Genomic DNA, 72,089 nt, shown 5'->3' on the forward strand with positions numbered 1-72,089 from the left:
AATCTAATAAGCAAAATAAACTAATAAGCAAAATAGAACCAGAAGCATAGAATCATGGAACAGACTGAGTTATAAGAGGAGAGAGGGGAAGTAGGGACTGACTGAAAGAAGGTGAAGGGGTTAGTCAAAAAACATACAGAAGGACCCAGGGACATGGACAACAGTGAAGGGACTAATGATGGGGGCAAGGGCTGAGTGGAGTGGGGAGAAGGGGTAAAAAGTGGGACAACTGTAATAGCATAAATAATAAAATATAAAAATAGAGTAGGGGAATAAACTGTATAAAGAGTAGAGTAGAGATGAGGAAAAAATAAGTTTATAAAACTTTTCGCAAAAAGGTATCAGGGATATACTATTCTAAGAGGTAGGGAGAATGGTCTGGGAAAGAAAACATTGAGAAAACGGGGAAAAAACAAAGAAGCGGCAAGTATAGAGTTAAGTGGGACTGTTGTGTTTACATATAAAATTCTTCAAAGGTTTGGATAATTTTAGGAAAAAGTCTAATATAGCCATAATTCCGGAATCAAAACGTCAAGATGGATTTTTTTTCACAGCGAAGGAAAAATCAACAGTCTTCTAGGAAAATGGAAAAATATTGAAACATCAGGGAAATGCAAGCAAGGAAACATCCATTTCTTTCATCTCTCCCTTCTAGTCAATATTTCCAAGGAGCTGGATCGCTCCTCAGCTCAGATCCAATAGGAGGAAATCAGTCAGTCTTGTAACTTCCCGACCATAAATCACAACCTAATCTCAAAGGATGAGCTGCCGCGATTCTGCCTACTTTGTTGTTACAAAGGGGCGTACCAGTTGGGTATATCGGCAAGCCACATCTTGGGCTCCCCTCCCTCCACTTGATTTAAAAAGATGAAAAGCCAGACCTGGTCATCTCACCCAGGGCCTCGGTAAGGGCATCGGAGACAGGAGACCCCAGCCCAGTCGAAGGTGCAGCCTCGCCAGTTCCCCCGGGCTCACCCAGCAGCCGCTGAGCAAAGAAGCGGGCTCCGAAGAGGAAAGGGAGAGGTTGCATATACAACCAGAGATAGCCACGGGAGGCCAGCGTCCAGCAACGAGTCCCTACGATCGGACTCCTGCCTTGGTGCGCTCCTCGCGCCGACCGTTTGTATTTGGAACAGCCCGTCCAAGCCCGCCAAGCACCGCGGCTTTAGCGGCAAGATCTTCAAAGCCGCTGGCTCCCCAGAGCTCCACGATTCCTTGCTGCAGATTCTACATCACGTTCGTCCAGACCCCTGAGGACACTGACTCTGTTGAGAACCTTCTCGATGGTTAGTCCGATCCCAAGCGGCAGGGCAGAACTTGGTCTAGTTTTGATGCTCAGAGTGGCTCAGGATGCGAAGTGAGGAAACAAGGAATTTATAACGAATCGTAAACAATGGGAATAAACTGCTTTTTTCTTTAAGACTCATACCCCTGACGTCACTTCCGGCAACAATAGGAAACGTCAAAACTCGCACAGTCGGCAGCTCTAGCTGCCGCAGCTGGAGGTGCTTTCAGTTTGGAGGAATACAGTGCTGTTTCTGGGGTCCTCGCCGCCGTCACCTCCACGGGCGTGAACAAGTAAAGTTTGAACCAGCTTCTTCATGGCCTGGGCACCAGTTCCTGGCTGAGCCTTTTTCTTTTTTTCTTTTTTGGCTAAAAGCCCCCGCCAAGAGGCTGATTCGTCGCGGCGGCGGTGGGGATCGCAGGTCGCTCAGGTACAAGTGTCAGCCTAGCTATTTCAGAGCTCTTGTCTCTTTTCCTGGTACTTTTCTACTTTTCCTTTCGGAAATAAGATAACCGGTGCTTGCCAGTTGGCAGAAACTTGCCAACCAGCAAGACTTTGGGACCAATGACAGTGCAAACATCTTGAGTGACAGTGGTGATGGCTTATTGAAATGAGGAATCGGTGTCAGGAGGCGGGAGTAGGCTGTTCCCTGTGTTTCTAGGCCACTGGGGTAGGTCAGCTTGGGACCCCAGAGTGACCAGGCTTTATTCTTAAATAAAGCCGAGGAATGTCAATGATACTCTATTCTAACCCAAGGTGTTGCTTTTCAAGCAGAATGGGGACAGGGGGTGTGGATAGGCACAGTTTTCGGTTCTTTGCCTTCTTTTCAGTAATACGAATGCAAACACAGTTAAGGTCACGATAAATTGCCAGTTGCTTCAGTTGTCAAACTTTGGTTATAAATTTGGCAGATTCTTAGTTGGTCCTCTCTTGTTTCTCTGTGACTCAGCTCTAGTTTCTTCATGGGGGGTGTCAATTAAATATTGTTAATTGGATAAAATTACATTGATTCCTAATCCTCAGTCATTTGAGTATTTCGTTCTTGTTTTATTTTCAAGTTCTGTATGTATTTAGTAACTTAATAACTAAAGCTACTTGTTTTATCAACTGGAATTTATATTTTTAAGGATCCTAGGTGTTTCTCCCCAAATTAGTATATCATGACCTTTACTGCTGCAAAGTGGAGCTAATTTATATTTTCTATTTCAGCTTTTCTTCTACTTTTATTAATGTTTGGTGTTTGGTAACCTTATTTCTGAGGTAGAAGGGTCCCCCCAACCACGGCCTAAGAAAATTGGTTTACAAAATTGATCAGAATGAAGAATAAATTTTATTCAATTTTTTCAGTTTGAGTAGGAAACTTCTTATTTTTGTCCAGTTAACCTTGAGAATATGTCTGATGAGATACTGTGTTAGTTATCTATTGCTGAGTAACAAATCAGCCCCAAATTTAGCTGCTTAAAATAACAAACATTTGTTATGTCAAAGTTTTTGTGGGTTGGAAGTTTATGCACAAGTTAGCAGAGCACCTCTGACTCATGTACTTTCATGCAGCTGTAGTCAGGCTGTTCCTGGAGGCTGAGGTCTCACTTGGAGGCTCCATTGAGGGGTAGAAGGATCCATTTCCAAGTGCACTCACCTGGTTATTTTAAGTTATTAAAATCTTATTTTTGTCAAAACAAATTAATAGGTAACATCTTAGTGATTATTTGCTATGGAATGAAACTTTATATGAGTTATTTCATTTCATACAACAGCCATTTAAACATAAGTATTATTATTTCCCACATTACATATGAACAAACTAAAGCTTAGAACAGTCAAGTAAATTCCCCCAAGATCCAGTAAATAATAGCCAGTGGAGTGAGGATTTTAACTCTTCTGTTCCACCATATCGGGCTCCGTCATAGGCCTGCCTCACAATATAGCAGCTGGCTTCAATCTATGAGAGAGCACCCAAGACCCTATACATAGTCTTTTATAACCTAATCTCAGAAATTTGTCTCATCACTACTGCAACATTGTATGTTAGAAGTGGGTCAGTAATCCAACTCAAAATCGATCTGGAGAGGATTACACAGGGCATAAATCCCAGGATGCAAGGATCTTTGGGGGTCATCTTAGAGGCTGCCTATCTGTGTTGATAGTGGCTGATAACAGCAGACATATAGTCAACAGAAATGCAGTCAAGAAGGAGGAATGCCAGATTGTAAAGAAATAAACTTGTACAAGCCTTATCTCTCTTGGAAAACGTTTCCCCCCCTCTCTTCTTCCCCATACTAATTGTCTGAAGGGAGGCTGATTATTTTGCTTGTGAAACTGCCTGAGGGATGGTGTGTGTGAGAGGAATGTTTGCGTTTTTAGGGTCTCCGTGAGCAGAGAGAATTTCACAGCTGGAGGCTGTGTGTCTTTCTTACCCATTGCCATTTTATATGGTTGAAATTGTATCAAAACAAACATGAGCAAAGATAGCTTTTAAGGAGGAAAGAAGTTAGGAAAGGGCAGAGGAGAGCCTTCTGGAGTAGAAAGAATCCAGGTCATTGGCAGTCTTTATGGTGGTATGAGATCAAATAGGGATGGGAGAGGTGTGTCTTAGGTGGAAATGTGTCTTGTATGTCTGTTTTTAAGCATAATTAGGTGGCAGGTGCCACTTTTTCCAGCGTTACCTGGGTACACATTACCAGCACAGCTTTTATTAGTGAACCATACAGGTTTGTTAGAAATTAAAAATATGGACATCAGGGGTTTTTTGTGACATTATTTTGGCTGTGACCCACCGTAAAATTGCCTATGCTTCTTCCACATTTGAAAGATCTTGTAAATCCTTATCTGTTAGTAAAGTATTATTTAAGTTAATCTTTTATCCCCCAGGGCCTTAATACTGGACTGATTGTGTCAATTCTCAGATTGTAAATTTGGCTTTTAAATTGGGACTCCCTATCAGGTTAACATACTTCATTTATGGTAGTTTGAGGCAATGGCTGCAAAATTTTAAACAGATGCTGACGAAAGTAACACAGTTGAAATACTTCTACCCACAAAATATATTATGGTAATAACTTCTAGATACACTAAAACATGAATTGTAATTTATTATATATGATCAGTTTAATAGGAAATGTTTTGTGTGTTTATTGTGCTTTGTGTAGACTAAAACACTGAATTACCGAGAGATGGCCTTGGATCACAGTACATTGAAATTAGTCATTCAAATTTATGATTTTATAGTTCATTACTAAACAAACTGCTATATACAATTATATATTTTTTCTACTTTTGATTCATATTTGGAAACTGAAGCTAATCCCTTGGCTTGCCTGTGATGATACATCAAAATCATTAATATTGAAAGTCTATGAAATATATATCTGACTCATAATGCTTTCTTAAAAAACATTTACTGTATTTATTTTTAGAGAGAAGGGAAGGGAGGGAGAAAGAGAGGAAGAGAAACATCAATAAATCTATCAGCTGCCTCTCACACACCCCCAGCTGGGGACCTGGCCTGCAACCCAGGCATTGGAACTGGGAATCGAACTGGCGACCTTTAGGTTCGTGGCCTGGCACTCAATCTGCTGAGCCATACCACTCAGGGCTCGTGATGCTTTTTCATTGAACTATTTTACTTAGGATTTTTACAAAGACTTTATTTATTTATTTTAGAGAGAGGGGGAGTTAGGATGAAAGAGTGTGAGAGAAACATGAATCGGTTTCTTCTCCCTCACGCCCCAGCCCAGGACCAGGCCCCCAATCCAAGTATGTGCTCTGACCAGAATCGAACCAGCAACCTCTGGCTTTATGGGCCAACACTCAATCTACTGAGCCATGCCAGACAGAGCATATTTTATTTAAGATTTTAAAACAACTTTAATATCATACATCTACTTATAGATATTTATATTCTGTTTCTTTATTTTTTCTCATTATTTTTTTATTCTGATAAATTTATTGACACAGATTCTGCAATAAAACTAAAATGTCCTGATAGGACATTTTACATCAATTTTTATGTAGTAAGTAAGTTTTCATCATATTTGGGGCAAGAACTTTTATGATATATAGATAAGATATTTGTGGTTTTGAATTTAGGCAGCAAGTTTAGCGTGTTTAGCTCTGTGATCAGCAGTTTGTATCTTCTTCAAGAATAGACTGCATAGGCTTTTATAAGCTATTGGGGAAAAAGAAACAAGATTTTAGCAAGTAAGCCGTGCTTGGAAAACTGCCGTCAGCTCATACTGAGTAGTGATTTGTAGAAGTCAGGAACATAGCGAAGAGAAATGGAAAGGACAGATGCTAACTCCACATAAACACACATACACATATGTGTCTCCATCACCTCTTCATTTTACCTTTAAAAATTTTTTTTCTCATTTTATTTTTATAGAATCATAGAATTTTATAGCTAAAAGACCTTAGGGATCATCAAGTTCAAAACCCTTGTAATAGCAGTGAGGAAAGTGAGACTTTGAAATTTAAGTGACTTGCCCAATACTTAAAACTAGTTAAGGAGCCTGGCAGTGGCCAGTTTGGCTCAGTTTGTTGGAGTGTCATACCGTAACCAAAGGGTTGTAGGTTCAGTACTTGGTTAGGGCACATACCTAGGTTGCAGGTTCAATCCCCGGTCTAGGTACTTACAGGAGGCAACCAATCGATGCTTCTCTCTCACATCAATGTTTCTCTCTCTCCCTTACTCCCTTCTTTCCTCCCTCTCTAAAAGCAATGAAAAAATGTCCTCAGGTGAGATTTAAAAAAAGGGAAAGGAGCTTGACTCAAATCCATGTTTTGTGTCAGTCTTTTTATTATTAGATGTTTTCTCATTTCATTTCTGATTTTCCTCCTATTTTGGGTTTCCCTCAATATTCATTTTATTTTAATACATTGTTTGGTTTGTATAAAAGTAATTCCATTAGAATTACAGGGGTTTTTGGTTTGTATTTTTTAATTCCACAACCCTCACAGGAAGGGCCATTGTGGTTGGTGGGCATGGAGTGTGCGGTATGTCCCAATGAGGCAGGTCAGGATGTGCAGCTGCTGATTATAATTAGGTTGAGCAAATAGTTCAGTTAAGTAAGAACCAGTGTAATTAAAAATAATGCTAGTGAAAAGAATGATAAATTTATTTTATTTAAAAGTTAAAACAGACAAGGACTATTTTTTGCAAAAGAAGCTGAAGAAATTAAAGTGAAATTAAATAGCTACAAAATTCTCAGCTTTTCAGTTGCATTTAAATGACACATCTTAATTTTTACATTTGTTTACATTTGTTTGGTAACACTCATTATAGAATCAAATTAAAGAACAGGAAAAATCCTCCAGAAAACAAAGTAATATTGTAAATCTTTGTGAATTAAAAAAAGTACAACTGGTATGCCTTTTAGGAACAAAAACTGCTCTTGCAGGACCAGATCTTTAAATTTAATGAGTGGGTTTTTTTTATGTGTTTAATGTACCCTGTGACCTCTTAGTACTTAGCTATTTCCCTTTCCTCCTTAGAAAGACCTCCTTGTGGACATACCCGTCCTTCATTTCTCTACAATTGTTGCCTTTCAATTTTAGAGGTGTGATTGGTTATCAAGTTTTTTCTTTTCTTTTCTTTCCTTTCCTTTCCTTTCCTTTTTTTTTTTTTTTTAAATTCTCAGACTTTTCTAAACAACTTTGGTGGTCTGTTCTTTTGGAAGTAGAAAAATAAATGCTGTGCTGCAAAATTGATTCTAAATGTCTCATAGAAAATATTTTCTCACAGACTCTCCTATGTTCCTCCTCCATTAAGTAATATCACATGATATCACTTAAAGGTTTTTAAAACCTAGAATAGACAAAACTATAGTTGTTAATTTTCTGCTGTGGAAAATGAAAAATTTCAAAAAGATGCAAATAAGTATTGTAGTTTTTCCTCAATCTTTAAATCTTAATAGAAATTTCACTTGAGAGGTAACTCCTTTGGTACATATTTTAGATCTTTTTCTGAGATAGGAAACTCTTATTTATAAATTTATTGTGCAGACACTTAACGAAATATTGAAGATAACCAGCCATTTATGAGTATTTAAATGAGATTTTTCACATCAATCATTGTAAGCCAGTGATTTAACCTTGCTTGCTGAGGAAGAGACTTATGGAAACAAGAGTATTTAAAGCAGAATACTTTTGAGACCTCCAGAGTCCTTTATATTCTTCCTATCTTCAGCTTGTATTCTCTACATGCATAGTGTATAAACCATTCTTTCTTTCATACAGTTGTCTCCACAGCATGTGCTATTTGAAAGCTTAGTGTCATGAAATTACTTAAATATTAGCATAGTTACTTTTTTCTCATAGAATAATGCTTTATTTAATGTTTAACTGTTACAAGCTGCTGTTTTGATTAAAGCTGCTTAATACTTTAAATATAGGTTTTATATTACATATAGCAACAGCTATTAATACTATCCAAAATACCATCCCTTCTTTAGAAATACAGCCATCTACTGGAAGTAAATAGAATATTATTGTTCTTAAAAACTAACTGATATAATTGTTGGTAATTAATCTAATTTATACTGCCTTCTAGGTGGAAGTTCCTTTATGCTGTTTGAGACTAATTCATTTAGACTAAAACTTTACTTCTTCTTTTTTCCTTTTTTTTAGAAAAATGAGAACTCTATCCAAAATCATGTCAAAAAAAGTACTATAGCTATTTCTTAGATGTGTACATTAGAAAAAAAGAAAGTGAAGCAGGACCTATGTCCTGCCTCACCAATTAAAAGAGGCTTTTATATGTTCTGTTAGTTAAGGCTCATTAGAAAGCCTATAAAATAGATAGGAGTGAATTCCCCTATTTTATAGGAAATAGAAGCTCTGAGACCTTGTTTGAAGTATTTAGTCACACACCATATGGCATAATTGGAGCCCCAATTTTAAATTCACCCTCCAGACTAACAGTGTCAAGAAAACTTCGACCCATTTCTCTTTCGGGCATTAACATATCAATAGTGGTTAAACATTATGGTAGTACTTAACACTAAAAGGTATTTGTTGTCACTGACCTTATTTGCCAAACTTTTTATATATAGTGTGTCAGCCTAAACTAAGTTAGTTTCTACTTAGTACTTGTTATTTTCTTTTCCTAGCAAAGTTTGATGGAATCTCTCCAAATTTCACAAGTCCTAAATTAATGAAATGTAGAACCAGGATTAGGACTACTCTGGTAATTAAATCCAAAATAATCAGGTGTTCTCTGAAATGCAAGTTATCGCTTAAATAAGATAAAATAAAAGTTATCATTTAAAAGGGCTTGAGGGGCGACTACAAAACTACTTACTATATATAAACTGCCTACGATTGGCTAGGTTCTGTAAATCGCATTGGATTAGAATTACCCATTTTACTGACAAAGCAGATAAGGACCACAGACTGCAGGCTCATCAGATTCTCTGTTGGAGTTTGAACCAGTTCTTTTCACATCAAAGGCAGGGTGCTTTCCACAGGAACAGTAGCCTGCAAGAAAGCACAGCTGGGAACAAGAGTGGAGGTAATAAGCAGTGTCAGAGGTAAAGGATGTCAGCCGGTGAGGAAGAAACACATGGTACATTGCCTTTGCCATCTGTATGCTCTAATAACTCTGGGCATGTGGTTTGGTGGTTAAGAATAAAAGCTTTGGACTCTGATAGACCTGAGTTTGAATCCTAAATTTCCATTTGCCAGCTATCAGATCTCAGGCCAAGTTACTTAACTTCTCTGGGTCACTACTGCCTCAGCTATAAATTAGAATAACAATGTCTACCTCTTAGGATTGTTGGAAGGATTAAAATGAAATTTTCACCGAGTTCTTGGCACAGTAAGAAATAAATGGTGGTTCAAAGTACAAAAATAATTTTGTTTAATATTTATATTATTACCTAAGTAAATACATAATATGTATAAAAGGAGGAAACAGCCAGGAATTCTAAGCCTTAAATCTACACACACACACAAAAAGGTAAAGAGGTGTTTTCCTACTTTCTTTAACAAAGTTTCTCCATCCTTTGAAATAAAAATTTGTATCAAAAATAATTCTTTTTGACTATGTGATGTTTTTCTTGACAGGGGCCTCTACTACTCTTAGGCCATAATGCTGAGCCTTTTTCTCCTCAGTTAATGGTTTCCACTCTGTAGGCGCTAGGGCAGTAATTCCTAGACTGAGTGAACATAAAACTCAAGAGTTTTTCCAAAATCATATGCCTAAGCTCCACAACCAAGAGACTTCTGTGAACAGATAGGTTATAAGATTAATCAAAATAACTAATGGATACCCTTTACTAGGATTCACCAATTAAAGTAATTTTGCAACATTGCTTTATCATTCTCTCTATATAAAGAGAGAGGTTAGTGATTTTTTTTTTTAAATTATAGCCATTGTACAGTTACCAAATTCAGGATATTTAACATTGGTGCCCTGTTTTTATCCAATCTTTAACCCATTTATCTAGTTTTTCAATTGTCCCAATAATGTCCTTCATAGCAATTTTTTTCCAGTACAAGATCCAGCCCACATATTGCATGTGGATGCCAGGTTGTTTATTCTCTTTTAATATGGAACTGTTCCACAGCCTTTCTTTGACTTTCCAGCATTGGCATTTCTGAAGGAAAAAAATAGTCATTTTACAGACTTTATTTGGGTTCCTCTGATATTCTCATGATTAGATTCAGCTTATGCATCTTCTGCCTGAACACCGTATAATTCATGTTATGTCCTTCTTGGGGTATCACATCATGTCCATTTGACTCTTATTGGTAAAAGTTAATTTTGATCATTTGGTTAAATACTGTCTGATTTCTTATTTTTTTTTTGGTAATTAATGAGTAATATCTGGGGAGATACTTTGAGACTCTGTAAATATTCCATTCTTTATCAAACTCTAGATTCAGCATCCATTGATAATTCTTGCCTGAGTAATTTTTCCAGTGATGGTTGTAAAGTGGTGATTTTTCCCATTATTCTATCTTTATATTGACAGTATTTTATATAGACTCTAAAGGAGAGCTTTCCTTCCCTTTTCCTTCATGTATATATTTGTGTATTTATTTATTGATTGATCATCAGTATAGAATCATGGATTCTTTTTTATGTGGTGGATTATAATCCCTTATTTTTTTAATTGATTGATTTGAGAGAGAGGAAGAGAGGGAGGGAGAGGGAGCCCCCCGCCCCCCCCCCCCCCCCAGTTTGTTGTTCCATTTACTTATGCATTCATTGGTTGGTTGATTCTTGAATGTGCCCTGACCTGAGATGGAACTTGCAACCTTGGTGTATGGGGACAACGATCTAACCACCTGAGCTACCTGGCCAGGGCTATAATCCATTATTGTCCTTATTTTTATTTTGATGCCCAAATTGTCCCAGGCCAATAGGACCTTCTTTAAATTAGCTCCTAATGTCCTTTTTGACATTGTGTCATTGCTTTTTTTTGTTTTGATTTTCTTTTAGCTCATTGGACATTCATAATCCATATTTAAGAAACATTTGCATGGTAGCCCTTGAAGAGGTGTCCAACCGGCAGCCCACATGCTGCATGCGACCCAGGATGGCTGTGAATGCGGCCCAACACAAAATCATATATTTACTTAAAACCTTTTTTTTGCTCATCAGTTTCCATTAGTCTTTGTATATTTAATGTGTGGCCCAAGACAACTCTTCTTCCAGTGTGGCCCAGAGACACTGAAAGGTTGGACACCTCTGCATAGGGGGTTCCAAGTGGACTGGAAAGGGCAAAGTTGGGAGAAAGATGTACTTTTCTACCATACTCACATGTAGCAGAGCTTCAGTGGGTTCCTAGTGGATTTACTCTAGGCAAACTCAATTTGTAGTATGTAGAGTATGTGATTTTACAACTATGTCTATTAGATTAATGTTAAACTTAGCCCTGACTGGGTTGCTAAGTTTTTTGGAGCATAGTCCGTGCACAGAAAGGTTGTGAGTTCCATTCCCAGAAAGGGCACATACCTAGGTTGTGGGTTCAATCCCCAGTTGCGGTGCACACAGAAGGCAACCAATGGATGTTTCTCTTTTACATCAGTGTTTATCTCTCCCCCTCTCTCTTTCACATCCTCTCTCTCTAAAATCAATAAACATATCCATGAGTGAGGATTAAAAAAAGGTAAAGATTAAACTTAACACTTACTGAAGAGTCACTGGGTGAAACCAGGAAAAAAACCCAGGCGATAGTGTGTGAGTGTTGCTGCTGCACTTTAATGCTTGCACATTGGATCTTTGGGACAATAAAAAGCTGATTGATAGATGTGTGCATCTGTATATGGTTGCCCTTGCTCTGGTCTGATAGCCGCTATGCGGGGCCACTTGTTAATGCTAGTGTGGGAGGAGGGGAGTCTTTTCTCTAGTGTCATTCCATTTCTTTAGTGAAAACATTTTACCTAGGTAAGGAAAGGGGCTGAGGTCAATGCCTAAGCATTCTAGACACATGATGTATGCGGGTTGGTGTATAGATTGTAGTCTGTTGTTCCATATACACACATTTAATTTAATTCTCACAAAAATTGTAAAGGGGGATTTTTTTTTTCAGTATTGTATAAGGAAGGAAACAGTGACCCAGAGATGTTAATCCTGTTTTTTGTTCCTCGTTTTGCTCTGAATTAATCCTATCTTCATACTGTGTTTTGGACCCTTAAAAGCCTCTCGAGGGTTCTATAATGTGCTTCTCTCTCTGCACTATTCCAGACTTTTCTCCTCCTTCCTCTTCATGGGTTCATTACTAACCACTCTGCTTTCCACTTTCATGTTACAGAAATCTGTTGAAATCTCATGTCCACTCAACATCCTGTTTTTCCTTCCCTTATAGGTTTAGTTTCTACCGTTTTAAAAATTCCCTTTCTCTCATTTTAATAGGAGGCAAAGGTGATAAATATGTGTGCTCAACCTTATATCTTTAACAAAAAGCCAAAAGTTGACCATACAAGATTGTTTCAAAAGTGGGTTAGAACATCCTTTCTTCTATCTGCTGTTCAATTGATTCCTTATGTCAGTAATTTTCAACCTTTTTCATCTCATTGCACACATAAACTAATTATTCAAATTCTGCGGCACACCAAAAAATTCAGTTTTTGCTGCTCTGACAAAAAAAAATTAAGTATAATTTTGATTTATTCACAGTGGATGGCTATTATTGTGTTGGCTGTTGTCATTTTTGTTTTTGTTTTTGTTTTAATTTGATGATCTAAGGAAAAAGAAGTCAGTGCCCCTGACTAACTAGTCAGGAATTGCATGTTTTAAAAATTCTTGCGGCGCACCAGTGTCCCGTGGTACACTGGTTGAAAATCACTGCCTTATGTCATAAATCATGTTAATGAGATGGTACCCTACCATCTGGTTCTGGTTTAAAACCTATTTCTAAAACTATGAATGAATTAAAATAATTTTAGAGTTAAGAATATTAAAATTAAGTTATATAATACCAAAAAGAGGTTTTTTGGAAGGAAAAGCACCAATGATGCCTAATAACCCTGTATGTAACCTGCATAAAATGTTGACAGCGAGGGGTACCGTAATCGTTTAGTGGAGATAGTGGCTGTTTGTTCCATAAATGGATCTTTAGCTAAGCAAGAAGCTGTATACACTCTTCTTGTTAAATATTTTCCAAAGACTTCATTTTTGAAAAATGCTGGAATCTTCCTAAAATCATGTTAATTTCCATCGATGTCATCCTAGCTACCAGGCACATCATAGCATTTTAGGAATAGAAAGTTAAATTTGAAGAGTAAGATATGATAATAAATGCCAAAATATGAAATTCATATACATGAGGGGAAAATAGCCCTTTGTCTTTTAGCTGATGTGACTTCTGAGTATCCCAGGTCACTTAGATTGGTTACCAGTCCCTGTTCAGTAGATCATTAATCCCAGGTTTTAGAGTCTCCTGTCCACAACCACGCACATGGAGTGCATTTGTAGGTGATGCAGAACTGAGCACAAATATTTGACCTTTAAACCTAACAACATATGATAGTTCTGAGACAGAGGGAACAGTATTTGACTACTGTAGTTAAATTGATAGCCATGTTTGCATAATTCCAGGAAAATATAAATTCTTGAATAGTATTCATTTGCCTAGTTGGCCATTGCTTCATTTGATACTTCACCCAATTTTAAAAGGAGTTCCAAGTTTTATTATGCTTGTGTTAATCATACTCCATGAAGAATTTAAACTTACTAAAGAGTATCTAAATCTTTGTTTATTAGTATCAATTTTATTACCATTTTGAAAAATAACAAAATGTTTCTTAATTGCTATGATTTTCCCCCATAATTTATTTCTCCTCTGAAAGAAATAATTTCAACTTTGATATGTTTCAGAGAATATTTTTTAGCATAATTTCTCTTCTGTAACCTAAGTAATTCTGAAATTTTTGCTTATTTCTGTCAGATAATAAATAATGACATACTATTTCTACATTTGGAGACCAAGAGAAAATATCTTTGGTTTCATTTTGAAGCTTCTTAGAATTTTATAGATCCTCTGAACATGATAAAATAAATTCAAATTTGGAAGAAAATGCATGGGACTTCTTGAATAATATTACCAATAATTTACAGTTCTCATTGTTTGTAGATTTTGTATTAGTGAATTTGCCTACTCATCAGTTTTTTTTTTTTTTTAATCCCTCAAATCAATTCTTGTGGCACTTTTCTAGTTATTCTTGGACATTTGCAGAGCTGCAAAAATTTGCATCTGTGGAAGCACACATTCCCAGCTAAGTTTGAATAAGGCAGTGTTTTGCCTTCTTGTTTCAGTTCTCATGCTGCAAACAAATCTTTCATTTTTCACATTTCTGCTGTTTGTCAATGATGTTGTGATTTAAAATGGCCCCCAAGTGTAACGCTGAAGAGCTGTTTGGTGTTCTTAAGTGTAAGAAGGCTGTTACGGTGCTCTATAGAGAAAATACCTGTTAGGTAAGCTTTCAGGATTGGTGAGTTCTGTGTTAATAAATCAACAGGAATACACATAAAACAAGATTATGTATTGATGTTTTGTCCACAAGCTCATAGGAACCTAACCCTACATTTCTGCTAGAGGCAGTCGTTCAGTATTTGCTAATTGTTTGCAATGACTTTATAGAACTAGAAGAATTGCCTGTTTTTTATTTGTACATGAAATAGATTAATTATGTTCTTTTAAGAGTATTGTTTCCAGGAAATATATATCTATTTTCCTCAATCCATTTTGAGGGAACAAATAATCAGGAGTAATTTCATCACAAAATACACATTTACACCAAAATTACTTATTTGAAATACAAAAGTTTCTTCTGTGTTTAACTTTTATTAAGTTTGAAACTCTGCCTCTTCAGTGAGTCCTATATGCAGATAATATTTTGACTAAATAATTGGCACCAATGACAGATTTTAAGAGTTTGAAATCATGTAAGAACCCAGCATGAAACTATCATATTTTATATCTCTTTTAGAGCCAGATGTTGAAGCATAGTAATGATAACATAAGGAACTGTTTCATGCAACTTCTATTGACACTATCGTAAGGCATGCTGTGTTTTAAAAAAAATTTTGTGAAACAAGGCAAGATGTTTTTTAGGTTTTGGATTTTTAAAAAAAATTTGGTCATTGATATAAAAACACCCCTGCATTTATGAGGGAAAAATTACCATGGATAAAATATCAGATAACTAAAGAATTATGGATATAAGCCTTACCACACTGTGCAAGTATCAGCATGAACAAATGAGTTTACTGGTAGGCAGAACATCAGGACAATTAAAGTGTCATTAAATATATTTTACCAAAGGGCTCATTATTTTCATTTTTTAAAGATTTTATTTATTTATTTTCAGAGAGAGGGAAAGTGAGAGAGAAAGAGAAGGAGAGAAACATCAGTTGGTTGCCTCTTGCGCATCCCCCCCTCGGGACCTGGCCTGCAGCCCAGGCACGTGCCCCTACTGGGAATGGAACTGATGACCTTTGGGTTGGCAGGCCAGCACTCAGTCCACTGAGCCACACCAGCCAGGATATTTTCACTTTATTAAAGTATCATTTTGTTAAGTTACTAGATAACATCTTAGTGATTATTCACTGTGGAATGAACATTTTATGTGTTATTTAATACAACAGCATTTTGAACTAGAAGTATTATTTCTCACATTCCATATGAAGAAACTAAAACTAACAATAGTCAAGTAAATCCCCCAAGATCCTGTAAGTAATAACCAGTGGAGTGAGGATTTTAACTCATCCGTGCAACTCCAGAGTTCACCACACTGCTCCCTCCACGTCTTGCTTCACAATGTCTGCAATGGATATCATGTCCTGTTGTGAGTTTTATCACTTTTCTGACAGTTCTACCCACATTCCACCTCCCTGTTACTCTAAGGAGGAGCAGGAGTGGGGGTGGAACACTATAAACACCCTTGCCTTTCTCCAAAGGATAAACTTGTGATATTAATCTCCCTCCAGTGGTTTATTGTATTGTGTATCAACAACTGCTTTAAAAGAAAAATGGAGTCCCAAAAGGTCAATCTCCAGTATTATTTAACAGTAGGAGAATAGAAAATACGGGTTTGTTGTTTTTTTTTTTTTGTCTGAATTATGTGTACATGAACTTAAAACTTCCACTCTCCCCATCAAGTTTTTTAATTTAAGAACCAGCTGCTGGCATTACCTCTTACCTGCCGGATGCTTTCTGAATCACATTCAGCACTCCATTTTAGTGATCCCCATTAAAATCGAGAGCCTAGGGAAATCACCCTAAATCTGTGTTCCCTAGCAACATCCCTGAGAGTAACAGCAGCTGCTTAACCATATGCCACTACAAAGATGCTGTAGGGGAAATACACAGAAATTGATATTAAATACCTTAAATCTTGACACTTCAAATACCGTAGTTACCATTGATTTTTTTTTTTTTTTACCTTTAATTGTGCTAAAGCAAAGGAGAATATGTTTAAGAATCTGAAATGACAGGCTAGATGAGCTTAGCAATCAATGTTTTAGATATTTCCTTGCTAAGATGAACACAGAAATAGCCATGATGAAAATAAAATACCTTTTTTTATAATGTGATTCTTAAAATATTGTTTGCATCAAAATTAAATTGTACATATGTTGTAATATGATATGACATAGTTAAACATTAAGTGAACTTAAAATTTCTTACACATTTTTTTGAAATTCTGTATTTGTGTGTGTGTGTAAATTGTTTTACTTTCTCTGTTGTTTTTTCTGGGATGTCATATACTTAAGATCATATTATGTAGCCCTTCAGATCAGTTCCTTTCACTTAGTAATATACATTTAAGTCTCCTGCATGTCTTTTTATGGCTTGAGCTATCAAGCCGTAAAAAGTGCTAAATACTCCATTACAAGGATGTATTGGATGTACTGTGGTTTATCCATTCACTTACTGAGGGACATCCTGGTTGCTTTTAAGTTTTGGTAATTATGGGTAAAGTTGCTATTAACATTCCTGTGCAGGTTTTTGTATGGACATAAGTTTTCATCTTATTTAGGTAAATATCAAAGGGCATGAATGCTGGATTATATGATAAAAGCATGTTTAGTTTTCTGAGAAACTGCCATACTATCTTCCAAAATGACTGTGCCATTTTGCATTCCCCCATCCTTGCCAGCATTTGTTGTTGTCAGTGTTGTAGCTTTTAATCGTTCCTGTAGACGTGTAGTAGCAGCTATCTCATTGCTGTTTTGATGTGTAATAGTATCTCATTGCTGTTTTGACTTGTGATTACATTAATGACATGTGATGTTGAGCATCTTTTCATATGCGTATTTGCTATGTGTATATCTTTTTTGGTGAGGCATGTTTTGAGATCTTCTGTTTATTTTTAAGTGGATTATTTGTTTTTTTATTGTTGAGTTTTAAGAGTTCTTTGTATATTATGGATTCCAGTCCTTTATCAGATAGTGTTTTGCAAAGATTTTCTCCCAGTCTGTGGCTTATCTTTTTATTATCTTAAGATTCTATAATAAAAATAAAAATTTAATTATTGTAGCTTAACCACTAATAGAGGAGCTGGTACCATAATTGTCCTTTGTGTTGTACGGAGGAGAGGTTATCTTTTGTGGTTTGTCTGTAAAAATACATTTTCCCACATTTAGAAATCATTAATATGTTCCTTTTCTTTGTATCTCCCATCCCCTTATAGTTTAAGCTCCTGTAAGTCTAAGCTCTTGTAAGGAGGAGGAATAAAAAATTATCCCGGACACTGTGTTTGTTTGTTTTCATCAAGAAGTAACCCGTCATAGTGACCGTTATCCAAATAATGGCCAGTAACTTAAATATGCATGTGGATCATTTCTTTATAGATACTGAAAAAAATAATAACTTTGACATTCTTTGAAATTCTACTCAAAGTTGTTCCTAATAACTTTCCAAGTCTTTGGTTATTCGTGAATTTTGTTTCTTGGTTTTGTTTTTGTTTTTGTTAATCCATATTGTAAACAGCTAATTAAAACATAGTTTAAGGTCAGGTTATGCTATTAAATTTAGTTTAATGATTTTATACAAAAATCAAAATCAGTATTTTTCCCAAACTTTTGAAATACATACACATATTAGAAGTCAACTTGGGTTTGTAAAACGAGTATTCTGTTTGGAAAAGAGATCATGAAAGTAATTATATTAGCTCAAAGCTCATTCTGATTTCACTTTTCTCAGTGAATTAAGTTGCATAGGAAAAGTTACTTATTTTAAAACCAAGATCATATAGGAAGTTCTAGGCCATTTGTTTTCTATATATTTGTATGCGATATATTTGAAAGTCCGATACTTGTAACAGATAGATGTGAGCTGCCCTGGTTGGAGGTCAGCTGGGTGGAGGTGGAGGAGACTGGAGCGCACTCTCTTGTGCCTTTTCCCAGTTATCTCTGAGGAATCCATAGGGTTATTGGAGAAAAACTAGAAAATTAGTCTAAATTATGATTTTCATTTAAAGCAACAACAAAACCAAATAGTCATTACTGAGCTATTTATCGTGGAGTTCTAGGTGTCTAATTTATAAGGTTTCTGAATTAGACTTCAGGGTCTATGTTACATTTTATTACAGTCTACAACATAAATGTAGACTGGCAAGAATTAAACTAAAAGCCTGTTTCACAGCTGTTATGCATCTGGGGGTTTGGTTAAAAGGGGCTAGCTTAGCTTAGCCTGAGTTGTGATAAAAAGCAGGGTCTAGAGGCCTTTTAACTCAAGTCCTGTGCTCTGATCAGAGCTCTATTTAATACTGGCCCATAAGTCCACATGATTATAATTTGTAAGAGTCTTTAGGACACCAGTAACTTTTAAATCTCACCATGTGAAAAATTATTATGTCACCTGTGGACTTTAAAAGTAGTTAGCAAACTGGGATAAAGGTGATAATCAAACCAAATATTTCTGAAACTTTCTTTGTCCAAGGTTTCTATGTATGATATACCAGCTATCCTTTGTAACGCATTACTCCTTAATATGCTTTAATGAGGAATGTTAATTCTGATAAATGAATGCTTCATGTCAGAGTTGTACCACTGGGAAAGGCAGGTTCCGTTTTTAATGTAACCTTTTACATTTGGCTTCCTCCCAGGCTTGCAGATGGGTCAGGGGCTGTGGAGAGTAGCCAGAAACCAGCAGCTACAGCAGGAAGGCTATAGTGAACCAGGCTACCTCAGCAGAGAGCAGAGCAGGAGGATGGCTGCCAGCAGCATTTCTAACACCAGCCATCGTAAACAAGTCCAAGGAGGCATTGATATATATCATCTCTTGAAGGCAAGGAAATCTAAAGAACAGGAAGGATTCATTAATTTGGAAATGTTGCCTCCCGAGCTAAGCTTCACCATCTTGTCCTACCTGAATGCAACTGACCTCTGCTTAGCTTCCTGTGTTTGGCAGGACCTCGCTAATGATGAACTTCTGTGGCAAGGGTAAGTTTAATCCACCGTGTTCGATTCCAATATCTTTGAACATAATCATCTTAACGGTTCTTTTTATACTAGATATACATGTATTATGAAATATTTGTTTCAATCAGGACTTGTATTTGGGTTGTTCTTTATTAAAACCCGGAAGTACAAAGAAAGAGTTATCATCACAGTGAAATTTGATATTGGGAAAAGGAGGGCAGTATAAAAGAAAATAATGAATTACAATTAGAAGAGAGGTTACCAATCAAGAGTGTCAGTTTATCATAAAGCCAAAATTGTCAGTTTCGTCTAAAAATACAAGTTGTTAAGTGAGAGCTTATCATCTAAAACTGGTGTAGTTTGTGCTTCCCTTGTAAAGAAGAGGCATACCTAAAAATCGATAAATATTCTTCAAATCTTATTGTTTTCATTGGTACAGATGTAGTATGTCTGTGTTTGTGTACTCATTTATATATTTATTTTTATCAGAGGTGCTTATTAGCATAAACTTTGGTGAATATTTCATCTACTTTTAATTTTTTTCTAACCACCATGTAATCAATGAAATAGGCAAATATTAGAAAACAAGGAGATGATCTACTTGCTAAACTGAGTGTAGATTATAGAAATTTTAGCAGTTATTATACCAGTTTAAATTTAAGGTATAAATCTAAGAATGTTTGATGGAATAGAATCTATTTTATTGAACCTAAATTAATCCTGAAATAGCATATGTACTTATGTTGTGAGAATGTACTAAACACAGGAGAATCATTGGTTTTCTAGCATTCTTTACCAAAGTTTATTTAAGTCTCATTATTTTAAAAATGGACTGCATAATAACCTAAAACATACTTTTAAAAAAGGACACAATGCAATATACAGATCCTGTATCATAGAAGTATACACTTGAGATTATCGAGGGGGAGGGGTGGTGTAGATGGAAGAGGGTATAGGGGAGATAAATGGTAATGGAAAAAATAATTTAAAAAATGAAATGTACCACTTGAAACTTGTGTGATCCTAGTAATCAATGTCACTCTAATATATTTAATAGAAAAATAAGAAAAAGTCTTTTTGAGACTTTAATTTCTAAATGTAAATCTAATTGAATTAATAAATTATCTAAATAGCAATCTTTAGTCAAAATGTATTACCAACAATGGCATTCCTCAGGCTTCCTGATGCAACAGAATTACAGTATTAATTATATGGTTCATTTTTCAACGTCTAAATAGATATAAATCATTAGTATCATCTTGTTCTCTCATTGTCTTGCCATAGTGAAAGTATGACAAAAGTGAGATGAAATTCTATTAATTAGTAATATTTAAAATAAATTATGGTTATTAATTTTTTAATGGTTTAGTATGAGGCAATGAAAATACTTTAAAACTGGTTCATTTTATTTATAATCTCCTTTCTACATTTTAGTATTTCCGGCAAACTTATGTTTTTTGAAAAAAAAGTTTATATCTAAGCTCATCTGAATGAATTCAACCAGAATATATTTTTCATTTGGGACTTAAATAAGCATTGTTCATTTCTAAAAAGAATGCTTCCTTTTGGTTTACCACATAAGTATGCCTATTTTCATGACACTTTGATTTTTTTTTTCTTAGTGATAAATTGGTTCTTTTTTCAATTAAAAGCTGGATTTGTTTTTATTTAAACTTTGGATGTCTTGAATACTTACTAAGATTCTGTTACTTAGTAATAAAAGTCAAAAACTGGAACTAGATTAAAGAGGTTCCTAAAATATTGATAATTTTCTAAACAAGTTACTAAATTTACTGTTTTATTCTTTCTTTTTTTTTAAATAAAATTTTTCAGAGCGATGATGGTTAATAAAATATATAGATTTCAAGTATACAATTTTACAACACATCATCTGTATATTTTATTGTGTGTTTACCACCCCAAATCAAGTCTCCTTCCATCTAAACTTACTGTTTTAAAGTAAATTATTTTTTGGCAATAATAATACAAGGATATAAATTAATGATTAAGAAGATACTCTCATGTTAAATTAGATATTTTACCCACTATTTTCACAATTTTTGATGTTCTAGGCTGAGAAAGTAACTTTTTTGTTGTTTTTCTGTACATTGTGTATATGTGAAAAGAAGGAACTTTGAGCCAAAAATTAATAATGAATATCACAAAATGAAACTTGTTTAATGTTTATGTCTACAAGTAGATGTTTGTTGTTGTTGATTTTTTAAATTGAATTTATTGGGGTGACATTGGTTAATAAAATTATATAGAATTCAAGTGTACAATCCATAATACATTATCTGTATATTGTATACAAAAATCAGATCATTTTGAGACAGAGTCATTAAAAAGTGTTTTAAAATGTAATTTCAGTATTTTCCATGTCTCTGGAGTAATTTGCTTATATTTTATCATTTGCAATGTATAGCCAGAATTTCTGGCGTTGAAATAAGATAAAACTTTACCTTTCAAATAATAATCAGTAGCTGATGGCTCTGTACAGGGTTGGAAACAACTATCCCAATCTGCAGAAATAGTGTGTTTTGAAATATAAGCTGTTAGCACCTTGGGTTTTATTGATTTTTTAAACAGTAATGTATCACTGTAATAGTAAAGAGCCAGTGTTTTGAAGCATTATCTTGAAAACAGCTATGCTTAATGTCACAGCTTTTTGATGTGTATATATTGAAGTTAGAGCATTACAATTTCAGTGTGTGTTTGCCTGTTGTTAATCTATATAGTTTTAAAAAAGAAAACAAATTAGTCCCCCTGCCCAGCAATCTCCACCTTCTCTGCATTCATTTTTATGTCACAATTGAGCACATATTTTACTTAATGCTGTTTTGCCTCTTGGTTAAGATTGCAAGCTCTGGAATAAGACTCCTTGGGTTCAGATCCTGCCTTCATACAATTTGCTTGCAGCCTTGGGCATCTTTTTTATGGTGTCTGTGTTTCTTTACCTGTAGCACCAACATCATAGGTTGTTATAAAGATTAAGCAAGTTAATACTGCTTAATTCTTCAATTAGTGCCTGGCATGTAGTAAGTACTCGGTGTTAGCTATCATTATTAAGTTTATATATAGCTTTGGATAGTACTTAACACTATTGCTAATCTTTGTAGCTCACATTAAGTGCCATCCGAATTACTAAATTGAAGGCATTTGTCTATCATACTCTGGTAAACAAATTTTAAAAGTATAAAATTAAACATTTTAAACTTCAGAGTTGTAAAATCTAATTTGGTATCATTTCATGTTACTATTTTATCATGTTTATATACATGTAACTTGGGAAATTAAATATGGTACTGTTCTCTATTCTGGTTTTATCTTTTACAGGTTGTGTAAATCCACTTGGGGTCACTGTTCCATATACAATAAGAACCCACCTATAGGATTTTCTTTTAGAAAATTATATATGCAGTTGGATGAAGGCAGCCTCACCTTCAATGCCAATCCAGAGGAGGTAAGTGAAGAACTTGAATATTTATAACAGTTGAATTTTATTACTGTCTTGCTGCAACTTTCTAATATAATAAACTTTCAAGAAAGATAACAAGTCACCGCACATGCCTTTTCAATCATTGCAAAGCCCAGTATTTGAGTTACTGCTGTTTTTACCTTACCACGTCACCTTCTAATCTCTCTTCCTACTCACTTTGTGTGGTAACTTCCATGGCACATGTGATCCTCTGTTGGCCTTATTGAGATATTACTACATTATAAGTGGAGAGCATAGAATATGTTCATTGAATTTTATCTGCAGCATTTTCTCCTTGCTTTGTTCATATTTGTATACTACTATGTTTATCAAAGATCATCACGAAAGGCATTCTAGCTTGCAACACATCAAAATGTTGTCTTTAAATAATGCCTTTAATAATCTAATTCCATATTGACATAGAAACTGCTTTTAGAGTCTGTTACAAAAGTGGATAATTTTGTATTTAATTTTTTTAAAAGGCAATAAACACAAATAGAAAAAAGGGAGAGTGGGAGAAGCAAGAATAACTGCTTAATAATTAATTTTTTCTTAATACATAAGAATGATCAAAAGACAATTCTTTCACCTACTTTTTACCCCCTATTCTCACTTTAATATATCCTGGAAAGGCTCAAATTTTCAGATAGATGTTTAAATACCTTCTAGATTTATTCTTAGAAATCTAATAAAAATTATATAATACTCAGAACTATTTCTTGTATTATTTTTCTGTGCAAAAAACTTATTTAATTTATTTAATTTTCAAAACCCAACTTTTTGTTTCTTTTGATGCAGAGGTACTAGAGGCTATTTAAAGCATGCAGTCAAGTATTTTTTTTCTTGTTGTTTTAATCACAGTTGTCCCCATTTTCCCCTCATTACTCTCCCCTACCCTATACACCCCCACCTCATGCAAATATTTTTTAAATATCTTAACTTTTGCTATGTTATAACTAGAGAAATGTTTCTCTGATATAAAATATTTAAACAGAAATACTGATTTTATGAATATGCATGTAATACAAATGATACCATATTTTTAAAGTTAATTTGATTTCTGCTTGTTATGTATGATTTCTTTATCCGAGTTAATTTTTTGTATATGAGTGAAAAGTAAAATATTATACCACTACAAAAGATACATATACATTATCAATTAAGTCTTAGCCCCACAAATATAACAAAGTATATATGTATATAAAATATTAAGCCTGGTTTGGATATTTTAATTGAGATATTTGTTCTCTCCTTTCACCATTATTTAAAGACTTTTTACTTTCAATGAAAGCAAACTGATACTTTGTATCAAAGTAGGATGATTTAAAATAAGTTAAAGTTTAAATTTTACATTTGAAACCAATATAAAGTTTAAATTTTACATTTGAAACCAGTATGATATTGGTTTATAGAAACTAATCATTCTTAAGAAGGCAAATGAGTAGATAAACTATCATAAATTTAGGTTTTGTGACTTGTCACTTTATTTCAAATTCTTTTTGATGCCTTTATCATGAAATACACTTACTTTTACTTTGTTTTTGATCAAATTCAAGTTCTATTTAAATATATAGCAACAGTAAGCATGTCACTTTTTTGATCTTGCACTATGACATACCTGTTCTGTACATGAGATTTCATTAACTACACTTAATGTATTTGAAGAATGCATGGTTTCAGAGACTTCATTATTCACGTTTATTAGAATTAGCCATTACTTGTTGCTAACTAAAACAGTTCATATGATGAACTTTATAATAAGATATATAATTTACATCAGTCTCACGGTAATTGAATGATGATTACTAGAGAGGAACTGAAGCAAAGTAATACAGTGTTTTACTCTAGATAATAAGAATCAGAAAGGCAGGTATTACAAGCCCCAGTCTTATTAGGCTGAGTTTATCAAGGCACTCTGGCTCCTATCATAGTTATGCAGATGTTGAGTAAAACTGTCATCTTCAATTCATCTCACTTGCAAATGTTACATTCTAAGGAAAATGTAACTTGGTAAGTCCCGAGTTGTAGATTTACAAAAGTCAGAAAAGTTGGATGTAACTGCTGGTACTGATCATGGTAAGTCATCATTCTTTGTTAAAGGAGCACCAATTTTTTTAAACAAATTATAAAACCATTTTTTTATGCAGAGATGAAAATATAGATAGGCCCTCATATACTAGAATACGATGGATATTTTTAAATGTCTAAATTGGAAGAGATAGATGTCAAAATATGTTTCCATCTTTGCAGCTACCTATGTCAGACTATAGAGTTCTTACTATACCTCCTCTAGAGTGTTTGAAAGGGGGGGCAGAGAAAAGAGGTAAAACTAAAGTCCTCTTTTTAATCTGACAAAAATTTTTAAATTTTTAAGTCCAATGTTTGCAAAGAGACGGGATTGAAGTTATTATTAAAATAAGGTTTTTAGATCTTCAGAATTACTTATTCATCCTACCTCCCATTGTTGTTGAGAGTTGGCTGTATTTTCTTTTTTCCTTACTCCCTGGCCTGATTTAAAGATACCCTGCGGCATTCCAGAAGTATTGAGTTGCAAGTTCTGAAAGGGGCACAGAGTGCTGCCCAGAGGCATAGAGCTGAACCATACAAAGTGACCTGTGGTTCCAGAATTCTGATTCTGTGCTTTTATAAACATTAGTAACTTAGCAGGTGTTGCCTGATAGCAAAATAGAATTGTGCCTTTACCAGAATGTTCTTAGGATATAAATAGGCAAAGAAGGATTTTGAAATACACTTACAAGTGCAGAGAAATGAGGGGAAGTATTTTAAGGAATATGTTCCATACTTTTTTTCATTGACTAATATAAATAATGTCAATTTGGCTGTTTTATCCAAGTCAAGGCTTCAAAACTGAAATCATGTAATTGAAAGAGATATCATAATAGATGTTTTTATGTAGAACTTCTTTGTATGAGTCATACTTTAGCCAAATCTTAGAACGACTCTTGCCACATTTTTTGAATGCTAGAAATTAGTAAGTACGTTTTGGAGGCTGTTTTTTTTTTCCCTCCTCACTGGAGCACTGTCATCAGATGTGTTATTTTTGGCTTAATTTAAGCCTAGGAAGTAAATTAGTTTTGATGATATGTGTAAAGTAAGTGGTGTTTAATGTAAGTACCTGAGATAAGATGTATATAATTGTTCAGTATTGTAAAAAAAAAAAGTCTACTTTCCCATAATATCTAGTTCTCTACTTAACATTTTGATAGCAAGCATCATTAAAATATTATCAAAATAAGAATACTTACAGCCACAGGGAACAAGATTCTCCAAAGGACATCGTTCATGTCACGGATATGGGTAACCAAACTCCTCAGCAACTGCTGGCAGTGGCTCATGGGGTGGGGGAGAAGATCCGCACAGTTCGTGGTACGATTTTTCTAGCACGCTGTTGTTATGTGCATGCCATTGTGATCTCAGCTGGATGTAAAGTCTTGATCTTGTGCATGAGCTTGTGTACTTTGTGGCAGGTGATCACATTCTGGTAAAGGAATGTGCTAAAAACCATCTGTTTACATTAAGCTCTATTTCCCCTGCATGTATAAGTTACGTGTGTTGATTTTATTCCACTAGTAGTATTGTAATAAAATAATTTTACTTATCATTCAGTAAGCTCTATTCCTTGTGCTCCATTTAGCACTGAACATTTTCTTGACCTTGTTATTTTTAAATTTAGAGTCTAAAAAATTGATAATGCACATGGTTTTTTAACTTTATTTTAGGTTTAATTTTGTTTGTGTCAATATATGTTTTTAAAGTTTTTAAACATAATATCTTTATTGTGGTCAGGCAAAAGAAGTCTTTATTTTTAACTATATAAGCACATTTTTTTCTGTGTTCATACAAAAACACCCACATGCATATGGTTTTATGAGTTCTGTTAGATCTAGTAGAATCTGTTACAAGAAATATTTTAAATTTGACCATGCATGTGTTTTAGATGGAAATACATAAGTAAATTATTTTCAAGATAACAAATTCTTTTTGTTGTTGGACCAGCTAAAATATAAACAGGACATTGCAGTTTTTCATTAGAAAGGAGCACAGGAGTTTATACTCAATTCTTATGAATAATATCTCAGAAATTAAATCTTACTGATTTTTTGCTCTAACATACAGCAGCAAAATGTTCTTCACTGTTAGTTCATAGCATAGCAACAGTGATGAAAAATAACTTTTATTTTTTATTGCTAGAGATTGCAGACCCTGATTGGTATCAGCAGAATTTACAGATAAGCATTTCCCAAATGTATTCTTTGGCAGTAAAATGAAGGTATACTTTGAACAGTGCCTGATAGCGTAAAGAAAGAAAGGTAAACTAAAATTCCTAAATTCTTAGCTTATGTTATAAGCTAATATATATCTAGGAAAAATTCACCCTCAGTGCCCTTCACTGTGCTCTCCACTCAGCCAGTACCGCATTTTATGATCTGCTACCAGCAGTACACACTTTTCCCTTTATGCATCAGCTGAAGTGTTTGGGCTTGAAGGAGCAGAGAACCTAACTAATAACGGCTTCAATATATACATTTATTTACTTCAAATGACACCCAGAGGTAGGTATCCCAGAGTCATTTCAGTGATGTAATGATCTCCTCGTGGACCCTCACACAGTGTGTTGACTTCTGCCCTTTCTTGATAGCAAGATGGCTACCACTGCTCAAAGTATCCCATTCTCATGTGAGAGTCCCCTTGGGACAAAGAAGGCAGGCAAAGAAACTCTCCTCCAATTCCTTATGCCTGTTAGGGAGAAAAAAATCTTACAGAAGCCTTCAGTATATGTGTGCTCATTTCTTATGAACAGAACTGAATCAAATGAACACCCCTAGACCAATAGAGAACAGAATAGAAAGGATTACATGATTGACCAACCTTAACATGATTTAGTAACTGTGACTGAGAGGCTAAAAGCAATAGAATAGAGTGAAATGGCCTTTGGGCAGGCATCCAAGCATCTGCAACAGTATTTTTTACTAGTGAGCCACTTGGAAAATTTGTAATTCTGCTTCCCTTATTTGTGGGCCCTGCTGATTCAGAGGCCTTGATACCAAAGGGGATAATATTGGCACCAGACCTACAAAAATTCAGACTGGTTGCTGAGATTACCTTTTTGCCATGTTAGGTCTTTCTGCCACTGAACAGAGAGGCCAAGACAAAACCAGACAAATAACAAACAAAAGGCTGTGAGGGTAGCTAATTATGCTGTGGTTAAGGTAATTAAGCCTAATTACCAGAAGGAAATAGTTACTGGCACACAGTAGGGAAAAACAAAAGGTGGAACTCAGGAGATGTCTTAAGAGTTCCTTCTAATAGCACTACAGCCTATGGTAAAAGTAATTTCTAAAAAATCACAGTAGCCCTGTAGTCAGCAGTTAAATCCCATCACTTAGACCCCTCGCTCTAAATCAGCTGAGAGAATAGTTTCAGCCCAGCCTTAAGTTGAATATAGATTATTCAGAGCTAATCATGTTGATTCTATTCCCCTTAGCTTCTATGACATCTATTTAACCCAGCACTGACCTGTGTGATTGGAGAAGACTGTGTGGAGAAAGATTTTTTTAGGCTTTAAAAAGAGACAAAGAGCAGTAGTACTGTGTGTGTGTACATGGGTGTGTACATGCATGTACATGCACACTTCTGGACATTGGTGTAGTGGGTCCCATGATGCCGTGTGTGAGCTAAACAACCCTGGAGTCATATTAGTTTGGAACTTCTTGTTATGGAAGGTAATAAATTCCTTTACTTCTTTTGAATTGAGGTTTCTGTTTTCAGTCAAAAACATCCTAATGCTGCATACTCATCATTTTCATCACTGTTATTACGGCTACCCAAACTTACCGTAGTATGATATGTCGTTTCAAACACATTTTTATAAAAATATACATTGCTGTTTCTCATTAGCAAATTAATTAATTTTATCCCCAGATTTGCTGATGAGAATTTAATCAGAGCAAAAGGAGCTAGTTGACAATGAAAGGAGACCCTCACCAAATGTATTTTCTCCTCTAGGAGAATTATTTACCCGGAAGAGCTAAAATGCTCAAGTTCATTGGCACAGTCCCTTTCCCTGTACCAGCATAAGAGTCAAAGTGCAAAACTATGCCTCTCCGACACTAAATATTATCCTCTGTGTAGAAATTTAATAGTGCCTTCAATCTGGTCACAACTAGTCAAGTCATTCTAAACTGGAGGACATTCACTTTTTCAAGGGCACCATGATGTGTGTATGGGTCCCTACCTCTTTTTAATCTGATTTGTGTGTTGATTTTGTGGTTGAGACGCCACCTTTATCATGTGTGTACTCGGATAAAGATTTATTTTATTTTTTTAATTTACCTTTATTCTACGCTCTGCCCTGACCATACTGCATCATGGCCACCCTCCCCCTCTCTCATCTCCAAGAATCATTCTGGCATGTGGTGTAGAATGAGTCCACTGAAGGATGTTTGTAAACTCATCCTTTTAGAGAATCAAATTTCCCAGGCTGTTCTCTAGCCTTCGTTTAATTGAAGAAGACATTCAGACCTAGAGTATTCCATAGCTAATTCTTCAGTCAAACCATCTGATAGATTTTGCTTTGGTTTTCCTCAGTATGCTATGGGAAATACTAATTTGTTATCTCATTTAGTATGGGCTGTCTAGGGTAAAAGTAAACTGAAGTTGGTGGACGGTGTATTGACCTAGGACAGTGATTTTCAACCAGTGTGCCACAAGAATTTTTAAAACATGCAATATGCGACTATTTAGTCAGGGGCACTGACCTCTTTTCCCTTAGATGTCAGATTAAAAAAAATGACAACAGCCAACACAACAATAGTCATTTGGTGTGAATGAATCAAAATTATCCCTATTTTTTTTGGTGTGCTACAGAATTTTAGTAATTAGTTTTTGTGTGCCATGAGATGAAAAAGGTTGAAAATCACTGACATAGAACTTTGTACAAGAGGAAAGAATAAAATTAGAAAAGTTTAATTACAATATTTTAGCATCACAACACCCATACTGCAAATTTTAAAGTGTGAAATGCTAAAAAGAGTGAGTTTTCTTTTGTTTGAATTTTGTTCCCAGCTTAGATAAATGTACCTAGACATGTTGTGGTATTACATTAATATTTTAAGGATATTTCCAAAAAATATTTGTTTGCCTTTTATTTTCTTGCATACCCTATTTGACTCTAAAATGTTCTTTATCTCATGTGACCACAGTTCCAATGAAACTTGACAGTACTTTCTAGATTTAACTTCTCAGTCTCAGTGTCCAAGGTAGTTGGTTCTCCTACAACTTTACTGAATTTAGCAATTGCTGCTACCGATGTCACAGTAGATGTTACTCCAGAATATAAATGTTTTATCAGAATTCTAACAGAAAATATTTCTCAGTTCTTGGGTGTCACCAATTATACAACATCCATCAATTTAACTGTAGCTTGTTTAAATGGGAGTATGATGGAAATGCATTTTTTAACCAACTCATTGTGGTGTACATGTATACATAAGATGATATAACTTTCCTCTATGATATTATAAAGTTTAAAGATGCCTTCCTTATAATCAAAGTCTTAAGATCTTTGTGAACCAATCTTGGCCATTAGCAATTTACTATATCATAAAAATGACACTTTGGTTTTTATTATTTGGACTGGTGATTCCAAAATTTGAGAGTTTATGATTTAAAGCATTTCATAGCATACTGGAGTTTTGGTCCAATTATAGGTTTTTGTTGTTGTAATTTTTCTTTTTTTTCTCCCCTAAGTTGAATTATGTAATTCTTAAAAGTTTACAGCTCCTCTTGAAAGTGAGCTGGAATCTTTGTACAGATAAACTCATATGTTCATTCAACAAATATTTATTAAATATCTCTTTACTTAGTAATTATATGATTTTCACATTGGGCAAATTAAACTCCCTGTGCATCAGTTTCACCATCTGTAAAATGGGGAAATAATAGTTCCTATATCATTGTGGTGTTGTATGTTTAATGCTTCTTACAACTTAGTACTTCTAAGTGCTCACCAAAATGTAGCTTTCAATTTATACCAGAGTTACAAGTTCAACTTATACCACCAAGAGGCAGGCACTGCTCTAAGCTTTGAGGTTTTTCCTCTTTTGGAACTTTTGGATTCTAGTAGATAAATATTTGGCACCTGATGATAGTCCTTCATGAAGTATGTATTGGGCACACCAACATCTCCTATCTTTAGGTGGTGATACTCTTTGCCTTTCATTTCATTTCCTGGCATGTGATGGGCAGTCTTTTACACATACAGTAATTTTTTGTTTCCGTGATCCTACTTAGTTTAGTCTTTGAGGACATTTTAAACAGTAATTCGGGGCCCAAAATTATGTTCAAATTAAACACGTGTCTTAACTGAAATGGTGGTAGGATGGACAGATACTTTGATTATATGAATAAGTATACACATGTGCTAGCAGTAAAACTGCCTTTTAAATCCCAATTTATGCCCTGGCTGGTGTGGGTCAGTGGGTTGAACGCCAGCCTGCAAACCCAAAGGTTGCAGGTTCGATTCCCATTCAGGGCACATGCATGGGTTGTGGGCCAAGGTCCCTGGTTGAGGATGTGAGAGAGGCAACCAATCAATGTTTCTCCCATGCATCAGTGTTTCTCTCCTCTCTTTCCTTCTCTCTAAAAAATAAATAAAATCTTAAAACAGATAAAAAAATCCCAACTTGCTTCTCTGCTTTTCTGCTATTAAGATTTTGGGTTTTTTAATGCTGTTTTTAAATCGTTTAAGGGCTATTAAACTATATTTATGAATGTACATCTTAGAATCTGGTTAATATAAAAGTAAAGTTAGTCATTTAAATCAGTACCCACACATTGCAAATGCAATTTTTGTGTATGAGTTTTTAAATTAGCTGACATTGGTATTCAAATGAGTCACTTTCTCATTAGTTTGGATTGTTATTAATTATACCTTTACCTAATAGTTTTATCTCCATATTTTGATTAAAATGCTTTCTTTTTCTAATTTTCAGACATATTAGAGATAGAACAGACTTTTTCAAGAAGCTTACCTCAGCTACCAGCAACTTTGTCAATAGTAATTACAGTAATGATTGCTATATAGTTACTTATCAAGTTGGAAGTACTTTCATATTCATCATCTTATTGCTCTATCCCAGGCACGGTGTGACTCTTTTGGGAACTATTAGAACTCACAGATGTGGTTCTTTTTCTGTTTGAGGCTAATTGAGGAACTAATTAATAAGGGCCTTATATTGTTATGTAATTAAAACCTTAGATACTGAGGTTTATGTTATTTTGTCTAGTGTCATTGCTTTCTCTCCTATGAAAAAGAATTAGAAAGATCTGTCCACCTCTCTTCCATTTTCCCTAGACTCCATTAGAGGGGATTTCTTATTTTCTTTTAATTTTCTTTTAACTATCCCTCCTTTATATGAGATTTCCTATTGACTTCTTCTGGCTACGAAAAATTTAGGGTGTGTATATGACTAATCTCAGCAATTTCTGAGCATTGTACACTTTAATGTACTGAAAAGTCATTCATAGATTGTTCTTGAAAGCCAACGTCCTTATCCATTTAAACATGGTACATAAATAAACTGATTTCATTCTGTATCCTGTACTCAAAACTGGACAGTGTGATATTCATTATCCTCCAGAGAAAATGTGATGTTCTGACGAATTTCAGTAACTGTATCGAAAGGAATTGGCTACAGCATATTGGCACTCTCTCTTCTCTTCGCCACTGTTACCTCTCTCACATAAGTATGGGCAGCGCGTGCTCTCTGTTCTTCCCAGGGAAAAGACGAAACTTAAATCTGCTGCTCAGATTTCAGAATAGCATCAAAATTATTTTTACATTTATTTTCCAATTTTCATTGTCTCCTTTCCTCTGAGTTATGTCACACAGAGCGTTACTGTGAATAACCTAATTACGGGTACCTCAAAAAGAGGGAAACGTTAATCTTATAAAACAATCTTTCTACATAGGACAACTTTAAACATCTGGGCATAGCTTTTACTGTCATCTTTGAATCTAGTGACTGAATGGGGAATAATAATTACTATACGCATGAGTAGCTAACGTAACCATGAATAAAAGCATTGTGTGATGTTTCTAAAATACATGCCAAGGTCACGGTTACACACAGGAGAGTGGCATGGAAGCTTCCAGAAGGGAAACACAGGGCAAAAGTTAGTGGGTAGACTGAAATGGAATAACAGGACAAAAAATAGATACCTAGTCTTAAACTCGCCCATTTTGTAATTTGTATTTATTTTACTTCTGCTAAAAAGCAAGGTTTTGATTTTTATTTCCAGAATATATATCCCTAGGTGAATTTTACCTATTCAAGTTCTATGTGGATTTTTTTTTTCACTTAGCTATAGAGCACATGTTATATGATTAAGTAGGGAGAATGAGAACTGCTGGACTACATAAAAAATTTATTTTGTTTTTGTTTTTTAAGGATTCAACAATGCATGATTTTATTCTCTTGCTTTCAGAGTTTGTATCAAAAAATATATATTAAACCAAGGAAAATAACTGAAGATTTATGGGCTTCTTGTGCTTTAAAAAGGAAAAAAAAGTAGCCACCAATTTGCTCAGATACAGCAGTCTTAGTGGTCCTATATCTTGAATAATTTTTTAAGAATGACTCTTAATGGAGGAGAAAAGGAAAAACATCCACTACCTCTTTGTAGAATTAAAAGAGGGCAGTAGACATTCTTTACACCCAAATAAAACCATGGTAGCAGTTAACATGTGACCAAGGTAAATGTAAAATGGAGATGTTCTAAACACAGCTAGGACTCTCAGCAAAGCTAACACTAAAATCATGAGTACATTTGGGGGAGAAAATGCATAAAACCAAATAGGAATTTTGAAATTTTTTTCATTTGAAGGTAAATTTTAATGCTATTAAAGTCACAAATATGCTAATTTAAATTCCCAGTTCTATTGATCTAAAACACACAATGCAGACATACAAATATCTATTCTCTCCACATGTCAGAGCCCATTCATTTCATGGCTTGGAAATGGGGAAAATAGATTCCCCATAAACTGCAAGTCAGCAGGTGTTTCTTTACAGTTAACTTGAGCAAATTTCATACAAAATAGTGATTAACAATGATCTTCTTGTTAACTCACAAGGAAGCACCTTCAAAACTGCATTTTGTTAAAGTTTATGTACTAAAATGTAAGAAAAACTAAACTACACAAATATTGAAAAGTTAAAAATTCCTTAATTTTTTATTCCTGGTGCCACTACCACAATTTACAGGGCAATATACCTGATGTAATGAAAAGAAAAAGACAAAGACAAAGCTACAACAGATAAAAGACCTCAAGAATGTACATCTAGTTGAAACTACATTGCATTAATTAATAGCTGCACTTTTTGCAAACTGTGGCTATGACATGGACTAGATAAAAATTAATAGACACAACATTTTTCTTAGCAATTCTGAAGTCACTATAAAAAGAAGAAATAGTATCAGCAGTCATCTTAACCATTGATGCTCTTTTCAAACAAGACATGGGAATACTCCTATTTGACCTGTAGAGAGCTGTTCTTTGATGTGCTAATAGTATTTTAGAAATAATTAAGAAAATGAAAGTTTTGATAATATATGTTGTGTCACCTAATTTTTACATTACTTTTGATGTGAAAATGTTAAATTTCAATATATTGAATATTAATATATTAGTGTCATGTTGAAAGAAAAATTAGAGATCTAGATTGAACTACATTGTTTCATAAGTAATTGTTGAAATTTTAGGATTGTTATTTTAAAAGTATTCAACTTTTTAAAATAAAAAAAATTAAATACAATATCCAATTTGCTTTCTATTTATAATGCTCTTAGGACAGGTTTATTACCTGAAAAGTAATAGCCACAGTACAGGATTTTTACATTGTATACAACAGCAGGTTTGAACAAAACTAGCTGAATGAAGATTTTCACTGACTATGTTCCCTACGCTGTTCTGTAGGGAAACAAATTAAGGGAACTTCCAAGTATCCCACAGTTTTGTTTCGTTAATGATTTCCTTTATTGAACAACTGTTACACAATGTTTCTGCCAAGTGCTTATGCCCATAGCCAGTACTTTGAGTGCCAACAGTCAGCACTTTTGTTTTTAATTAAGACTTTATTTTTTTAAGAGTAGTTTTAAGTTCACAGCAAGTCGGTCCTTTTTTATTTGGCTTTGCATGCCTGGTTTTCTAGAATTTACTCTGTTCCCAAATATATATTTTCTGGTTCTGAAAATACATATTTGGTAGATTTTGCTTTTGAAGCACATTGTGGATAATAGTGATTTAATTTTTTTAAAATAGGCTTTATTAGAAGAGAAAATAGGGTATTTATGTAATAGAAGAAAACAAAGTAGCTGTATCTTAAAACGTGAATTATTATGTAGAAAGAGCCATTCTCACAGTAATGAGAAAATGGAGAGATGCATTATATAGGTGGCTAATCTCCAGGACCGCTTTTCTTCATTCTAAATTACTTCTTAACATCGGTTTTAGTCATTTGTTTGTGTTTTCTTGAATTTGTTTTTGGCACCTAAACAAATTATGCCAGAAGAGCTCACCACTCTAATTTGATTGCATAAGTCTTGGTGCTAATCATTTGCATAACAGATTTTAGTGGGAGACACTATGGAAACTGCTTTATAAAATTTTTTGTTTTCTTTTTCTTTCTTGAATTGCTGGAAACATCTGTTCTATTAAAGAAAAGCTTAACGTGAGATGGGATGAATTTATTTTACCTCGGTTCTCTTTGCCGCTTGGCTCTCCTTTTATTTATTCCTCGAGGATTTGTCACACCCTGCACTATTACTGATAGAAATCTTTACCATTTTGCCCCAGGATCCTAATCAGCTCTCTTTTGCAACTCTCTCCAGATGGTTTGTCCTCCCTGAGAAGAAAACCAACGTGCACTCTGCCTTCTACTTTTATCACTTCCTTCATACCTTGTCTCTGGAGCCGCAGTGCCTTCCTGCGCACCAGGCTTAGGAAGCGCAGTGAGCACGCCTGTGTTTTCCATCCTTTCCCTGCCCGCTCTGCTCTCTGCCTTGCTGCCCCATTATCTCCTCTTTCTCCTGCGCCTCAGTCTTTTCTTCTTTCTATTGATGCTCTTTCTTTCTTTTTCTGACATGCACAGGTCAAAACTGTCTTGGAAAAATTTCATTTTACTTTTTTGCCCTTTAATTTTGCCAGGTTTCTCCTCCTTGGTACTAATATATTTTTCAAGTGAGTGGTCTATACGGTTTCCTTCCCTTGTGTTCCTTCCTCAGCTTTCTACTTGGACTTGAGAGTCCCCATTACTCTTCGGAAAGAGACCTCTTGAAAGTCACTATTTTCTCTTTTCTCAATCACCAAATCCACTGCCCTCTTTTCCCGTTTTTGTCTCTAGAGCTGTCCGAAAGATGAAGGAAACTTGCCATGTTCTATGCCAGGCACCTTTGTATCTTCGCAAAAGCCTTTTACTTTTTACTCATTAGGACCCAAAGCTCAAAAAGATTGGGTAAATTCTTTATATCAACATAATCATTAAAGCAGCAGAGCTGTAATCTGGTCCCACTTCTGAAAATTACGCTTCTTTAACTATATTATGGAATTGCATTGTATACTTTTCTTTTAATTTCAAAGGCTCTTAAGCTCTGGGGCACTCATCACTCTATCCCAGCTCCTTTGCTGATTCTTCTTATTCAAGATCCTTAGTCTGCACCTTCAATTCTCACTTTTTTCTTTATATTACATTGCCAACTGCCTACTGTGCCTTTCTAGTTGTATCTATCAGCATTTCTAAGATCAAATGCACTGCTGTTTCCTTCAAATTAATGCTGTCTTAACCTGTGGGTGTTTTACTATCAGTCATTTTTTTTTTTCCTGTGAATCATTTCTCTCTGCATCTGAGCCAGATACATCAGTTATCTTTGTCTTTCACTTTTGATTATCCCCTGGCTTAGTAGCATATGAGGGTTGGTTTTTTTTTCCATGTTTTTAGAACAGATTTCCTTGGCATTTTTACCTTGGTTTTTTCACATGTTCAAGCCTGAACAAGTGAGGGTAAAGTCTCAAAACATGTGATCCATAAAAAAGGGAATGACCAACAGTATACTTTTATGATACTTATGTGAGGCACATACCAATCTTATTTTATAACTAAGGAGCATCAAATGATATTAAAATGGTATATATCATGTAATTAGAGATTTATATACTGTTAATGAATCACAGTGTTTTTTAATATTTTATATAATTTTATTTATCCTCACCTGAAGACATTTTTTTATTGCTCTTTAGAGAGAGAGGACTTTTTTAAAATTGCTTTTTAGAGAGAGGAAGAGGAGGTGGGGGGGGAGAGAGAGAGAGAGAGAGAACATCAATGTGAGGTAGAAACATAGGTTGTCTCTCATAAGTGCCCCACCTAAGTATGTGCCCTGACTGGGGATTGAACTCGCAAACGTTCAGTCCACAGGACAGTGCTCCAACCAACTGAGCCATACCAGCCAGAGCATATATTTTATATAATTTTTTAAAAGTAGATTAGAATTGTTTTACATGTCTTAATTTTGATTTACAAGTAGGTATGACTAAAGAACCTATTAAATAATATTTAATTGACACTTCTTTGTCTTTGAATCACTTCTGTTAAAATTAAGTACCTCTGATTGTTATTCTTTTAAATGCAGGAATTTTATAAAACACCTGCCAAATTTTGCTGAGTAGATCAATTAAATATACAGTCAACTCTCGATTATTCCAACGAGTGGAGGAAGGATGGAACAAGCATTACCATTCCTCTGGTTCCTGCCCCCTCAGACCATTGTTGAAAGCCTCATTCCAGACAAATTCTTTGGCTTTCCATCTTGATCATGTTAACATTCTCTAGCCTTGTATCAAGGATGCAGCCTGAAATATGGCTTGCAATTGAGTTGACAAGAAAGTTTTATGATACCACATTCTGTTCTTTATATACATTTTTAAAATCAGTGCTTTAGGATTGCTTTGGTACTATTAAAATTCTCATTAAGATGTTACCTGATGGCTCATACAATTAGTTTTATATAAAAAATACTTATCTTTGAATTACAATTTACAGATAATTATAACCTTTCAAAAGCATTACCTCGTGGTACCAAATTATGTTTTAACACTTTTCAATATAAAAATTTTGTGAGAGTTTTAAGGGACTTTATAAAAATCTCACAGCTTTTTAAATTCTTAATGTGTCTAATATATCTGAGTACTATGTATTAAGGGAAGAAATGCTGAAGGAATTTATGTATGAAAACAGTATGTTGGGTGTATATAATACGTCATTTTCTCTACCGATTAACTACACACAATATGCTATTATCCAGACATAAGCATTCATGGTAATACATGTATCTGGATAACTGTGAGTTGAAATAAACACACCTGCCTTTTATTTCAATAATTGCACATTCAAATCCACTTAAGGCAATCATTTGAATGTGACCTCCATATACATGAGAGAACATTAGTTTTAGCGTTTGATTTTTTTGGTGATGTTTTGTTGTTGTTGGTTTAAATCTAAAGTAGATACAAATGATAGGTAATGCTTCTCTGGAAAATTGCATGCAGAGAAAAGGAAATTCAAAGATAAATCCTATGAAAAACATAAATTGTTTTATGTTTTGCATCAGTGTGTATTGGAGCTAAATTCTTGTAGAATGTAGCAATACTTAAAGCCAAAGTATGTACAATCCATAAACGGGCCTGGAATTGTGCCCACTTTGCTTTAATAATTTAATTATTTTTCTTTTCAGAATAAAGTCGTTAGCCTTTCATCTGGAGGATCTTTTTTTCCTTAAAAACCCAGTTCTTTGAAACGTATATGAGAATGTGTATCTGAGCTTCAAGAAATTGTTTTTTGGATTTTTGTTGTGGTTGCTGCTGTTAGACAGTGGCAGGAGTGTTTGTGCTAAGACTTATTTTGAAGTCTCTTGGTAGTTTCTCCTTCTCCTCTTCAACAACCCGCTCTTTAATTTAGGTTATATTTTGGTATAGTTTTAGCTGACATGAGCCAGAAAATTGAATTAGAATTTCTTTAGGAGTCTTAACTTTGAATTTCCTACTTTTCATTGCATGTAAACCAGCAGCCACAAAAAATAGTTTCAGTGTAATTTCTAGCTTGTATTTTGCATGTTAAAGCTGTAAAAAGTCTTAATACTAGAAAGAATTTATAGCTATTGTTCTGGTATTGCCTAATTGTTAAATTTATAAATAAAGACTGATTTTATTATTTATGAGATTTGTCTTTCTGCCTTAGGGAGTGAACTACTTTATGTCCAAGGGTATCCTAGACGATTCACCAAAGGAAATAGCAAAGTTTATCTTCTGTACGAGAACACTAAATTGGAAAAAACTGAGAATCTATCTTGACGAAAGGTAAAAAGAAATTAAATTTCTCATCAGAAATGAGTTTAGTAATTTTTTATGACTTTTTTTTTTTAAACTATACTACATAGCAGTTACGCATTTGCAAAATTGAGTAAAGACAGGGAAGAGATTCCTGTATTTTACAACCCATTTCTTTGCTAGCTTTAGCTTGCTGGTAAGGAAAGTACAAGTTAAAAAATTTCACACACACAACACCCATGCACACAAAGTGGAAGCCCGACATCTTTGTAATAGCAAGCCAAACCAAGCAGTTTTGAGGAGGCTGCAGTCCTTTTTCTTAATAACTAGCTATAAAATTTAAGTGTTTGGGTAACTAGAAGTTCTGAATTCTGAAATTACCCATGTAAAAATCAAATAGACAAATTGTAATAAACTCACAAATCCTAGTGATATGAAATATATGTATATATGGAAATATATGTATATTTCTATATCAATACTATACAATATGTCATGTACAACTTCAAAAATCCTGCAAATGTGTCATTGAACAGGATGTTTTGCACAGATATAAATGATGCCTAGTAGCTATTCTGACTTGATAGTCATTCATTTGTACTCTTTAATTATGGTTATCAATGGACATAACAAAATACTGGGATAATATTTTGATGTGACATCACTGAACTACTATTTTTAAAATTATAGGTCTCATACTAATCTAATGAATGGCTCAAAATATGTTGGTCTTTTTATTGTAATTTTCAGTCTTTTTTTACTTTTGGGGGTTTTTCAGCAGCAATCGGCATTCATTGTATTCTAGGAACTTTGCTAAAGACGAGGGTTATGCAGTTGATTAAAACATAATCCCTGTCTTTGAGGAGTTTACAGGCCAGCATACTGACCACTGACAGAATTCTCTTACATAAAGATGGTGTCATTAACTCTTTTCATCTTTAAATGGAAGGTACCTACAAATCAGTTTTTCTCTAAAGAAGCTGATCTTTTTATAACTATTTTAGGTTTTACAGGCCATATGATCTCTGTCACAGCTACTTATAACTCTTCTATTGTGTCTTGAAAGCAGATGTACACAGTACACAAATTAACGTAGCTGTGTTCTAGTAAAACTTTATTTACAAAAACTGGCAGTTGGCCATATTTGGTCCACTAACTGTTGTTTGCCTAGCCCTGCCATAAGCTACTGGTAGATATTAAAGATTGTGATTATATTATTATGATTTAGTTCAGTAATGATTGAAGCATTTATAACAAAAGTGACTATTAATTAGAATGCTATTGAGAAAAAATAATTTTATATACACACATATACAAATATTTCTATAATTGTAAGTAACCTAAATGTTTATCAGTAAAATTGTTACATTCATAAGACGCAATACTGTGGAGCTATTAAAAAGAATGAGATAGACTTATGTGTAAAGACATAGAAAGCTGTTTGCAATACAAGACAGAGAAAGCTGTTTGCAATACGAGGCCTGTCCAGAGAGTATACAGCCATGTACTATGAAATACAGAGACATTCAATGAAGAAGATACAAGAAACATTGTACATAAGACAACGACACCTCAGTCCCCTTCAGTAGGCACCTTGGGACCTCATACAGTTCCAATTGCCATCAGCTGTCCTATCATATTTTTCTGAATTGAAGGTCTGAAATCTTTTCCCTTTAAAAGGTGATTTCAGTTTTGGGAAAAGCTAGAAGTCGCAGGGCACCAAATCTGGGCTTTGAGGGGCTGAGTCAACTGAGTGATTTGATGTTTTGCCAAAAAATTCTGTACAAGACATGAGGCATGAGTGGGCGTGTTGTGGTGATGAAGCTGCCAATCACCAGCTGCCCACAGCTGCGGCCTTCTGAGTCATCCGAAGAGTTTCCATGGAGGAATGTTCAAGCTCAATGAAAAATTTGATGCAGATTCATTGCTCTACTTACTCAGTCATTTGGAATGTGACGGCCACACAATATACATACTCGCCCCACTGACTAGTACAGTGATGTTGTCATTGTTGACTCATGCACATTCCAGTCCACTCTCCTTGGCTGCCAGGTTACATCAACATCCCACAAACAATTCTCGTTATATTAATGGTGGTTGGACTTTTTCTGGACGGACCTCATATACTGGGCAATATAAATAGAAGAAAATTCTAGAACAATATGTAATATATTTAGACATTTAAAAAAGTGTGCAAAAACTGTTGTTACCTCTGGTGATATGTGGATTGGGATGGAAAATGAATACTCCTTATTTTCATAATTTAAAAATATAAAAAATTTTGTTGCTCATTTGGTCTTAGCCAAGAAGACACGTGAAAAGTATGGTAGCTGCCCTTCCTAATACTGAAAAATTTATTTTTTAATTGTATAATTAGAATTACTAGTTTTACCTTGTTATTCTACTTATGAGATATTTTGAAATCATTTAGTTCCTTAAATAATCACACTCATTTTTTTTTTAAATTATACTTTATAGGATTAGCTGGTCTGGTACTCAATAATAAAGTATTTTTATTCAAAAAATGATGATTAATAAAGAAATGTTAACTAAAGTGTATCTTTTTTCTTTGTTTTTATCAGGAGAGATGTCTTGGATGACCTTGTAACACTGCATAATTTTAGAAATCAGTTCTTGCCCAATGCACTGAGAGAATTTTTTCGTCACATCCATGCCCCTGAAGAGCGTGGGGAATATCTTGAAACTCTTATAACAAAGTTCTCACATAGATTCTGTGCTTGTAACCCCGATTTAATGAGAGAACTTGGCCTTAGTCCTGGTAAGAATATATATATAGTGAATTACTTCCTTCCCCCACTCCTAGCTCCAGGTAAAAACAGTAGTTTATGAGACATTTTTCTCACCATAGGGAAAAATTACAAATACTTGTTTTACTGCTTGTAGCAGTGACTACTTTAGTTTGCCACATCATTTATATATGGTAAATATACTGTTTTAGGAGGAAAGTTAGGCTTAGCTATATAGTTTAAAAAAAATTATTGTTTGAGCATTGGTATTTTTACTAGTCTAATTAAAAACTTGAGAAATTATTTTTAAAGCTTTTAATAATTTACATATTACATAGGTAACACCTAGAATTTTTCTACTAAAATATGTTTTTAATATAACTAGTGTTCATTATGTGTGTGTGCATAATATAGCCAGAGTCACTTACATATTTTTTCATGTGATACAGCTTTACTTATCTATTCATATCAAGTTTTATTGTGCTTACTTTACTGAGAAGATACTATAAAATATTTATCATACAAAATTTGTTGAACATGCTTTTACAAGACATAATGTTGAATTAGCATTATTAAGACTGTGAATTCTGAAATATAAACATCATGGTAGTGGCAAGCATTTGTAGCAAGTAGTAGTCATGAAGTTTGTTACTATTTTAATAGTAAACATCAACTATTTCCCTAAGTGTGTGTGTGTGTGTGTGTATAAAGAAGAAAATATTTTTGTTGCAGGGTGCTCAGCTTTAGCAATCTTTTCCCTAAAGATTTACTTTTGAGAGTAATGTGTAAATTCCATAGACCTTTAAAATACATATCTCAAATAATATTATTTTAGCAATCTTATGAGTTGTTTACATTTTATTTTCTGGTACCAGGTTAATACATTTTCTTGTCATTAAAGATGCTTTCAAATTAAATTAGGGTTTTGTAAAATCATACATAAATATGTGACTTTTTTTTAATGGGAAGGTTAATATACTGACAGTACAAAAGTATTTTTTGGGGAGTTGAATGGGACTCTCTATCACACTTGAAAGCGAGATGAAAATAAAGCCAATTATGACCTTTTAAAATTTAGAGTGAGTTTTCACTATAAACTCTTGAACTATTTTAAAGTTTTTTGGACTAAAAGAAAGTGCAGAATCCGTCTGCGGCGCGGGTGATGAGCCCGCCCCGTTTGCCCAGGACAGGGAATTTCCCAGGACACAGCACTGTCAGGGCGGAAGGTGGGGGAGGCCCGGGCAAACTGCAGCGGCTTGGGGACCCTGCAGTTAACATCCAGTCTTGAGCCCTTGGAATCATGAACTCAGTTGCCTTGTGTCATGCCTGTGGAAGCATTTTGAAACATTTCTTTTTCCTTCCAGACGCGGTCTATGTCCTGTGCTACTCTCTGATTCTGCTTTCCATTGACCTCACTAGCCCTCACGTGAAGAATAAAATGTCAAAACGAGAATTTATTCGAAACACCCGTCGTGCTGCTCAAAATATTAGTGAAGATTTTGTAGGGCACCTTTATGACAACATCTACCTTATTGGCCATGTGGCTGCATAAAGCACAATTGCTAGAACTTTAACTTTTAACTTTAAACTAAAAGCTGCCCAAGGACTTACTTAGCAGATATGGGGGTTACCTTAGTGCTGGTTCTTCTAGCCTCTGTATACAATCAAGCTTGAGTGTGCAACCTTGTTTTCTTTTACTATTTTCTTTTTTAGTAATCTCCTTGAGGAACTAAAGAATTTTGCAGAATTTTTCTTAATTTTGCTTATCATGTTTTGCACAAAGCAGAGCCCTTGTCTGATACAGCTGTTTAAAAAGTGTTAAACTGACATATACTCTAAAAGATAGTATATTTGTGTATTAGATTTTCCTGGAAAACTTTAGTCATTTCCATTCTTTTTTTAAAATACCATGTAATGTGTACATAATTAACTAAAGAGATTTATAATCATAATTATTTTATTGTAAAAATTTTAACTAAAGCCTTTTTTTCCTCTCAAACTGAGTCCTGAAATTTATTTGATTCTGATCTGATTATTAGTTGTTGAATCTTACTTTGGTAGAAATCAATACCAGCTTCTCTTTCCTTCGAACTTTGAAAAGAGTATTGATTTGTTAGTATGCAAAATAAGCACTTATTTTCATAATGTAAATTTATCACTTTTAATTTTTAAAACTTCTGGGTTCATCAAGTCACAATGAACAAAATATTATCACAACTTATATTTGAAGTCATTAGTCTAACTTTACTAATGACATAATGTTGATGAGATAATGATTTTGTAAATGATAGTAAACATTCTTCATTCATTCATTCAGTAAATCTTTATCAAGGGTCTTCCTCATGCTGATCACTATGGGAGGTACTCATGCTTAGAAACCTGGATATGGGCTCTGCCTTCACAGATGTCATGTGATTGGGTAATGAGAGGAAAAATACTGCTTAATGGAGATCGAATGTATAAAGTATATCTTAACTAACAATTATTTAGTAATTAAAACACTTAACATTGGAATGATAAAGAACAGTATATTTATATGGTAAGTCAAAAGTTCCGTGGAAATACCTGTAAGTGAAAAGCATCAGCTTTGGATTGATACACGATGTGATGGATAGAGCTGCTAGTTTATTGGGAGAGAATTGGAGGAGTAGAAACTCATTATTAGAGGTGTAGAATCCTAGTTTTCTTCCATATCTGGCCCTAAGTCAGTGTTACAACTGAATGATGTACAACAGAATTTTCAAGGACAAACCATAAGATAATCAAACAACTTTGGAAAGTCAAAGGAACTTTTTTTTTATTGTTATTCAACTCCAGTTGTCCTCATTCAAAGGTACTTTTATACTGGTAGTAAACACTTTCTAAAATTTTGAAACAAATATCATAATAATCTTCACAGGTACATAATCTTGAATTCCATGACAAAATAATTCTTTATCTTCAAAACTGATTAAATAACTTAAAAACTATCATGAAATTTACTAAAAACAAAGAGTAGTGATAATATTTATTATTGTTCCTATTTGCCAGTGAATGGCATATTGACCTCTTTATTTATCTCCTTTTATCTTTTGTTTTTCCATTCTTGTCTGTCCCTACCATTTGGTTTTCTCAGCGTATTTTAGCTTGACTATCTATTTTTCTTTTTTCTTTTTATCTTTTCTCAGTTTCTTTTCCTTTTCCCTGTTCTATTTTTCCATCCTGACCTGATTATTTTAGAGGACCTGACTGTCTTTTAGCAAAGGTAGCTACTAGAGGAAACACCCAGTAGAGTTATGGAGAAAAATGGAAAGATAAGGATCCTGATTTTTGAATTTGAAAGTATCAATAAAAGATTAATTGACTGCATCTGGAGAATAAGACTAGAGTTCAAAAACAATTGGGGCTGAATATGTACGTTTGAAGCATCATATTCGCTTATAAAGTCTGTTATATGAAGTGGGAAAGGAACTCTTCTAGGAAATATGTTGAGTATAAAGAAATACTTGGGAAACATAGCATTTTAAGATTTGGTAAAGAAAAAAGGTCAGAAAAAGAGGTTTTAAAACTGGAGAAGGGCCAGAGAAGAGTGGTATCCCAAGAACTAGGGAAGAAGAGATTTAGGAAGGATGTTAAGCTTTGCATGTGATGCAACCCAAGAAAATCGCTTTTCCTCATCTACACTCAGCTTTTTTTGAATCCACCTTTTCCACTTGGGGCTGAGTTCTTTGAGGCTAGAAAATCACAGGAGTGCTAATGGCTTTTATATTGTCTCTGACCCAATATTCTCTTACTCGGTGTGTAATCTGAGCTCTGCTGAAACCCACAAGAGTACTTATGATCCACTGCAACTGAGACCTGTCTACACTTTCCTTCTCTACTGAAGGCTGTGCTGTTTCAAGCTCAGAACACACCATACCAACTGGGTACTGCTAGTACATCTGTCCTATACACAATCAACACCTACGTTTTCTAACATACAGATTTTTTTAAAGGAAAGGTACCAAAAATGGAAAAATGCTTAAAAACATTGAGTTTTCCAAATTTATCAACAGGATTTTTCCTATTACATTCTGTTAAACCTAACACTCTAATCTCACTTGTTCTGCTTTCCCATCTGGAAAGCTTGTAACCCCTTCCCTAGATTTACCTGTTGAAATGTAATTAGTCCTTCAAAGTCTTCTCAGACTTTTTCCTCCAGCGCAACTTTCTCAATTCTTGCAGGTGAAAACTGTGTTATTTTGTCTCCCTCAGTTCCTAACACAGACCTTGGCCCAGAGCAGTTTCTCCATAAACCAACTGAATTATTTTAGCTCTGGTTCAGTTTCTATATAAGCATATGGAAATGATGCTTTACTATTTGCATTTTTAAAAAATATACCCAACCTCTTAGATGTATAAAAGTTACAAGTCAGAATATATTAGTATTTTAAAATATTAATACACATTTAACCTATATATTATTCTAGATGTAAATTCATCTCTCTAGGACTTCTAATTTTAAATATTTGGATAAATTTTAGCTTTGATACTGTTTTTCTTTTTTAATATCAAGAGTTTGAATCATTGATCTTGTTACTTCTCTAAGTTGATCTTTTATATTATCAACAATATTTTTGATATGGTGCTCAGTGAGAGGAAGCTTGTTCAGAAGTCTTAGTATTTAAAATAATAGCCTGTTTATTCCAATTGGAGTCTTTTTCTGAGTTTAAAGTAAATTTTTTCTTACAGATTACTATTTCTTAAAGATTACTTTTAATAACAGAACTACCTACAGTCTCTTTTCAAGCATTTGTGAGTGAATATGTCCTCTCTGGGAAGCCATCCTATGGAAATAGCACAAAATAGGCAAAAGACAGTACATACACGTTAATCACATCATTGTTTTTAAGTTCTTTTTTAAAAAGAAACAACTGGAAAGCCTCAGAACTTGGGTCTTTTCTAACAAATAACCAGCAAATATTTGAGTACATACTATGTACCAGACACTATGTTAAGCACTGGTGAAGTATACCAAAATACATCCTCATGAAGCCATGATGTTTATTTAATAAATAGCATGAAAAAAAACAGTTACAAAAGCTGATATTTAAAAAGATATTAAGTTGTGCATGTATACATATATTACAATTACTATGTAAAACAAAGCAAAAACCTATGACTGGAAAAAAGGATCAGAATAAAATATACCAAAGTATTACAGATAATGAATTTTTTCTTATTCTTTCAAATATTGTTAAAGGTTATATATTTTAGGTACAGTGAAATAAATTCATTGAAAGATAAATGATGTCCTTAATTTAACTAGTATAGTTTCCCCTCAGAATGTTTTCATGTATTTTTATTCAAAATTTGTTTTATTTTTAAAAGACACTTGGTTGATCTGTTAAATCATATCTGGACAAATGTTTTGTTTGTAGGCTTAGAAAAGTGGATTTCTTTATTTTATTTTTGTCTAATCGAATTAAAGACCAACAAAAGAAAGATACCAAATCTTTACTGAGGAAATTTTCATTTGTTAAAAAGAAAAAAATGGCTTTCTTCTTGGCATGGCTGGATAGGAAGGTTGGATTTAATTTAGAATGATTAATGAGATTTTGTCAGGCTCCTTGACTTGACCACCACTGCAGTTTGTCAGCACAACAACCTGGGAAGCCCGGACGCCACTCTGTCGCCCAAAACCACTCTCCAGGGAAAAAATTAACTGGCAGGACTAGTGCCAGGTTCACGTCAGTGGCATTGTCTCTCGGGTATTGACAGCTTAAAAGTCTGAATCAGAGATATGTATGTTGGGGGGCACACATACCTAGCATATTGTTTTCAGTCTCTTTACAAGTGGTTAACTGCTTTTGAAATATTTAAGTTGTTGCTCTTTTTCCCAAAGGAAACTATTTAAAGACAACGTCTTTACAAAGTTCCTCCTCCCCAATTTATTGTAAAAATTAAACAAAGTAAAAGGATCTCAAGTTACTTTCTGTTTTTCTTTCAATTCTTTTTTTTACATAAAGAGTTAAGATGAAGCTTTTCTTAAAAAGTGAAATCATTTTTCAGTTTTGAAAACACTTTTTTTGAACCATCTGCAAGACCTAATTTTACAATCAAGTTTCAGATGAAGCTACAAGGTTGTGATCTGACTTAATATACCTCCTTTTTATTTACTTATGCACTTATGTTTAAAAATAATGAGTCATTATTAACCAAACCAAAATTACTGATCATGGCTAGTTATTATGCGGTGAATGCATATCTAGTTTAATATATAGTTTTGCTTTGGTGTTTAACTGTAAGAAACCCACATTTATGATCTTATTTGAAAACCCTGTCCAAAAGAGTTCAGACAGGAAGAATTTCTTCCAACAAATGCGTAGAGAAGGTCCTAAGGATCCGATAGACATCCCTAGACTACTTTGTAGGTATTTAACATAACATATACTGGCCAATTTCTTATCATAACAAAATGAACACAGGGTTGTTTCCTATTAAACAGTTGCAGCGTAGCTGCCCCTCCTGAGCTGGGTGAATACACGCAGGCGGAGGGGAGAGGCCCGCTGCCAGGGCCAGACGCCCGGGGAGCCTCTGCCCAGGCCCCCTGCAGGGGCCGCCGGAGGGAGCCCCAGCGCGGAGGGACATGTGCTCCCCAAGGCTGCCGCCCTCGCTGAGAAGGAAGCAAGAGGAGGAAAATAAAGCAGCCGTGCGTGTATACCAGCACCGCTGTCGCCCATGACGTTGCCCTGCAGTGAGGTTCTTCCCAAGCCAGTGTCATTTTCAATCCTGAAGCCATCGAATAGTTTATTGTATTTCTACAGTTCTAAGAAATGATATAGACTACTTCCAATGTGTGTGAAATTTTGTGAGATCGCATTTTAGGTGGTGGATTACATATTTTTCCCCCTAAATATCTAGTGTAGGAAGTTGTGTTTTCTGGAGGAATTCACAGTTATTCATTTCATTTCACGTTGGAGATTTGTGGTGTTGTTGCAGAAGTAATATATACACGTGTGTGTTCCTCTCCTTCCCTTAATTAATCTGGGAACAAAGAAAATAATGCATAGTATTTTCCAAAACACCATCCAGGAGAGATTATGGCCATTGTCAATAATAAGCGAGAGAAAAAGCTCTCGAACGGGGCCAGCAGGTGCTGGATGAGGTGAAACGCGAAGCCCCGCTCCGCTCTCCTGGGCGGCCCTTACCACCGCGGCGCGGGGGCCTGGGTTCTGGGGCTGCGTACCAGGGGATCGGCCTCGGAAACCGGGTTTGGTCAGCATACCTCAAGCTGATGTATTTTTCATAGCAGAGATTTTTTTAAATTCCAGAACTCAAGGAAATGGGACAGTGATAATTTCTGAATGTGATTGTTACTTTCTCTTCACCAGCCTAAAGGAGACTGATGATTATGAAGTCAGATCAAAGGAAGTCACCTGAATCAAATGGTTTGCGTTTTATATCAGACTGAGAGAGCCAATGCATCTCTGTCTCCATAGAGATGATTTTGCATATTTGAAATTTGATAGCTACAGTCACTTTAATAAGTATTGCTGATACTTGCTTCTGTGCCCCTCTTTATTTTATACTGTTAAGTTGAACAATATTTACCCCTCTCCTGGTCAGTTTCTCATTGTCATTGACTCAGTATATTTCTAATGTTTTCAATAATTCTTACATTAAGGTTTACTTAAAACCTTAATATAGCCAATCACATTATGAGCATGGCCTGCTCTCCTAAAGTCATTCTGATGAATTTCGTGCTTTTCTCACCATTTAAGGAAAGTCTCATTTCTCACATAATCAAGGTAATCCCAAGTACCTATAAAATGACCTAAATTTAAGGCATTATTTTACATTACATTGAAGTTTTAATTTAGATATTCAAACGAGCATTTAAAGACGGTTGATCTGTCTAAGGAAGGAATTAACTAGGGGGCTGTGAAAGAGACAAAAACAAAGCAAACTGCTCCCTGTCGTCAAGGGCTTCAGGAGGAGGAAGGTCACCGTAATCACATACAGTTCTATAATACTTTCTATATATCACCACAACTGAGCGAAGGTCTGGGGAAGTTATGTGACTTTTGGAGGTTCACATGACCACTTAAGGGATTGAGAGGCAGTACTCCCAAGTACGTTTTGTACATTACTAACCTTAATGAACAGCAGAAGAAAATGTGTTAAAAGATCTTTTTTAAAAGTGTTTTGGAAAGAGAAGAGGGAGCGATTAGTAGTGACTAGCTGACTGTTAAAGGATGGATGTTGTTTCAGTTGGTGTATTACTTGGAGGGAGAATAGCCTAATCAGGAGCTTGGAAACAAAGGTGTACGAGGGTCATGGCATAGTGAGTAACTGGGTGGAATTCAAGGGTAAGGTCTGAGCAATCATTCTGTGGGGGAAAGGACTGGAAAACATAGGTTGGAGAAAGACTCTGCTAAAATACAGATCTGGTACTTTATTTGTGTAGGCAACTGGAGACTTTCATGAAGAGAGATTTCATTTCTGATCTGTGATTTAGGAAGATCTTACTAAAGCCAATCTAAAATATGAAGTACAAATGCAACAGAATGTAGTATAAGGAAATTGATGAACAGGCTTCTGTAATTATGCAAGTGAAATATGAACTTTAGTATTGTTACTGGAAGTGGAAATGATACAGGGAAGATTTGAGAGACATTTTGGAGGTAAACCATCTTGGCAAATTACTGGCAGTTGGATGTAGAGATGAAAGCATTAAAAATTACTCCAAATAGTCGAAGAAAGTGCTGCCATTATAGAGAGAAGAACGTAAGTGAAGGAAAGGTTTGCTTGGTTTGGGAGTAAAGTGATGAGAGAGAGAGGGTATGAATGGGAGAATGAATTCCCCTTTGTTCCATTAGATTTGGAAATGTAATCGAGAGCAGGATTGGAGTTAAATGCTAAGATAACATTTTGGGAGAGTCCTCAGTGTAAAAATGGTAGAATAAAGCACAAGGATCGATATGTATATTGACAATGTCATGATCACTTAGCACAGTGCATGTCAAATAGTAAAGTCTAAATCAGAATTTGTTGAATGAACAGATTGATTGACAAGGGTTCTCAAACCAAATATTCAAAAATCTCAAAGTACTTAAATAACATGCCTTGAATATAAAAATGTACCATGTTTCAATTTAAAGAATCTTCTACAGTACAATTTTTTAAATGTTTTATTTATTGATTTTGAGAGACAGAGACAGAGACAGAGACACACACATTGATTTGTTGTTTTACTAATTCATGCATTCATTAGTTGATTCTCGTATATGCACTGACCAGGAAACCTGCAACCTTGGCATATTGGGGTAATGTTACCGACTGAGCCACCTAGCCAGGGCTACAATTTTAAAACTAAATAACCAAGGTACTCTCTGTTTAGAAAAGTATCTTCTTATCAGTCCCATGTCTTGCCAGGAAGTGAGGCATCCTACTTACTAAATATTCTTTTTTTTTTTAGTGACTAGACTGTAACTGATACTATAATGGGAGTATCCAAACAATTATAAAATTATACCAAACCCAATTAAAGCTTGCACAGATAAAGACATGTGCAAATCAGCTACCAACTCCCACCTGAATATTTTTTCAGAGTCCTTAGTTGTTTTCACACCTCACTGAGGTTTAGGGTTGGGAAGCATCTCCTGGGCTACATCCTATGGCCCTCAGTTCTTTGACCAGGATGCGGTCCCCTGATAGACCTGTTACAACTACACGCTCTGAAAGAACCAAAATGGTGCTATTCTCTGCAGTTCTCACTGTCCAAGAATACAATATTTTCTTAGCAGACATGGCAGGAGGAGCCCTCTCTTCTGGGGCCCTGCCGTCATCTTTGAGGCCCGCCTCACTTCCCTCCACTGATTCTGCCTTAAGCCTTCAGTGTCGAAGCTTCCCCTCAAAGGCCTTCTCTGCATGCAAATCAGCCAGATAGCTCTGAGTCACCAGACCCAACAATTTCTCACAGGCCCACACTCGGCTTTCAGACCACCCAGTGCTCTTCAGCCTCCCCAGCCAGGCACCTGCCTCATAACTTGGGAGACTATAGAGTTTATTGTCTACACCAGGGCACCTTTGAGAGTGCTAAAATGCTAAACCAGATGGTGCTTCAAGACAACAGGCATAAACTAGGAAGTATGGTCACCCTGCCTATGACTATAATACAATGTGATAAATGCAATAATAAAAGTTTAAACACTTTGCAGTGGAAACATTTTGAAAGTAAATGCACCAAAGGGTCAAAATTTGTTTCCAATCAAAAATGTCTCTAAATTATTTTCCAATTGGCATCCATGATAAAAACCATACTGCTAAACCTGGGATATTTGTATCATGCTGCACAGCAGGGCAGGAAATAATCTTTCAGCATCTTGGAAATAGATTTCGTAGGTTTGGATTCCTGTAGAGCAGTTCATTTTGTAGTTTGGTCAACACCATAAGGACCCGAGTCTCAGAAATTTCTGGAAAGATTGTGGAGATATTTAATTGACAATAATGATAATCAAATCAAAATAATAGATGACATTTATCCTACTCTACTATTAAGCTTACTCAGCTAAGGGCTTTGTATTTCTTAATTCATTTAGTCTTCACAAGTACACTCTGAGGAGATGAAGTTGACTCTATTTAGGGGTCCCAGGCTAGTGAGTCCTGGATATGCCAACCATACAGATGTAAATGTATATGTGTATGTAAATGTGTGTATATATGTATATATCTATACATATATGTATATATGTATATATCTATACATATATGTATATATGTATATGTAAATGTGTATCTATCAAATATGTCCATCTCTGAGATCTGGATAAGAGTGTTTCAAAGCAAATGGAGAAGCAAATGCAAAGGCCATGAGGCAAAAACAAAGTAGGTCCATGTGTGACAGAACGTAGGCTTCTTGAAGGAATAAACTCTTATATTTGCTTCTCTATTCCAAGTACCTTAAAAGAGCCACTGGAACAAGAAAAAGTCAGTAAATATTTGAGGAATGCATAAGGGAATGAATGAGGAAACCCACAGAAGGAGGTGGGTTTAGAGAAGCAGGCAGTGGTTAGATCTTGGAGAGCCTGGTGGTGGTAAGAAATGAGGAAAAATCTACAACTCAACATTTAAACCACACAGAAAGTATCTCTACATCCCGTAGAAACCATTTTTCTAAGAAGAGAATATTTTTTTACCTCTTTGGGTGATCTAAAGATGAATAAAGTTCCAATTTTATTTGCAAATATCTTCTATTCCAAATAAGAAATTTGAATAAAGGAAGTAATTTTATTTCTTCAATGTAAATGTGAGATCGCACCTCAGGTAAATAAAATATATACATGGTTGCATGTATGTATACACTGGCTGATGTGTTTGACTATTTCTCAGCATGGATGCTATTCTCAGTTGTTAGCATTTGGGACAATGAGCAAATCACAGTGTGATACCTAAGTTTATCTATGTAAATTTGAGTACAATCAACTCAAGGCTTTGGGGAGCCCCATGCGAAGCCAGACGTTCAGACCTGTAGGCAGATTTCTATAACCCATGCACCTTAGGGCATAGAGAAATGTGGGAGGAAAAAAGCAAAATTTCTTAACATACGCTTGGGATCTCGTAGGCAAGCATTTGGGAAATGCAGCTGACTTTCTGCATTCCTTGTAGGGATGAGCCCCTCACAAGGAGCGATGTATGAAACTGAACACAAGATTCATTATGACCACTAGCTATATTAACTGCAGTGCTCAAAAAGAGACATTTGGGTCCATATTTAGCTGTCAGTTTTTGTGCGCTTTGCCACCTGGTGGATAACCTGAAAACTACAATATTTAATTTTATTTTCTATTCCTAATGATTAATTTCATACTCTCAGAAAGAATTGCCCTAACTCTTCCTAGGGCAAGGATTTTGTTTGTTTTCTTTATTGGTGCTCCTAAAATAGTACCTGGTGCTTAGTCGGTTAAAAGTAGTTGTTAAATAAATGGTGAGTTGTCACTGGACCTAAACTCCATTTGAAGACTTATGGAGAATGTAATTGAAAATATGATCACAGTATGGTGTTGGAGAAATGTGGTTTCCCAACTGAAATGAAAGTTACAAATTATTTCAAAAGTAGTGGTGGGGTTTATATTATTGGTTTAGAAATATATCTCCATAGCTCATTAAAAATAGGAGAGATTGTCATTGCTCTGTTTAGGCAGATAATGCAGATAGCTTAGTGAGAGCCTAATGCTCCTTCACCCCCAACTGCTCCAAATAAAATTAACTATACCCTGGAACATATCCTTTCTCCTTTGCCTGAAAACCATGACCAGCTTTCTTCTTGCTTTGGGCTTTGATGCTTGCTATTCCCTTCTTCTGCTGCCAAAAATTATGAAGCCCCGTTAGTCCTTTTTAAAAAATGAATGTGTATGCATATGTATGAATATATATTATTCTTTTTCAAAATAACATTCATGCTTCTACTTAATGAACCAAAAGTGTCAGTGACTTCTAAATGTATTTCTCCTGGAATAAAGGCTGGTGATTTTGTAAAACAGAATAATAACTGTAATTTTTAGATTGAGCATTCCTCTGATTTCTTTTTGATTTCTGAGAATTTCTTTGGAAATATTTAAAAAACAAAATGTATGTTTATGTTTTAGTGCCTTAAAATGTGGGCTGGTAAAATAATTACATAATTCACCTAAAATTTCTTTCTCAGGAGGATTATTTTCCATTCTAAAATCAGCAAAATATGTACACATATAACATGCAACAGTATACTAGTAGTTAATTGAAAAAATTTAATCAGTTTGTTTTCAAATCAAGGTGATATTAGATTGACAATATCCTAATATGTTTGGATAATACATTGTTGAGCTACAATCTTGGTTCTTTTAAGCTGAAACTATACATATTGGTTAGATAAAACTCATTTATGTTGCATAGAATTAAAACTCTCTTCAGAGTTCTCAGTTTTAAACAAATAGGTACACACACCTAAATAAATATTAAATCCCAAGCAAACAATGACTTTATTTTGACAGAATCTATAGGAATTGTAACCTTACAGACATAACTTTCCAAACAACAACAAAAAATTTTAAATGGCAGCTTTAAAGAAGCCTAAAATTTTTTTAGGATGAGAAATATTCATATTTCAAAGACTTCAAAAATGGAAGTTGCTTCTAAGGTGATTTTTGCTGCTCTTTGGGAAAAAAAGATTTAAACAATGTTTTTATAACTACTTTTTATGTATCTATTGATTGGACATAACATTCATATGTACATACAAAATAACATACACAAGAAAAACAAACTTCAGAATTTTAATTATTTTTTAATTTTTTTTTTTTTAGTGTATGTGAAATCGTTTGTTTTTCTCCACTCTGTCCCTGGGTCAAGGTCTATAGCATTTCTATCTCATTTTATAAGGGTCCCAGGAGGCAATAGTCATACATTGTTACTTCAGCCTTCACAAAGACAAAACAGTACAGAGCCCTGTACTGTAACGGACAACACAGAACAGCCCCTGTTCTGTTCCTGCTACATTGACAAGACTCCTTCAGGTATGAGAGTAAAACATTCTTTTATCATTATAAGGTTAGTGACCATTTTAATGGAATAAAAGGATTATTTCTGCTGCATTGGGATCAGAAGTTTGGAGGGTGAATATGTGGGGAAACTGTCTTTTCATTTTTATGCTCCTGTTTTGCAAAATTCTCCCCAAATGGAGGACTAGGAATAAAGCTAGTCCTATAATCTGAATATTAATATTTTTAATAAAAACTACTGAGGACACAGGTTATGTAGAGTCTGACCAAAGTAGTCTATGTACTTTTTCTTTTTAAGTCAGGAGAACATAGGTAGGTGATTTTCATAGGCTAAAAGGCTTTACCTTATAAAATCAACAATGTAGTACTACTTATATTTACTCTATCATTGTGTCAAAAATTCTAAATTTAGTTTAGTCACCTCAAGTTATGTGTAACATTTTAAAAATAAATAAAAGTTTCAAAATTAATTTTTCTTGCCTGCCTAATATGCATTGCTTATGTGGAAAATGATAGTGAAGATCACACAAATATATTCAGACATATAATTTATGGGTATTAGAAAGAGAAAAAAACAAATATAATCCCTAAAGTTGTTAAAAGACTTTCAAAGAGCTAATTCCTTCAGATTTTATATTTTGATATACTTTGCTGTTTTAGCAAAAAGAGCTCTCGTTTGGAAGAGAGGCTTTCAAAAGATGCAAAGTAAATCAGAGTAACTGATATTACATTGTGTGCTTAAACTAAACACTAAGACTTCCATTTTGCTACAAGATACACATGACATAAGTGAATTATGTTCCTAAAGGTACAAAATTTATAAATGAGTCTCATATGATCAGCTATGAATAGCAAGTTATGTTTTACTAGGAAAATTATATAGCATTTTAATCTTGATGTTTAATGATTTGTTACAAATATTCGTTCATTACTTTCCAATCTACACTGGGAATTCAGAAAAAATTATTTAATCCAAAGAGTTAGTTGTTCTTTCTTGGTTTAAATGGGGTAAATTCCGATTTCACAGAGGGGAGTGTATTATAGCAATTTCTAAAATACAACCGTGTGTTTAGTGTTTCCTGTAAGTTCCAGGTAGTTAAAAACATTTAGTTTCAAAATAACTGCGTGTGTTTAGAAGCCAAATACCCTATTTGCTGCCCTGGCGTTATAATTTGATAGGGGAACAATATTTTTTCTGAAAAATTAAGTTTTACAATCAAACGTCAATTTAGAAAAGCTGTGCAAACGACTAAAAGAACTAAATTTTATTAAATTGGAAATGTAATTTCTTCATTGTAACTGTTCCCATAAAATTATGTGAGCGTTTTGTTGTGCTCTTTTAAAAACCCTTAACTCCTTTTTTCCTTTCACTTTAACAGTGTTCTGGCACGTGACTAGCACAAACCACACCGATCTCCTTCAGCATCTTAGGTGCGCTGCCGGAGATTCCAAAGGGAATCAAAGTCACTTAAAGTCTTTAACATATTTGCAGTCATGTTTATGAATGAGGGTTGTGTCCCTCTGAGCTTTGTCGCGCGGGACCATTGCTGTGTCTCATTAGCATCTCCTGTGACTTCCACCAGAATTAAGCAAATCGCGTGTGGCTCGCGGAGATCCTGGCCGCCTGGGGGTTGGAGGAGACGGTGTCTTCTCCGATCGTCTCCCGCGCGCACTTCCTCTCCCTCCAGGTGTGCGTTGGGAGGGGTGGAGGGGCGGGACGGTGTGGCTAGACGGAGGCGCAGCGGGGAAGCAGGCTAAATTCCTCCTGGACTGCCAGACCGAGTCTCCGCCGAGTACTTAAGGCCCTGCGATCGCATCCTTTATCTCGCGGTCCCTCCGCTGCAGGGCCTGGGGCCCAGAGGGTGGCGGCCGGGCTGCAGCGGCGGGGATGGCGGTGCGGAGGGGGTTCCGGGACTTCGCGACCGAGAGCCGGAGGGGAACGGCACGCTACGCCCCATTCGGTTTCAAGACCGTGTCCGCGTCGCTCTCTGGAATCAAGTCGACCACAAAGTTGAAAGAAATAGCGTGAATTGTAAAGGAGGGGATAGCCCCCTCCCTCCCTCAGTCTCAAGGGACAATCTTTCCAAAACATTGGTGCCTGACCTCAGTTAAATTCTTTGCAATCTCTCTTAGTCGTCTGATTTTGTTTGGAAAGTTTTTTTTAAAAAAAATGAATTTTCGAATTGCTGCGTGGAGAAAGGACCCGGAAAGGAACCTGGGAGGGTCGAGTCAGCACCCAGCAACCGCAGAGGCGTCCCGGGTCCCCACGGAGGCCTGCCGGGAGGAGGCGTGCGCGGCGCGACGTCCGGGGAGGCTGCCGCCGGCTGCGGTGAGAGAGCCTTCCGAGAACTGCGAATTGTGAATGACGAGAGGAGCGCTTCAGGATCTGCTAGCTCGGGGCGGGGGGAAAAAAGTCTATTTGTAACCGGATGGAACCAGTCTCGCTCCTTCATCGAGCGCACAGTTTGGCCGCTTGCCTGGAGCTGGGGCTATGGCCACAGCAGCTGCTGGGTTCTGGAGGAGTTCACGTCTTAAAATAAATGATCAAGGATAATTCATTCCCGAGGCAGAGAGCCCATCCCCCCTCCCTCCACCACCAGGGCGATTCACGTTGAACTCTAGGGCGGATCGTTCCCACCATCCGCTCGCCCGGCCTGGGCGCGCGGCGGCCCGGCAGCAGCTTGCACCCGGAGCTCGAGCAGCCCGAGGCCGCCAGGACCCGCACCAGGCTCGGGCAGACGGGTCCGAGAGTGGACATGCTTTCAGTTAATCAAGGGGTTTGAAATCGAATCCAACAAAGCAGGAAACACGGAAAACTCCGCGCCCTGGAGCACCGAGTTGGGAGGCTGGGGAAAGGAGGGCAGGATGGAGGATCGGTCCTCTGGGCTGAGCAGTCCTGCATTAACTCCGCTGCAGCTCCCAAATCCAGGCTAACAATCCAGGTTTACGGCCGACTTGTGTCACCAGAGCATAAATCACTGTCAGCCAGGACAGCGGGGGCAGAGCGATCGTGCGCGCCCTGGCCCCATTTGCCCTAGGCAGGATAACTGTTCGGGCTCCGTGCGAAATTTGCCGACCTGGACGGAGTATTTGCCCCGAATCTTTGCATGAGTCTCCTTGGCTCCACTTTAACAGACACGCAAAGGGCGCTGGGGGAGAATGTTCTAGCAACCGACTACTTTCTGCTTTCGATGACCTGATTATTGTCCAAGAGTCAAAGAATGCAAGAGAGCATCATCAGATTTCATTTTGTGCATGGGGAACCCTGCGCCCATCAAAATTAAAGTGGCATTCTCCAGGTCACTGAAAGCTCAAGGAAAATTGCTGCTTGGTCTTAGTTTCTTGATTCCCATTCTCACTGCCTGCCCCCTCCACCGCCTTGCATCGCAGATCCGTCCTGTTTTAGAGAGAGAGGTTCTAAGGATGCCTATAAAGAGGGATTCACTCTTTGCTTTCATGGCAATTGGTCTAATTTTCAAGGTGATGTTTCCAGTTATTGAGCCAGGAATGTACTTTAGATCTTCGCATCCTACATCGCACATTCAGATAAGAGGAATCTCAGGCACTCTCAGACAGATGGCAGGGTGCTAGACACCCAGCTCACCTCCCAGCCGCGCGGGCCGCTGGGCGACGCGATCCCGGCGCCCATCCAAGTCGGGGAAAGGAATTCCGCGCAGAGCCAGAGACTGGGGGGACCTGGGGGAGGAAGGGGTGGGCCCGGGCTTAGAGAAATGCCACAGTGAGGCGAGTGGTCAGGCAATCAACTTTCACCTTCTCATACGCGGCTATTAGAAAAGGGACTGGTTTTCGTCCACCAAACTCTCCCCTCAGGCGTTCAGGTCTTGATGTAATCGTGATTATTTCTCACTATTCACATTCATTACTTTAGGAAAGGACACACTCACACACCTCCACACTTCGATGACCTGGAGCCATGTCATGTTCTCTTTGTCCCTGTAGTTTCCTTTATTTGATAATTTTTTAAAATTTGTGTTAGAAAGTTAGCAGGACCCGCCCCTCCCCCCAAGCATTTATTTCTGAAGAGGCCACATAGTATTGATCTTTACTTTTTTATTCTCATTTAGATATTCTCTCTCTCCCTCTCTCCCCCCCACAAGAATAGAAAAGAAAGAAACTCCAACCTTCAACTGTCAACTGTTTTCCAAACACCAGATTAATGTTTCCCAGGACTCGGTAGTAACGTGACCTTTCTGTTTTCAGATGTGTTTTTCAACATGTAATCGTTTGTTTGTTATGTCTCTCCATACAGAATAAGGAAAGGTGGGGGAAGGGGTGAATGTTGCCAGAGGGAGGGGAAAAAATAAAAAGATTGGGAGCTTGTTTTTTTCCTTCCTCAACACAGGAAAGCTCAAAGCATTTTATTTTTATTTTCTTGAAAACAATCTTGGAGCGGGGGGGGGCGGGGGGGAGAGAATCCACGATACTACTGATATGGAAAAAAATCTGAACAATGGATTTGAATAGTTGCTTAACTATTCAAAAAATACTCCCCCATAAATCTAATAAATGCTGTCTTTCTTTTTTCTTTTTTCTTTTTTAAATGAGGGGACATTCTGGGGCACTGGTAATGCTCTTTTCTTGATCTAGGTAGTTACATGAAAAGTATTTTAAAAATTATCAAGCTTTCACTTATGATTTGTGTCTCTTTTTGGATTGTTATACTTCAATAAAAAGTTTAAAAAATCTAAGAAACCGGAAACCTCTCATGTGTGTAGGTAACTAGAAATTCTAAAACTTATTCATAATAAATTTCAAAACCAGTATGTTTGTTAAGCTTCATTTAGGAAGTTTACCAATAACCTGATTTCTAAATAATAGGCCCTGAATCAAATTGACAATATTCTTGAAGTAGTTATTAGGAAACCAGCATAAATATTAGATCACTGTTTCTAGTACACTGAAATATCAAATAAGCAATGAAAGTTTAAAATTTGTCTTAAGAAATACCTAAAGAAGCAAAATAGCTATTTGGCTTCAAAAAGGAAAAAAAAAAAAAAAACCCAGCAGACTTCACACTTTAAAACTGTGTTTAATTGTTTGATACTAGCTCCTGTTAGAAAATGTTTTAGCCCAGATAAGAAGTTTAAAGAGAATCTCAGCCATACTCAAAAGTGAATTTCTGCTACTAGTAAGATGCCAGTTTTAAACTTGTTTTTCCTTCCATAAAATATTACTAGGCTGCTTTCCCGGTTAGTGACGATTTCACCAAGACGCCAAGGCTAAATGGCTCTTCCCGTCTGATCAGTAGCTTTTCTTGCTGGCCAGCCTCGCTAATGACTCACTTCTTACTCCTTCCTTTCTCTCATCATCCCTTCCTAACTCACCTCAATTCTCTCCCACCCCGTTCAATGGAGAGAGACCGCGATTCCCAATCTAGGACGCTGTTTTCCGACAAATCGCTTTACCGTTGCCTCCCTCCCCTTTCCCTTTCTCTGTCTAATGGACCCCTTATCGCCGAGAACAATTGCTGAGCCCGCACTGCCCACAGGGAGGCTTCACTGCTGCTTTATTTTATAGGCCCTTCCGCGGTTTTATGATTGGTTGCTGTGGTTGGAATGTTTATAGATAATAAACAACTAATCCATTTCTTGCCTAATGAATTGCCCCACCCGCGTACCAGTTTAACACCAATAACTAGCTCCAGGATCAATCTGAGCCAGTGAGTAGAGGAGACCGAAACCACCCAACGCCGCTGCGGTTTCATCAAAGCCGAATCACCCCAGTTCAGCAGATGGGCATTCCCATTGCCCGGGTCCTGTGCCCCGCAGCCTCCTCCCCTCAGCCGCCTTGAACTCAGGCTCTCGCCACACGCTCCTCTCCCCACCGGCGGAAGGATGAATTCCAAAGGTGCTTTGCTTGGCGTTTATAAAGCGAAAGGGCGATCCCGGAGTCTGGGTGCGCTGCGCTGCACTTCGAGATTGGCACACCCACGCGGACCCGGCACGCCAAAGCTCGTGTCTGCAGCAACTCCTAATTTGGCCGGACCAGCCTCTTCAGCCTTCGACATCACTGCACCTAGGGGAAGTGTGAGTCGCCTTGGTTCTGAAAGAAGTCCTGCCCGAAGAAGATCCAAAAGCCTGACTTTTTCGAGGACGCTTGCTGGAAAACCAAAGTCGGGGTTCTTTTATACACCTGAGGGCAGCAGCGGCACGTGGCCTCCGGCAGTTGCCTGGAGGCAAGGGGTGTGATGAACAAGACTGGGGACCAGGAGGGGGCCTCCGGAACTGAACACTAGGTGTGGCATTGAGGGAGGCCACCGTTAGGCTAGTGTTGGCCATGGGGCAGTCTCCTTCCATAAGGACCCAGAGCAGCGAAGCCCAATGAAAGTCTCAATCCTAAGGACCCAGGTCAACAATACTCTTACCAGACAGAGCCACCCCTCCCCCCCAAATCAATGTAACAGCTTTATTCTGCATGAATACACTTCCCTTACGTAGACAATAGTTTGAAGGTTCTGCAGTTTTGCACGCATATATTTTACAAAGCTGATGTTTATGTTGCCTTCTATCTGAGTCCCCAGTCCCCAGGATCTTTTCTGTCCAGAAAGCTAAGGAAGGGTCCTGAGGAGCACTCACTCCCTTGCCCCACCCAGGGCCCCCAGTCCAATTTTCCTGGGTGGCCAGATCTTCCCAAAACTGTGGGCAGAGAACACTCCTGTGTCTGCCTTCTTTCACTGGTGTTGCTTTGTAAATCCCATTTTTTCTTGGGAGGGGGTCAGGGGGAACTTCTAATGCTCTACCATTTAATTAATAAATACTTATTTGATACCCACTCATCTAGGGGTTGGGAACATAGCAATTAAACAAACAAACAAAAAAACCTTTCCTAGAGCTTTCACTCCAGAGAGGAGGATCAGGGAGATATTCAGACTCACCTTGGGCTGGGCACTGAGAGGATGTGGATTTTTTTTCTTTCAAATTTTTAATTTATTAATGACATGGGTGGGGCATCGATTTGTTGTCCCACTTATTTATGCATTCATTGGTTGATCTTATGTGCCTTGACCAGGGATTGAAGCTGCAAATCCTCCTTCCAACTGAGCTACCCAGCTAGGTTGAGGATGTGGTTTTAACAGAGGCATGAGGCACAGCCTCAGCCACTTGGTTGAAATCTCTCTTTGTCACCTAAGAGGATTCTTTATCTTGTGTAGTTTAAATCACACTGCCTTCCTTTCCCTAAGGCTTTCCCCCATGTACCCGACGCACTAAATAACAGGGAAAAACACCCTCCTCTTCTTTCCTTTACAAGCCCATTTTCATCTGGGTGGCCCTGGGGAGAAGGGTCCTTCATGCCACTCTAACTAGTGACGGTCATTATTCAACTCCTGGAGTTAACAATTCAATACTTTTAATGTCCTCTAAGGAATCCAGGCCCCATAGATCTTCCGTGACACCAGGCCAACTTCAAAACACAAAGCAGGTCATGTTCCTCAGCGAGAAAGGGTTTTGTTCTTTCCCCACCAGGGCTGTACTTGGATCTTCTACTTACCTGGGGTCTCACTCTGCTCCTGCTCTCAGGGGAGGGAGGTGTTGCCAGGGGAAGAATTAGCAGCTCCTCAATGGCGGCCAGGACTGGCCAGATTTCTCCAGGCATTGAGTAATTTTGCTGGTAGTTCTCTCAATCACTCTATTTCTCAGCAGAAAACCTCCCTTCCTCAGGAGAAAGGGAAGTTGCCCATTTCACAGCCAGGCAAAGCCTTCAGAGCTTGTGAGGTTGCGAGCAGGCCTCCCTATTACCTACCTCCTGCACTACTTGGGTTGCTCACAAGGAGACTGATTTAATTGGCTCCTGACAAAGAAGAGAATTAATAAGATCTGCAAAGGAAAACTGGAATTAAACCAAAGGCAAAGAGCCCACCGCGAGCTGTTTGATTATTTTCTCTGACTTGGCTATTTGATTGGAACCTGCCTCGTCAGAAATAAAAATAAATAAGAACACAAACGTTGACTGGTTCTACAGCACTGAATGTGTGCATGGTTGATACAGAGAGAAAAGAAAATAAATCTTGGTTACTTAATGAAAGGAAGAAGTAATTTGAGTAAATAGAGCTTTAGGGAAAAAACCCGCAGAACGCACAGTAAAAGGTTGCGGCGATTCCTGGTACCTTGGAGGACGGCGGGGGAATGGGACGCCGGCAGTGAGTCGTCGCGGACAGCGCGGGCTCCGAGCAGCCCCCAAAACCTGGACGCAGCCGCACATCAAAGAGCGGGGAGCAAGCTTGATTTTATTTCATCATCAAAGGAATGGCTAAATCAGCAAGGCATCCATGTCTTCATCCTGGGTAGCTCTGAGAACTTTAGAAAGGTGTGCTTCGGACTGGCTTCCAAGGAACCAGGAAGGAGGCGGGCAGTAGACAGCGCACAAGAGAAAGCTTTTACCTGCAGGAAGGTACAACTCTTCCCTGTGTCTTCCCTTGTGACTATGCAACATGCACTAGACGTAGTGCGCGCGCAAACACGGGCACAGCTGTGGGACCGGCGCACCTGGGGCTGGCGGCGGGGTCCCTTCCGCGAGAGGTGGCGCCTGAAGGGTGCTGACGTCCTATTCTTCAGCCTTAAGTAGCATCCTGGGTAACTTTCTATTGAGCCCAAGAGTGTCAGGAATCACGACGTGCAGAAAAGAGAAAATGCATGTGAAAGCACTTTTTCAATGATAAAGGATTAGATGGCAATACTACTATGTATATCTGAAAATTTCATAGGCAAATGTGGGGACAACTGGTAAGAATATTCTTGGAAGAGTTCTGGTTTCATTTCATTAAACTTCTCTGCCACCTCTCCTTTAGCTCCCACTCTGGTCTGAAGTTGACATTTACTGGAACTTTACACAGTATTTCTAAAATCCAGTCTTGTTGCCTTCTTCCTTTGTAAAGTTAAGCTGCCTGCAAACTTGGCTTTAGAATTAACCAGGGATCACTCTCAGTTCAGAAGCACAAAATCACTGTGTGTTCAGAGGTATGCTTAAAGGAAAATTCCTCCAGTGCAGGCCTGGAGACGTGGAATAATAATTTACACATAGTGAGTCATAGCTATAACTCAATTTTACTTATCACTTTAATGTAATGTAAAAACTAGACCCAGTAGGCCTTTTCCTCATTTATTTTACTAATCGTGGGAGTTAAGTACTCTGCCCATACCTTGCTGCAGGGAAATATAATTAGGGAATTTATGGTATTACATTTTACCTTTGTACCCTAGATGAATAACTTCCTATATAAAAAATAGGAGCACTAGACATCAATGTGTATAACACATTTTGTGCATAGATTTGAGAATGTTCTTGCCTGAATTTGGGGAAGGGTGGACCACATGTTTTATGAAAAAGACAGAACTCAGGATGAATATATGTTAGGCATTATTTTTGGCATTGGTGGCAGCAGAATCCCTTTCGAGTAAAATTCAATTAAAACAAAAATATTTATAGTTGACATGATCAGCAGAATACAGTACTTGTATCAGAAAAAGGAAACCCTTTTTTGCTTTGGAGGTAGGAGCCCTGCTGCTCAAGGAGACGGTCAGAGGAGGACCGCGCCCCCCGCCTCACCCCTCGCCCCCGCCCTTTACTTGGCATCAGCCCTCACTCTCATGGCTCAACTTTCAGAGCCTAGATTTCTTTTCACTGCCCTCTACTGCTCCGGTTCCATAGCTTTTCTTTTTGTCTCCTTCACTCCCCACTGACAGAGTAACTTACAGTTCCCTGAAGTGATGCCCTGGAAAACATCTCTCTATCCCGGTCTCCCACCCCCAGGAAGACTTACTAAGTTATTTTCTTCCAGGCCCAAGAGTTAATAGATAAACTTATTCATGTGGAAGTGCTAATGGACGGCTTAATGTGTTCTCCTGTCCAATCTATTATAGTTCTCCCAAAATTGATGTTTTCAATGCCTTAGAAAGAGGTGGGACTGAAAGTGGAAATTCTAGGAGGCTTCGCCCAAGGGCAGATGTTTCGGGGGAGGTTGCTAATAAAGGCCCTTTCAGCTCCATTAGTATCTCAGCTAACTATGGCCAGAGGTAGCCTGGGCCCTCCCTAGTAGTGAGTGAACTCACTTAACCTCACAATCTTTAGTGAAACCTGTATTTCCAATGGAAGTTTACTGAGAAGCCCACTACATGAAATGAATTTAAAAAAAACCCAAACTGCCCTGGTTGAAAGGGGGCTGGTGGGTCTGTAAGACAGAACAAGGCCAGTAGCAGCTCACCACCCTCAACATGTTTATGTTTTCCCTCTGGCCTCTTGGGAGGACGACTTGAAAACTGTGATATTGCATGAAGTCAATATGGAAGATAGAGACATCACTGCGGCCATAGGAAACAACTGGAAGGAGAGAGAAGTTATATAATTAGAAGCATTATCATGATCATGAATGAGAACAATCATATGTTATGTGAATAGGATTAATGGATCCCGTATTCCTAGATTCATGAATATATTTATAAATAATGATCACTGGAAGGGGTTCACTTTTATATCTTCCTGAACCAAGGGCCTAGTAATGTCAGCATCTGTGTTGAGGAATGTACACTAGATAACCACGAGGTGAGGCCTGGGGAGAGAGCCACAGGAATGAAATGCTGTGTAAGTCATGGAGATATTGTTTTCTGTTTTCCTCATTTGCAACAGGTCAGACTGCACTGATAACAGCTGCAGAAACAATTGGGGACCTTATTCATAAAATCAAAGGCAGAATGCCAGATGGCAGCAAACCAAAGGAATTGAAGATGGAGGAGATTACAAAATGCTGGTGAAATAAGGAACAAGTCTCTTGGGGAATAAACATCCCTGTGTTTTTGTTAAAATGTTGAAGTCAACTATTTTTGTGTGCAAAATCACAATCAATGTAAAATAAAAGCAGTAAGTGTTTGTTAACTGCAAAGTTTATCTGTGAGGAAAACAATTTTCTTAGTAGAAAGTTTGATGGGCTGTTCAGGCTGGTCTGTCATTTTTCTTGTCTCTCTTCATAATCTCTATGTAATCCAGAAACAACCAGTAAAAGAAGAGACTCTCTGCTTCTTTAATTACTTCCTGTAAATTTGACAACTACTACCTCAGTCTCATTGGCTAGTCTACTTATAAATAGGCCACTCTTCCAAAGGCAGCATAATGATTTGGGCACACTTACTTCCCTAGCTATATATCATGCCTTTCAAAACTAAGTGCTTCCAACCTACCTTAACAGTGTCTGAACCTCTCACTTGAGCAATATATTTAACTATTAAATGTTACTGAATTTCTTAGCTGATATATTCAAACAACTGATGATAATGTATACCCAAAGTCTGAAATATAACCCCAAATGAAATGTATCAAAATTGAGAATTAAAAAACCCCCAATCTTTGTGATGGATCAGAATTATTGAAGCCTACTTAATCTCACTCACACCTGAATATTTTGTAATTTACTATGAATTTTGTATTTATGAGATTGTTCTAGGTGAAATGTCCTTAAGAATAAAAGTAAACTTGTGAAAATATTATTTGTTTGTGTGCTTAGTTGGAAAGGAATATGCCATTAAGAAAAATAGCATAAACCAGAACTATGTTACAATTCTGGTGATTTAATGAATTACTGAAATCCTTATACATAAATACTAGCATTTTTCATTGAGTTTCAAGAAAAAAAATGATTCTAATTTTTAAAAGCATCAGTGCTGGAATAGATAAAAATAATCTAGACTAACTTTTTGAAAATCAAATTTTATCTGTTGGTTCAAGATATTTTTTGCTAACAAATATTGGGTTTTATAATTAATAATAAAATCCTGAGCGTTGATTTAAATACAAGATTAATCAGAAAGAATATCCTAATTCAAGGGTTATGTATGGGGTATACATTAAAATTCTGTTTTGTATAGTGTGATGTTAAGGAAATATCTGGTATCTTTCCAGTAAATTTAATGCATTAAAAATAGCAAATCTGATAGTTACAGACTCTTAACTAATAAATTTTGAAGGATTCTCGCTTCTCTGCTTTGGCTCTCTATTGACCAAATAAACAATTTGATTACAAACATGTACTTTACTATGTACTTGGTAATATTTAAGGTTAGTACCTCTAGGTCCAATGTCTAACTATGAGCGAAACTTGCATTGATTCCCATGCTTGGCTCTTAGGTATTATTTTATAACTTTAAAGAAGAAAAATATCTTGGGGCTTTATCATTTCAGAGTTTGGTAAATATGTTTAAAATAATTATAGGAAACTCTAGGGCACTTAGGAAGCAGTAACAAGGTGGGTGGGCTCCCATGTCATTTCCAATATGTGCCAGGTGAAATGGGATGGCCGTAATTATGGAACAAACTTTCAGTGCAAACATATATTCAGCACACTTGGAATGCTGCAGAAATGGGAGATTTCTAAAATGAAACAGAATCATCCATTACAAATCAGTGATTCTGTTAATCTTCGTATCAACATATGTATCAGAACCAAAGGAAATAGGGTTATATGTGCCTTATCTGGAACACATTAAACTATGGCAGTTAAACAATGCACATCTGCATAAGTGATTAGTTGTGCTTTAATTTTCCTTTAAAGGCTGTGTATGGGGAGGAAGTGTTTTAAAAAAACCTCCTGCTCACTTTTTAATCCTTCTTAATTGAAGAGGAAGGTGGGAGAGATTCATTCTTGACATTGAATAGTCTGTTCCAAACGTGAAAGGAAAAATTGCAAAATCAGTTGAGGAATATTTGTGACAGATATTTCTATAAAGAAGCCAAGGCACACAGTCTCTATAAGTGGGAAGATAATTTGTAAGTATATAAAGTGTTAAATATATATGATGGAGATAAATAGACACATTTTTGTTTGATACAAAATGCTGAATGTATTAAAAAAGCAATTGCTTCTATAAAATATCTCTGGAAGGACAAACAGGAAGTTGATAAGATTGGTAGCATTCAAGTGCGAGCCTAGCTGGTTGAAGGATGGGCTTAGGAGAAAGGCATTTTTAGTATATACTTTTGTACCCCTTAGATTTTGAACACTGAGAATGTATTACAAAGCTACTTCCAACTTAAAATAAAATAAATGGTTAAGTGATTAGTTTCCAAAATAATGATTCAGATGGACACCATTATATTTGGAATTTTTGCTGGGCCTTAATGAAGAAGCAGTAATCTGGGCTAAATATTAAAATATGAATAATAACCATTCTTTTCTTTGGGTGCACTACTGTCCAATGGGTGTGTAGTGAGGGCAGAGCTGTTAACGTGTAAACAATACACTCGCATCAACTAGAGCTCTGCTTTACCTTGGTGCAATTTTTGGAAAAAAGAAAAAAAGGGTGAATAATATTTGGATATACTGAAAGGAGGGGGCAACTGACATTAAGCACAAGTCCCAGGGAAAAAAATGTAAGACACCTGTGGTCTTAGTAAGTAGATCAATTTGACTATAAGTAAATTGGAAGGTATGGTTGGAGAGATTAAAGCGCAGATTATAAAGGTCTTTGAATGTCAGGATAAGGAGTTAAGATGTAGTAATACAAGCAGTGAGAAGCTTTGGAAATTTTTGAACAGGGGAAATTAGCCTCCTTATCATGTTCAGTGTGAACTGAGATGGGAGAGATTAGAGTCTAATACAACGTTTCAGGCCAGGAGGTTGGGGCATAGGTGCTGGGGTTGTTTTGCAGGGGTTGGAGGAATGAGTTGAGGAAAAGTCTCAGCAGCTAGACTTTGAGGAGAACCAGTTTGCTGGAGGGTCCCCAAAGAAAGGAGCTTCATCAGCATCAGATTCCTGAGGGTCAAAAAAAGTGAGAGCTGAGAAAAATTTTATTTTATGTACCGATTTGTATATAAGTAATTGTTGAGATAGTATAATAACTGTTGAAATAGTAAAACCATATATTTTTATTAGATTTCTTCACGTGTTTTGAAATTTTAGTTTTCTTGCTAAATGTTGGTGATTTCATCTCTCTTTCTCTCCCCTCCCCCAACCCTTTACTCATCTTCTCTGTCCAATGGTTTTGCATATTCCACCTTGCTTCTGGCACTTCAAAAGCCATGAAGTTTTGGATAAGTGTATATTTTCATGAGAGTAGAGGGTGGAAACCAGATTTTCAGGAATTATGGTGGAAGAGGTAAGAAAAGAGCACGTATTAAAATAAAATAATCCAATATCATCCATAGTTTTTGACTGCTTACTATGTACCAGAAACTGTATTAGGCATTGAGTTTACAGCCCAGAATAAGACAACTTAATCTCTGCCTTTATGGAGTTTATAGCTCTTTTGAGAAGATAGACATGAAATGAGTAATTAATGATGTGTGAATTATGTGTGCTAGAAGAAGAATGAGTGCTTGGGAAGTTTATAGCAAGGAAAAGAAGGACAGAAATGGAAAAATAGCTGGAAGAATGTGGTAGGGAGACATGAAGTAATTCTTTTCCTGACTGGATACATGTGTCTTTGAAGACGTTTTAAGGAGTCCATTGAGAGGACAAGAGCAGATAATAGATGCTGCAAAGTGCCAGGGGAGGCAAGAGGAGATGGAATTAAGCACAGGTGGAGAGGTTTACCAGTGGAGGGGAAGGACATTAATTTTGGGAGGCAATCAGAAAGAAGAGAACCCTACAGTGTACAAAGAATATTCTTCTAGAGCTTGGAGAAGGAAGCTGGCAGTATTCAGGATTTAGGGTAAAGTTGAGGTTTCAGGATTATGGGGTTGGAAAACCATTGGGAGTGTGTGTCGAGACTAATTGGCTTCATTCTGTTTCAAGGTTACAGATTGCACTATTAACCCTGTCAACTCAAGGCGGCATGTCGTGAAGGCATGGCCCGGTGCCACAGAGCCTGGGGTGGTGAAACAGTCTGATATACACAAATCTATCAGCCTAATTTGAAAACTCACCCAAAGCACGCCCTAAGTGGAAACCTTAAAATCAATAGGATTGCATGAAAGGCATTTTATTGGATATTTTTTTCATAGTATATGAAAATAGGCTATGTCGTTTACTTACATGAATGTAAAGCTCTCGAATAGTAAAGAGTCCTTGGGTGGTTAAAAAACACAAAATAATTTAAATAGGATTGATTGAGTCAATAAGGAATTTTCAGCCGGTCTGAGACTCTCTCTAATTTTAGGGGGTGACAGAATCATGAGATTACAGAGGCCATAGACCTTCTGATGAAAGGATATCGTTCAGAGTTCATTAAGTGGCTTCAGTCTGAGGTTATTTCGGAAGAAGAACTCAGAAGATGGAGTCATTGGGAGGCATGCGTCAGGCACTGAGTCCACAGGTTTCTAGTCTTATTTCCAGTTTCAGATAAAAGCGACTGGAAAAATGGGAAAAAGCTTTTTGTGACTGACGCGCCCAGTGACAGACAAGATTGATATATCTAAAAGGGCCACATAGTGTCTGCTCTGGAGCAGCCGGGAAAGGAGAGGGCCAGAAAGGCCAGGCTGCCTGGCTGCCTGCTGCCCCCTGGCACATCGTCCCGGCTTCTCCCTCCCGACCAGGGGAGCCTCCTCCCCTTTATTGTAGCCAAGGAAGAAAGCCCACCTCTCAACAGGTCCGGGAGGATGAGTGATATTAGTCAAAAGCTACACCGGTGATAATCAGGATTTATATTAGTACATTTAACACATTTAATAGTTTTGGGAGTGTAATCCAGATTTGAGTATCCAGAAAAAGGCGGACATCTGGCTAGAGACCGGACAGTATAAATCAAGCAGTGCACTGGAAATGCAGTGTTGATAGGGCCACTGTAATTCACGAATAGATATTTTAATGAGGAAAAAAGACATGTTATGCTGTCATACTCTCTCTGCAAAAATATCTCTTTGCCATCTAGTTGTGAATGCATTTCCATGTTATGAAACTGTGCTCCCTATCATTTTATATCATGTGATAAATTGCAGCTAAGTAAAGAGAGTTATTGCAATTTAAAAATTGGTACAATTCCGTTATTGTCATATTTTACAGGGCATCAGAAGTCAGTCTGTCCTCGTTATTTTTTTTTTTAAATTAAATCTGTCTATCAGATAACCTAAGACTTTAAAGCCATATATCCTATTTTAATTAAAAAAAAATTCTGGTTGTGATCATTGTATAGAATTAAAATCCCATGTAAAATATGGGAAGAGGGAAGGTAAGAGGAGGTCATATAGTGTTACCTGATAAAAGGAGACAGTAATATTTAAAATGAGGTAAGTGTTGCACCGATTTATGACGTATTTTATCTTCAGGAGAAACCATAGTTTATCGTCGTGTCGTTCAGCTTGAATCATCAGCTGTATATCTTAGACTTTTTGAATGTAGCTCTTGAGAGGGGAAGACTTTCAGAGATGGGAGCTATGAGACAGATCAAAAGCTTAAAGCAATTTTGCTTTGCTAGTTAAAAAATATTTTATTGGAACATATTTTGTTATCGTGCATGCATAAATATATCTAGTTAAAAGGGGGAGGGTCTCAGAGTTGCTGGGTGTTGTTAATAGAAAGACAGGTAAAAATAAAAATATTCTCATAATGTCTATAATCTCAAATTCTTTGCTTTTTTTTTTTTTAAACATCTAACCTTGCAGTAGTCATTCTCGTCCATAGGCAATTACTATCATAGAAAATAGAAATAAATTCATGATGCTAGATTCACAGACTAAATTTAACAGTGAATTTTGGGACCATAAATCCTTATGAAATAATACTAAACACTAACTAGGGAGTCTTACGAAGTTGATTAGAGTTCCACACCCTATGTGAGCCAACATATTTAATCTGTGGTATTAGCTTTTGTTTTTTAAATTAAGTTTTGTCATGTTTATATTGCTTTCAACTAGTAACACTGT

At 36.4% G+C, this 72,089-nt stretch overlaps 1 protein-coding gene and 1 non-coding gene across 3 annotated transcripts; both read left to right on the plus strand.

Moving 5' to 3' along the window:
* The first annotated feature begins 1,460 nt into the window (after nt 1-1,460).
* Nucleotides 1,461-43,803, plus strand: FBXO8 (F-box protein 8). Of its 2 annotated transcripts, XM_054576044.1 has the most exons (6): nt 1,461-1,715; nt 18,845-19,181; nt 22,497-22,623; nt 38,952-39,070; nt 41,623-41,819; nt 43,152-43,800. In XM_054576044.1, exons 2-6 carry the CDS (start codon nt 18,853-18,855, stop codon nt 43,337-43,339), a joined length of 960 nt encoding a protein of 319 aa, XP_054432019.1. In that variant the 5' UTR covers nt 1,461-1,715; nt 18,845-18,852; the 3' UTR covers nt 43,340-43,800. The 2 variants fall into 2 exon arrangements, with proteins under 2 accessions (XP_054432019.1, XP_054432020.1); XM_054576045.1 differs by lacking the exon at nt 1,461-1,715 and having other exon boundaries at nt 18,848-19,181; nt 43,152-43,803.
* Nucleotides 43,804-68,453: 24,650 nt separating this feature from the next.
* LOC129072613 (U4atac minor spliceosomal RNA) lies at nt 68,454-68,578 on the plus strand. The gene has a single exon (XR_008529370.1). It is a non-coding gene; the product is annotated as a U4atac minor spliceosomal RNA (small nuclear RNA).
* The last annotated feature ends 3,511 nt before the right edge of the window (nt 68,579-72,089 follow it).

The sequence above is a fragment of the Pteronotus mesoamericanus genome, unplaced genomic scaffold (assembly GCF_021234165.1).
Source record: "Pteronotus mesoamericanus isolate MK-2021 breed Mesoamerican mustached bat unplaced genomic scaffold, CSHL_Meso_final contig_32, whole genome shotgun sequence".
In the NCBI taxonomy this organism is placed as follows: domain Eukaryota; kingdom Metazoa; phylum Chordata; class Mammalia; order Chiroptera; family Mormoopidae; genus Pteronotus; species Pteronotus mesoamericanus.

Excerpts from the sequence above, each read along its gene's own strand:
- FBXO8 (XM_054576044.1), top strand. The coding sequence starts at position 18,853 with ATGGGTCAGGGGCTGTGGAGAGTAGCCAGAAACCAGCAGCTACAGCAG. Across the intron at positions 22,624-38,951 it reads TCAATGCCAATCCAGAGGAG|GGAGTGAACTACTTTATGTC; the intron begins GTAAGTGAAGAA and ends TTTCTGCCTTAG. Across the intron at positions 39,071-41,622 it reads AGAATCTATCTTGACGAAAG|GAGAGATGTCTTGGATGACC; the intron begins GTAAAAAGAAAT and ends TGTTTTTATCAG.